Genomic DNA, 72089 nt, shown 5'->3' with positions numbered 1-72089 from the left:
TAAGTAGCCCACGTCCCTGAGTGTACCGTGTGGTGCTCACCCGTATGGCCGGTGACTCGGGGCCTTCTATTGGCTTCCGCTCCACGATGGCGGTGCTGGTCCCACACGTGTGACCGTGCCTTCGGGTTTCTGGGCCTGAGGACCTGAAATCCCCTGCCGGTCGGCTTCTGCTGCTGGGTAAGAGTTAGTCCCCACAGCCTCGGACGCCGGGTCCGGTAAGAAAGCTTCTCAGTCAGGGCGAGCTCTGCAGCTGCCAGCCCCTGACTCGTAGTAGTATTGCTCCCACTGAGCTCCAGCTGTTTCTTCCTATGACTGTCTCTTGTCTCTACTCTCCTTGACTCCTAACCCTGCTTCAGCCCCGGGTTTATATAGGGGAAGTTCTTCCCCTCCCAAGACTGGGCAGGAGGTGTGGCATGCACAGGATCCCTGACCAAAGGACCTCCCACCTGCTCTCAGACATAACATCTCTATCACTGTGGCAACCAGACCCCTGGGGTGTCACATTTATATACAGTATGAGCCCCCACATAGCCACCTATATACAGTATGAGCCCCCACATAGCCACCTATATACAGTATGAGCCCCCACATAGCCACCTATATACAGTATGAGCCCCCATATAGCCTCCTATATACAGTATGAGACCGCACATGGCTGCCCATATACAGTATGAGCCCCCACATAGCCGCCTATATACAGTATGAGCCCCCATATAGCCTCCTATATACAGTATGAGCCCTCACATGGCTGCTTATATACAGTATGGGCCCCCATATAGCCTCCTATATACAGTTTGGGCCCCCATATAGCCTCTTATATACAGTATGGGCCCGCACATGGCTGCCTATATACAGTATGAATCCCAACATGAATGCCTATGTACAGTATGAGCCCCCACATAGGTGTCTATATACAGTATGAGCCCCCACATACTTCCTATATACAGTATGGGCCCCCATATAGCCCCCTATATACAGTTTGGGCCCCCATATAGCCTCCTATATACAGTATAGGCCTGCACATAGCTGCCTATACACAGTATGAGCCCCCATATAGCTGCCTATAAACAGTGTGAGCTCCTATATACAGTATGAGCCCAACTGCCTTCTGTATGCAGTATGTGCCCCCCACATAGCTGCCTATTTACAGTATGAGCCTCCATATAGCCCCCTATATACAGAATGAGCCCAAAATGGTCTCCTATATACAGTATGAGCCTGCACATAGCTGCCTATATACAGTATGAGTCCGCACATAGCCGCCTATCTACAGTATGAGCCCTCCTATATACAGTATGGTCCCCACATAGATCCCTATATACAGTATGAGCCCCCATATAGCTGCATTTTAGCTGCCTATTTACAGTATGAGCCCCCCTATAGCCTCCTATATACAGTATGAACCTGCACATAGCCTCCTATATACAGTATGAGCCCCGATATAGCCTCCTATATACAGTATGAGCTTGCAAATAGCTGCCTATATACAATATAAGCCCCCACATAGTCCATATATACATAGGCACACATCACATACACATACTAATTAAAAAAAAAAAAACACATACATTGTTCTTGTTCCTCCGGAGCTCTGCTTACGTGCGTGCACGCATGAGAAGCTCCCCTGGAATTGCCCCACCATTCAGCATTGCCAGCAGCGCGGTGTCAGGAAAGCTCTCTGCCAGAAGATGTGCGCTGGCGATGCACATTGCATTATAATGGGGGCAATCTGGTCGTGGGCCCCCTTGGAGCCTTGGGCCCCATGCGGTAGCCCAGATTGCTCTCATTATAATCCGCCTATGATTCCAGGAACTGCCGCTCAAACGCCATGCTGTCAAATGGAAATTCCTTACCCCAGTGCAAAAGACTGGACCCTGGGAAAGTAAGTCCGGGATTTCCGTGAGAATCCATGGATCCCTCACTGCCATTAGCCTTAACCAAGTGAGCTACTCCAGGTGCTTATTGGCATCTTCTTCTGACGCGTCTTTCCTCTCTTTTGGTCATTCAGGGATTCATCAGGGAATTCCTTCAATCAAGACAAGAACAGGAGACCATAAGCCGTACTGCAATGAGGATAACAGCTCACAGGCCCAGGCAATATGCCCCCACATAGCCCCGTATGTACAGTATGAGCCATCACACAGCCCCCCCTATATACAGTATAAGCCCCCACATAGCCTCCTATATACAGTATGAGCCCCCACACAGCCTTCTATATACAGTATGAGACTCCACATAATCTCTCTTTATACAATATGAGCCCCCACACAGCCCCCTACATACAGTATGAGCCCCCACATAGCCATCTATATACAGTATGAGCCTCCACACAGCCCCCCTATATACAGTATGAGCACCCACACAGCCTTCTATATACAGTATGAGACTCCACATAATCTCTCTTTATACAGTATGAGCCCCCACACAGCCCCCCTACATACAGTATGAGCCCCCACATAGCCTCCTATATACAGTATGAGCCCCCACACAGACTCCTATATACAGTATGAGCCCCCACATAGCTGCCTATATACAGTATGAGTCCCATATAGCTGTCTATATATAGCATGAGCTCCACATAGCTGTTTATATACAGCATGAGCCCCACATAGCTGTCTATATACAGCATGAGCCCAACATAGCCTCCTATATACAGTATGAGCCCCCACATGGCTGCCTATATACAGTATGAGCCCAACATAGCCTCCTATATACAGTATGAGCCCCCAAATAGGTGCCTATGTACAGTATGAGCCCCCACATAGGTGTCTATGTACAGTATGAGCCCTCACATAGGTGTCTATATACAGTATGAGCCGCTACATAGCCTCCTATATACAGTATGAGCCCCCACATAGCCACCTATATACAGTATGAGCCCCCATATAGCCTCCTATATACAGTATGAGCCCGCACATGGCTGCCCATATACAGTATGAGCCCCCACATAGCCGCCTATATACAGTATGAGCCCCCATATAGCCTCCTATATACAGTATGAGCCCGCACATGGCTGCCTATATATAGTATGAGCCCCCATATAGCCTCCTATATACAGTATGGGCCCCCATATAGCCTCCTATATACAGTTTGGGCCCCCATATAGCCTCTTATATACAGTATGGGCCCGCACATGGCTGCCTATATACAGTATGAATCCCAACATAAATGCCTATGTACAGTATGAGCCCCCACATAGGTGTCTATTGTAACGGGTCTGGGAGGCGGAACCTCTGAGCTACTATACAAGGGGGCAGTCCTTGTAAGGGAGCGGGTGGCGACCAGGGAAGACGGGCAGGAGGTCACAGCAGGTGACCGGGACAGTCTCTGAGTGAACGGGCTGGAGGTCACGGCAAGTGACCAGGGCAGTCTCTGGATGAACGGGCTGATGGTCACGGCAAGTGACCGGGGCAGTCTCTAGGTAAAGGGTTGGTACGACCTGTGGCGGCTGATGATAGACGTGAGCTTCCAGGTGAGCAGGCGAGAGTCTCTGGATGAATGGGTGGTCACAGCATGTGACGGCGGAGCCTCCAGGAAGACCAACAGACAGGCGGCAGATGAGCGCTCCCAGGTGAGCGGGCAGAAGTCTCTGGACAGGCGGGTGGTCACAGCACGTGACGGCAGAGCCTCCAGGTAGGCTAGCAGACAGGCAGCAGATGAGCGCTCCCAGGTGAGCGAGCAGGAGTCACTGGACAGGCAGGTGGTCACAGCACGTGACGGCGGAGCCTCCAGGTAGACTAGCAGGCAGGTAGCAGGTGTGTGCTCCCAGGTGAGCGGGCAAGCTGGTCCATAGACAGACTGACAGGAGTTGGAAGGCAGACCGTCGGACCTCGGGCAAGCAGGCAGGTGGCTGATGTGCGCTCCCAGGTGAGCGGGCAGACTGGTCCTTAGACAGACTGACAGGAGTAGTAAGGCAGACCGTCGGACCTCAGACTAGCAGGCAGGTAGCAGATAATCAGGCAGGAATCTGGCAGGTAACTGGCAGGAACTGGCAACGGGACCTGAGGGCTGAAGCAGAGTAGTGAACAGTGCAACAACATTGCTCGGGCACCTCCATCTTGGAGGAGGTGCCTTATATATGGTGAAGTCCTCCGGCCATTGGCCGGGGACTCCTTAGGACGGCGCGCGCGGCCCCTTTAAGAGGGAGGGAGAGCGCGCGCGCCCTAAGCACAGTGGACGGGAAGGAGCGCGCGCTGCCAGCAGAGCGGGAGGAGGACGCCGGGCACGGAGCAGGGAGGTGAGGGGAACAGCGTCCCTGCCTAGCAGAGGGCAGGGACGCCGGTGCTACAGTACCCCCCCCTTTAGGCCCCCCCTTTTTTAGGCCAGACAGAAATTTAGCTAGGATGAGAGGGGCATGGATGTTCTCCCGGGGCTCCCACGTTCTCTCCTCAGGACCAAACCCCCTCCAATCTACTAGAAAAAAGGTCTTTCCTCTTACCCTTTTGGTGGCAAGAATGTTCTCTACCTCAAACTCGTCCTCAGCAGAAACCGGAGCAGGAGGCGTACCTGTAGACTTGGAGAAAGAGTTAAGTACCACAGGTTTGAGGAGAGATACATGGAAGGAGTTAGGGATCCGTAAGTTGGCCGGGAGTTTTAATTTATAGGCCACCGGGTTGATCTGACTGATGACCTCCAGAGGACCGATGAACCGAGGCCCTAACTTGTAAGAAGGTATCTTGAGTCGGACATATTTAGACGAGAGCCAGACTTTATCTCCAGGACGAAATTGTGGAGGATCCAGGCGTTTTTTGTCAGCGTGTCTTTTCATCCGTTCGGACGACTGGAGGAGTGCGGATCGGGTACTCTCCCAAATGGAGGAAAATTTGCTAACGAGAGATTCCGCAGCCGGGTTGTCCACAGAGGTGGAGACAGGAAAAGGAATCCGAGGATGCTGACCGAAGACTACAAAAAACGGGGATTTGGAGGAGGATTCGCTCTCGTGATTGTTATAGGAGAACTCGGCCCATGGTAGGAGATCCACCCAGTCAGAATGATGGGCATTAACGAAGTGCCGGAGGTAACTGGTCAGGTTCTGATTGATCCGCTCCACTTGACCATTAGACTGTGGGTGGTAAGCGGAAGAGAAGTCCAGGGTGACGTCTAGCAGTTTACAAGTGGCTCTCCAGAAACGTGAGGTGAACTGTACCCCACGATCCGACACGATGTGGAGGGGCAGGCCATGAAGACGGAAGATGTGGCGGATAAAGTCTTTAGCCAGCTCAGGTGCAGACGGGAGGCCAGGCAGGGGAATAAAGTGAGCCATCTTGGAAAAGCGGTCAGCGACCACCCAAATGACCGTACAACCGGCAGAGACGGGGAGATCAGTTATGAAGTCCATAGCAATATGCTGCCAGGGGGCAGCAGGCACAAGAAGCGGAAGAAGGCGACCGGCTGGCAGGTGTCTCGGGACTTTGTTGCGGGCGCAGGACATACAGGCAGAAACAAAGTCTATTACGTCCTTGTGCAGGGTAGGCCACCAGTAGTGCCGGGCAATAAGCTGGAGGGTCTTTTTCTGACCGGCGTGGCCAGCTAGTTTAGATGAGTGACCCCAGTGTAGGATCTTCTCCCGATCAGGTACTGATACGAACGTCTTACCGGGAGGGAGACGATTTAGACTCACGGGAGCCACCTGCATTACTCTGGCGGGATCGATGATATGTTTAGGTTCTTCCTCGAGATCGGACACCAGAAAGGATCGGGACAAGGCATCTGCTTTGACGTTTTTGTCAGCCGGGCGAAAATGAAGAACAAAATCAAAGCGAGCAAAAAACAAGGACCACCGGGCTTGGCGCGGGTTAAGTCTCTGGGCATGCTGGAGGTAAGCCAAGTTCTTGTGGTCAGTGTAAATTATTACCGGGTGAAGAGCCCCCTCGAGTAGGTAACGCCACTCCTCCAATGCCAGTTTGATGGCCAATAACTCTCGGTCTCCTATGGAATAGTTGCGCTCAGAAGAGGAGAAGAGTTTGGAGAAGAAGCCACAAGTTACCATTCTCCCGGAAGATGATTTTTGAGTAAGTACCGCTCCGGCTCCAGAGGAGGAGGCGTCAACTTCCAGGAAGAACTGCTTGTTGCCGTCCGGGCGATGCAGCACCGGGGCGGAAGAGAAGGCCTGTTTTAGGGAAAGAAAGGCCTCCTCTGCTTCGGGCGGCCACTCTTTGGGATTAGTACCCTTACGGGTGAGCGCGGAAATTGGGGCAGTCCGGGAAGAGAAGTGTGGTATGAAGAGGCGGTAGTAGTTGGCGAAGCCCAGGAATCGCTGAATGGCCTTCAACCCCTCCGGTCGGGGCCATTTCTCGATGGCAGACAGTTTCTCTGGATCCATTCGTAGGCCGGTCTGAGAAATAATGTAGCCCAAAAACGGAAGCGAGGTCTGCTCAAAGAGGCACTTCTCGTATTTAGCGAAGAGGTGATTCTGCCTGAGCCTGAGCAGGACCTGACGAACGTCCCTCCGGTGAGTCTGGAGATCCGGAGAGAAGACCAAGATGTCGTCCAGGTACACCACTACGCAGGAGTAGAGAAGGTCCCGGAAGATGTCATTGACCAACTCTTGAAAGACGGCAGGAGCGTTACAGAGACCAAAGGGCATTACCAGATATTCATAGTGGCCGTCCCGGGTGTTGAATGCCGTCTTCCATTCATCCCCCTGACGGATACGAACCAGGTTGTACGCCCCACGGAGGTCCAGTTTGGTGAAGATTCTAGCCCCCCTCAGGCGATCAAATAACTCCGGAATGAGCGGAAGGGGGTACTTATTCTTCACCGTGATCTGGTTAAGGCCTCTATAGTCTATACAGGGACGGAGAGAGCCGTCCTTCTTTTTGACGAAAAAGAATCCTGCTCCCGCCGGAGAGGTAGATTTCCGGATGAATCCCCTGGCCAGATTCTCCTCAATATATTCGGACATCGACCGGGTCTCAGCAGCGGATAAAGGATAAATACGCCCACGGGGAGGAGTAGTACCAGGTAACAGGTCGATAGGGCAGTCGTATGGTCTATGAGGAGGTAGTGTCTCTGCTTCCTTTTTATTAAAGACATCAGCATAAGACCAATAAGGAATCGGAAGTCCAGGTAGATTAGCTGGGGTAGGAGAAGGACGGACGGGATGGACAGGAACCAGACAGGTCTTATGGCAGTCCTGTCCCCAGCGAAGGACTTCTCCAGTCTGCCAGTCAAGCACGGGTGCATGTCTCTGGAGCCAAGGTAGGCCTAGCAAGAGGGCGTGAGAGAGTCCAGGCAGAACATGAAAGGAGATGCTCTCAGAATGCAGCATTCTCACTTGCAGAGTTACGGATTCGGTGATGATTTGGATGGGTCGTGGTAAGAGGCCCCCATCCACAGCAGCGACAGATATTGGTACAGCCAGAGGTTTGGTGGGAATGCAGTATTTCTCTACCAGGGACTGTGAGATAAGATTCCCGGCCGCTCCAGAGTCAAGTTGGGCTAGTTCAAAATAACGATTCTCCCCGCAGATAATTGAGACTGACAGTAGCAGAGATGGAGAGGATTTATTCTTGTCTAGGTTGACCTCTCTGAGCGAACCTAGACACAGGCGTTTCCCGACCTCTCCGGGCAGGTACGGATCCGGTGCTCCTTACTGCCACAGTAGAAGCAGCTCCCTTCGGCACGGCGTAAGTCCTGACGGGTTTTGACCATCTTGGTCTGGTCGACCTGCATAGGCTCAGGAGAGTGTACCTGGGGAGAGACGGATGGAGTGACGGGTTTCTGAAAAGTAGGAGCTAGGCGTGGAAACCTCCTCTCACGGGTGACCTCTTTGGCACGCTCCTGGAACCGTAGGTCAATCCGGGTGGCAAGAGTTATTAGGTCATCGAGAGTGGTAGGAATGTCCCGACCGGCAAGTTCATCTTTAATACGGCCGGACAGACCCTCCCAGAAGACGGATACCAGAGCGTCGTTATCCCAGGCCAGCTCCGAGGCAAGGGTACGGAACCGTATGGCATATTGGCCCACGGTGAGACTCCCCTGACGGAGGCGTAGCAGAGATGATGCGGATGAGGTCTTCCATCCGGGTTCGTCGAAGACTTTCCGGAAAGCCGTGAGAAAGGCAGGCAAGTCGGACACCAGGGGGTCTCCTCTCTCCCATAGAGGATTTAGTCAGGCCAGGGCCTCCCCGGTGAGATGGGACATGATGAATGCAATTTTGGCCCGGTCGGAGTTAAACTGGTGGGACAATAGTTCAAAGTGCAGGGTGCACTGATTTATGAAGCCCCGAGCCTGGGCGGAGTCGCCTCCGAAGCGAGGAGGTGCAGAAAGCCGGGGTCCGGGGTAGGATACCATGGTATTAGTGGGCAGCGGGGCTGCCGGATTGCGAGACATGGCACTGGCGGAGGTTGCTGGTGGAGCAGTCAGAGTGTCCAGGCGAGTATTGACATTCCGCAGGTGACCCAGGATGGACTCCTGTTGGGACCTTTGACGGGACAGTTCATGACACAGGTCCGAGAGCGAGGGAGCTTGGGTGCCACCGGGTTCCATGGCCCGAGCAAACTGTAACGGGTCTGGGAGGCGGAACCTCTGAGCTACTATACAAGGGGGCAGTCCTTGTAAGGGAGCGGGTGGCGACCAGGGAAGACGGGCAGGAGGTCACAGCAGGTGACCGGGACAGTCTCTGAGTGAACGGGCTGGAGGTCACGGCAAGTGACCAGGGCAGTCTCTGGATGAACGGGCTGATGGTCACGGCAAGTGACCGGGGCAGTCTCTAGGTAAAGGGTTGGTACGACCTGTGGCGGCTGATGATAGACGTGAGCTTCCAGGTGAGCAGGCGAGAGTCTCTGGATGAACGGGTGGTCACAGCATGTGACGGCGGAGCCTCCAGGAAGACCAACAGACAGGCGGCAGATGAGCGCTCCCAGGTGAGCGGGCAGAAGTCTCTGGACAGGCGGGTGGTCACAGCACGTGACGGCAGAGCCTCCAGGTAGGCTAGCAGACAGGCAGCAGATGAGCGCTCCCAGGTGAGCGAGCAGGAGTCACTGGACAGGCAGGTGGTCACAGCACGTGACGGCGGAGCCTCCAGGTAGACTAGCAGGCAGGTAGCAGGTGTGTGCTCCCAGGTGAGCGGGCAAGCTGGTCCATAGACAGACAGACAGGAGTTGGAAGGCAGACCGTCGGACCTCGGGCAAGCAGGCAGGTGGCTGATGTGCGCTCCCAGGTGAGCGGGCAGACTGGTCCTTAGACAGACTGACAGGAGTAGTAAGGCAGACCGTCGGACCTCAGACTAGCAGGCAGGTAGCAGATAATCAGGCAGGAATCTGGCAGGTAACTGGCAGGAACTGGCAACGGGACCTGAGGGCTGAAGCAGAGTAGTGAACAGTGCAACAACATTGCTCGGGCACCTCCATCTTGGAGGAGGTGCCTTATTTATGGTGAAGTCCTCCGGCCATTGGCCGGGGACTCCTTAGGACGGCGCGCGCGGCCCCTTTAAGAGGGAGGGAGAGCGCGCGCGCGCGCCCTAAGCACAGTGGACGGGAAGGAGCGCGCGCTGCCAGCAGAGCGGGAGGAGGACGCCGGGCACGGAGCAGGGAGGTGAGGGGAACAGCGTCCCTGCCTAGCAGAGGGCAGGGACGCCGGCGCTACATCTATATACAGCATGAGCCCCCACATAGCCTCCTATATACAGTATGAGCCTGCACATAGCCTCCTATATACAGTATAAGCCCCGATATAGCCTCCTATATACAGTATGAGCTTGCAGATAGCTGCCTATATACAATATAAGCCCCCACATAGCCAATATATATATATAGGCACTAGTGTTGAGCGATACCTTCCGATATCAGGAAATATCGTATCCGATTGGATCGGACCGATACCCAAAAAGTATCGGATATCGCCGATTCCGATACCGGAAACCAATGCAAGTCAATGGGACACAAATATCGGAATGAAAATAAACCCTTTCTTTCCTTGTAGGTTAATTCTACATGAAGTAAAACAACTAAGAATAATGTAGAATTTATTAGGCGAAAAGCCGGCAATTCAGCAGCGGCATACACCGGTACCCGACAATTTAGAACGGAAAGAATAGAACATCACACATAGATTAGATAGATAGAAACATGTCAGTCACATATATATGAAGTACAGTGACAGTGTTGATTACTGTACTTGTCATTTAGTGTAAAGGATTTATTAAAAAAAATAATAGTGTTTTCATGCACTGTCTCTTTAAAAAAGCCGGCCGGCAATTCAGCATCTGTACCCGACAATTTAGAATAGAAGGAATAGAGAATCACACATAGATTAGATAGATATAAACATGTCAGTCACATATATATGAAGTACAGTGACAGTGTTGATTACTGTACTTGTCATTTAGTGTTAAAATAAAGGATTTATTTAAAAAAAAATTGGCGTGGGGTTCCCCGTAATTTTAGGCTCTAGCAGAGGTTAAGCAGACAGCTGGGGCAGATGTTTGAAGCCTGGGAAGAGGGTAATACCCACGGAGCTTCTCAGGCTACTAATATCAGCCCCCAGCTGAATACCTAGCCTTTACTAGCTATTAAAATGGGGGACTCCCAAAAAAATGACATGGGGTCCCCCCTAATTTAATAGCTAACAAAGGCTAGACAGACAGCTGAGGGCTGATATTAATAGCCCAGGAAGGGTGCCATGAATATTGGCCCCCTCCCAGGCTAGAAACACCAGCCGTCAGCCGCCGCAGAAATGGCGCATCCATAGGATGCGCCAATTCTGGCACTTAGCCTCGCTCTTCCCACTGCCCTGTAGCGGTGGCAGTGGGGTAATAGGGCTGGGGTTGATGTCAGCTTATAATGCCAGCTGACATCAAGCCCAGGTTAGTAATGGAGAGGCGTCTATAAGACACCCCCATTACTAACCCCATAGTCAAAGCTAAAAAAAAACACAAACACCCAGAATAAAGTCCTTTAATTGAAATAAAGACACAATTCTTTATTGTTCTAAATTAAACTCTACTTACCGTCACGCCCATTCCAGCTGAAGCCAACGATCTCCTGCAATAAAAGAAAAATAATAAAGCAACCTCATCCTTACCTTTCCATGGTTCCCACGACGGCTCCAGCTCTGCTACATCGAGATGACAGGCTGGACCGCAGCAGAACGCTGCCATCCAGCCTGTCATCCCGCGGACACTGAGAAGCGCAGGCTTGCTTGCGCTCCTCAGTGTCTCGCTGTGACGGCATAAAGATGAGCCGAGGTCATGTCCAATGAACTCGGCTCACCTCATGCACGTCACTGACAGCGTGGGAAAATTCTCCTGCACTCAGCGCTTCAGCGTGAGAATGCTCCCACGCTGTCAGTGACGTGCATGAGGTCAGCTGAGTTCATTGGACATGAACTCACCTCATGCACGTCACTGACAGCGTGGGAGAATTCTCACGCTGAAGCGCTGAGTGCAGGAGAATTTTCCCACGCTGTCAGTGACGTGCATGAGGTGAGCCGAGTTCATTGGACATGACCTCGGCTCATATTTATGCCGTCACAGCGAGACACTGAGGAGCGCAAGCAAGCCTGCGCTTCTCAGTGTCCGCGGGATGACAGGCTGGATGGCAGCGTTCTGCTGCGGTCCAGCCTGTCATCTCGATGTAGCAGAGCTGAAGCTGTCGTGGGAACCATGGAAAGGTAAGGATGAGGTTGCTTTATTATTTTTCTTTTATTGCAGGAAATCATTGGCTTCAGCTGGAATGGGTGTGATGGTAAGTATGGTTTAATTTAGAACAATAAAGAATTGTGTGTTTATTTCAATTAAAGGACTTTTTTCTGGGTGTTGTGTATTTTTTAAATACTTTACTAGAAATTCATGGCGGTCATGTCTAATATTGGCGTGACCCCATGAATTTCGGGCTTAGGGCCAGCTGATAATGCCAAGCTGGCCCTAACCCCTTTATTACCCAGTGAGCCACCGCACCAGGGCCCTGGATGAGTTGGGTACAGCGCCAGAAGATGGCGCTTCTATGAACGCGCCATTTTCCGGGGTGGCTGCGGACTGCAATTTGCAGCGGGGGAGGCCCAGAAAGCTTGGGCCTCCCTGCGCTGCAGATTCCAGCTCCCAGCTGCCTAGTTGTACCTGGCTGGACACAAAAACAGGGCGAAGCCCCACGTCAATTTTTTTTTAATTATTTCATGAAATAATTAAAAAAAAGGGCTTCCCTATATTGTTGTGTCCGGCCAGGTACAAATAGGCAGCTGGGAGTTGGGGGCAGCCCGTTCCTGGATGCTGTACCTGGCTGGCATACAAAAATATGGCAAAGCCCACGTCAGAATTTTTGGGAAAAATTAATTAAAAAATAAATAATAATTTAGGGACTGCATCTTTATTAACCCCTCAAGTGTCATTTAGTGTTAAAATAAAGGATTTATTAAAAATAAAATTGGCGTGGGATCCCCCATAATTTTAGTCTCTAGCGGAGGTTAAGCAGACGGCTGGGGCAGATGTTTGAAGCCTGGGAAGGGGGTAATACCCACGGAGCTTCCCAGGCTACTAATATCAGCCCCCAGCTGAATACCTAGCCTTTACTAGCTATTAAAATGGGAGACCCCCCAAAAAAATGACGTGGGGTCCCCCCTATTTTAATAGCTAGCAAAGGCTAGGCAGACAGCTGGGGGCTGATATTAATAACCCAGGAAGGGTGCCATGAATATTGGCCCCCTCCCAGGCTAGAAATGTGGCACCCCAGGGGTCTGGTTTTCCACAGTAATGTAATGTTATGTCTGAGAGCAGGTGGGAGGTCCTTTGGTCAGGGATCCTGTGCATGCCACACCTCCTGCCCAGTCTTGGGAGGGGAAGAACTTCCCCTGTATAAACCCGGTGCTGAGGCAGGGTGAGTCAGACAAGGAGAGTGGAGACAAGAAGCAGCATAGGAAACAGGAGAGTTCCAAGGAGTCAGGGGCTGGCAGCTGCAGCGCTCGCCCTGACTAAGAAGATTCTTTACCGGACCCGGAGTCCGAGGCTGTGGGGACTAACTTCTACCCAGCAGCAGAATCCGTCAGGCAGGGGATTTCAGGTCCTCTGGCCCAGAAGCCCGAAGGCACGGTCACACGCGTGGGACCAGCACCGCCATCGTGGAGCGGAAGCCATTAGAAGGCCCCGAGTCACCGGCCATACGGGTGAGCACCACACGGTACACTCAGGGACGTGGGCTACTTACATCAGCTTCTAGCAAGGTAGCCAGAAGAGTACAGTCAGTTTGTGAGGCCTACAACTACGCCTGGCCAGGGGAGATCCCATCTGCTCAAAGACTGACCAGGCCCCGTTTGCTAGCAAGTACTCCGGGAGGGTCTATCGTTGTTACCAGTAAAGACCCTGAACTACACCGTACCGTCTCTGAGTGGTTCCTGCTACCCCCATCATCCACGTCGGCTGCCCTGAGGCCATACCCCTCCCGTTGGGGGTTATACTATCACGCTGCACAATCCTACCACCGGCCTCAGCGGTCTGCCCTGCAGCAGCAGCTCCCTGGCTGCACTCAACGGGTGGCGTAGTCATCAACTATTTACTACTAATAGACTGCCGTCTAGTTTGACTCCCTGGGCACGGACCGGGTCACCGCCACGAGACTACAACCCTCCACTGATCCGGCTCCGGGTAGGCTCCCGCATGCGCAACGCAGCGCGACACAGGCCCAGGGGCGCGTCAACTTTGGCGTAGTCGGCAGGATTTCGTGCCCGCAACCACCGGGTACTGCGTGCCTGAAAAGCAAAGACTGTTCAAACTTACCAGTGGTGAAGATTCCCGCTATCCGTGGAGGTTTCCCGCCATCCGGCGCCATCTTCTACCTTCTTCCCGCCATCCGCGAAGTTTTCCCGCCATCCGGCGCCATCTTCGACCTTCTTCCCGCCATCCGTGGAGTTTTCCCGCCATTGGACGCCATCTTGAGGACGCCGCGCGGGAAGAAGAGGGGCGTGGACTCCGAAAGCGCGCGAGAACTGAAGCCCCGCCTCACGTCCGGACGTTGCGTAAGGTCCTGGAAGGAGCCCAGCAGACGCCGACGTCACAGGAGCGCGACGGAAGGTCCTCAACCCTGACGATCCACTGCGGAGCCGCGGCCTACGGAAGAGGATCATCGCAAGGTAGGCCACGGTCCACTAGGGGGGAGGAAGATGTCGGATACGGAGGAGAGCTTCACTGCCCCAACCCCCGCCAGCGCTACCGCTGCTGCAGTTATGCCCTTCACCATGCCCTATATCCCGGGAGCAGCTTGGCTACCCCAGTACTCAGGGGAGTCACATACCCTGCATGACTTTAGAGAAAAGCTGGATAGCCTCTTCCAGGTGTACCCCCTCACAGAAGAGCAAAAAGTGAGCATCCTGGTGGCCCAACTAACCGGGGCAGCCAAAAGGGAAGTAAAATCCTGGCCACCTGGGAGGAAGACTGTCGCAGGGATACTAACCCGGCTGAAGGACACCTTTGATACCCGCACCTCAGCCGAGATTAAGCTTAGATTCTACGGGTGCAAGCAGCGAGCGCATGAGAGTATAAGGGACTATGCACTAAACCTACAAGAGGCCCTGAGGGCCATAAAGCAGACCGACCCTGATGGGGTGGGAAACGAGGACAGGCTGTTGACTGAACAATTTATAGAGGGTTTATATTGCAATGCCCACCGAACCCAGTTGCGGGCAATGGCCTTACAGGATCCCCATCTGGACTTTGCACAGTTCAAGGACAGAGCCATCCGGGTGCTCCGAGAACCGGCACCAGGTGGCGTTGTGACCCACAGACGCCCCACTACCACTTACTACCAGGAGGCGGCGCCCTTGTCAGCAGGGCCTGTGGGAGCTGATGCGCAGGCTTTGGACAATGACCCGGCTCCAGACCTACACCATCAGGTCCAAGAGCTAGCTAAGAGCGTTGCTGCGCTAACCCGAACTGTGCAGTCTTTACAGGTTTCCACCCCAGGGAAGATCCAGCTGGCATCCGGACCGGAGGACATCCCGTGGCGTCGACCAAGGAGGACCCCACCGGCCAGAGGAAGACCCAGTGACCGATACAGCGAGGACGGACGACCCATCTGCCGCCGCTGCAATCAACCCGGACATATGGCAAGGTACTGTTCTTTAAACGGGCACAACCTGGGGTAGAGGGCCAACCCCCAGGAAAAAGATCACCAGGCCCATCGAACTGGCGCGACAGATATGTGGGAGGACGTCCAGTCTTGCCTGTGGTACTGGATGGCATTCCCATGAGTGCCCTACTGGATACCGGGTCACAGGTCACCACCATCCCGTACGTGCTCTTCAAGCAGTACTGGAATGACTCGGATATTACCCACTACCCTGACGACGACTTGAGTATCATCGCCAGCAATGGCCAGCCCGTGCCACAGATCGGATTTAAGGAGGTGGCCCTCAAAATCGGTAGAGTCGAACTGGCCGCACAGGGACTGATCATTGTAGATATTGATAAACATGAGAGTCACCCAAAAATAACTCTAGGAACTAATGTAATTGAAAATTGTCTTGCAGAGGTGATTTTCCTTTTACAGCAGGTTGCCAAGAACGCCAGCTCCGGCGAGCAGCGGGTGCTCCAGAAAGAGATCCGGGCACTGATGCAACGGCAACAAGTGGAACTCTCCGGCGGTGAGATTGGTAGCGTAAGAATGTGTGACCCTTTTCCTATTGCCATGCCCCCAAAAAGTGAAATGATGATTTGGTGCCGGGCAGCTATTGGTCTGAGAGGAAGAGATTACCAGGCAATGGTAGAACCAGTTTACTCAGACAGTAGGCCCACCATTTTGACAGCACGGGGGGTGGTCAATGTACGCCATGGGAGGGTGCCCATTCGCATAATAAATATCGGGGAGAGGGAAGTGTACCTGCCCCGGTATGCCACGCTAGCCAAATTATATACCACTAATCAAAATTCTATACAATCTGTGGAATCCTTGCCTCCATCTCACCCGGAGGAAGGTAACGGCTCTAAGAAAGACATGGAGGACTGGTGTCAGCAACTACATTTGGGTACTGATTCCACTCCCTCACATCAGAAACAAGGAGTCTATCGGGTGGTTCAAGAGTATGAGAGAGTGTTTAGTAAACACCCGTTAGACTTCGGGCGAGTCAAGGGGGTAGAACACCGCATCCCCACGGGAGATCATCCTCCCATAAAAGAGAGGTATCGACCCGTACCCCCTGCACATTACCAACACGCCAAGGGGATGCTTAGAGACATGAAGGAGGCTGGGGTAATCCGGGATAGCTGTAGCCCCTGGGCAGCCCCACTAGTTTTAGTCAAAAAGAAAGACAACACCATGAGGATGTGTGTAGATTACCGGAAAATCAACCGTATCACACACAAGGATGCGTACCCCTTACCAAGGATAGAGGAGTCATTGGCTGCTTTAAGATCTGCTAACTTCTTCTCTACCTTGGATCTCACTAGCGGGTACTGGCAGGTTCCTGTAGCAGAGGCGGACCGGGAGAAGACCGCATTCACCACCCCGATGGGACTTAGTGAGTTCACCTGCATGCCGTTCGGACTCTGCAACGCCCCAGGAACCTTCCAACGATTAATGGAGTGCTGTCTGGGCCACAGAAACTTCGAGACGGTCCTTTTGTACCTGGACGATGTCATCGTATACTCCAAAACTTATGAGGACCACCTGAAACACCTGGCGGAGGTGTTCGAAGCTCTGGCGAGTTACGGCCTAAAGGTGAAACCCTCCAAGTGTCACCTCCTGAAACCAAAGGTGCAATACCTGGGACACGTGGTGAGCGCTGACGGAGTGGCTCCCGACCCCGATAAGATCACCGCAATTAAGGGATGGCCAAGCCCCTCCAGCGTAAAAGAAGTGCGGCAGTTCCTAGGGTTGGTAGGCTACTACCGAAGGTTTATTCCCGGTTTCACCAAAAAGGCAGCGCCTATGCAGGACCTCCTGATAGGCCAGTCCCGGAAGGCCAAGAACCAGAAGCCGCCCTTCAAATGGGAAGAGCTAGAAGAAGAGTCCTTCCGCCAGCTGAAGATGGCCCTCACGGGGGATGAAATCTTGGCGTACCCAGACTATAGCCAGCCCTTCATCCTCTACACCGACGCCAGTAACATCGGGCTAGGAGCCGTACTATCCCAGATTCAGCAGGGGAGAGAACGAGTGATCTCCTATGCCAGCCGAAAACTGCGACCCACCGAAAGGAACCCCGAGAATTACAGCTCATTTAAGCTAGAGTTCCTGGCCGTGGTATGGGCAGTCACCGAGCGCTTTAGGCATTACCTCGCTTCTTCCCGGTTCACCGTATACACGGATAACAACCCGTTGATACACCTGGACACGGCAAGACTCGGTGCCCTGGAGCAGAGGTGGATGGCCCGTCTGTCCAACTACGAGTTCACAATCAAATACCGGGCAGGACGCTCCAATACTAACGCGGATGCCCTGTCCAGGATGCCCAACCTGCCGGACGAAGGAGAAGATCCGGAGGGACTGGAAGAAGTTGAACTCCCTGCGTTCCACCGTCATGGGACTATCCAGTATTCCCACCGGGTAAGGGGTAAACAGGCTGCTACGTTGAACCCCTTACCCCACTACAACTGGGCGGAAACGCAAGACAGCGACCCTGCCGTCCGACTGGTGAAGGAGATGCTGACTCGGCCGGAGGCTCGACTTGAACCAGACGCTCCGGAGGAAGCCAAACAACTATGGGCGGAGAAGAGTCGACTATTCCTTTACAAGGGGAAGTTGTGCCGCAGAATGGTCAACTCCCGGACGCATGAACTACTCTGGCAAGTAGTGGTGCCACGAAGAGACGCAGCCATGGTGATGGAGGCATACCACGACGGAGCTGGACACTTCGGGTGGAAAAAGCTGGAGTTCCTGCTGCGCGAGCGGTTCCACTGGGTAGGCATGAGGGGAACCATCGAGAAGTGGTGCAGAGACTGTGGCCCGTGCAATCTGAGAAGGAAGGACCGGGCCAGCCAGAAGACTCCCCTGCAGTCCATCGTCACCCGGCAACCGTTGGAACTGGTAGCCTTGGATCATATAAAACTGACCCCAAGCAGAAGTGGCTACGTCTACGCGTTAACCATCGTGGATCATTACTCCCGGTTCTTGGTTGTCATCCCCGTCAAGGACTTAACGGCTCAAACAGCAGCTAGAGCCTTCCAGCAGCACTTCTGCCGTCCACACGGGTACCCGGACCAAGTGCTGACGGACCAGGGACCTGCCTTTGAAGCGGAGGTCTTTCAGGAATTCTGCAATCTGTATGGCTGCCGGAAGATAAGGACGACACCCTACCATCCGCAGACTAATGGACTTTGTGAAAAAATGAACCAGGTGGTAATGGATCTTCTAAAAACGTTGCCCCTGGAAGAACGCAGTCTGTGGCCTGAAAAGTTGCCCGATCTGGTGGACCTATACAACCACATCCCGGTAGGTTCCACCAACTGTACCCCGGCTTACCTAATGAGGGCAAGACCTGGTAAGTTACCTGTTGACCTGGAAATGGGAGTCCTGACCCCCGAGGACACTTCACCAGAAACAGACTGGGACACAGAGAGGCAGCAGCAGTACCGGAGAGTACAGGAGAGCGTGTAGCGAAGTCTCTGTCAGGCTAGGGAAAGACAAGAGAAAACTTACAACCAGTATGCTCCCGCTGTTCCCCTGGTACCCGGAGAGCAGGTCTTGAAGAGGAAGAGACGGCTCCACAAGTTGGACGACCAGTGGGAGAAGGACCCGTACACCGTACTGCCCTCAAGCCACGAGAACCCGAAGGTCTGTACCATCAGTAAAGACGGAGGGGAAACCACAGCCATTGTATCCCGGGACCACCTGAAGAAGTGTCCCGAACAACTGAGGAACCCTGAAGAAGAACAAGAAGACCATCGACCCGTGGAAGAAAGGGAAGATATGGTTAGTACCGTGCTCGGGGACTTTCCTCAGTCTTGGACTCAAGTCAATGGTGCAGTTGTGGTACCCGTACTCACCTTCCTCCAACCATCATCCCAAGAACCTACGGAGCAACGGGTAGAGCTGGAAGAACAGCCGGTCCAGGAGGCAGAAGACTCCACACAAGCAGAACAGGAGAATCAACCCTCTGCTTATAGTGAGCCTGCCGTACCCCTAGTGAGACAAAGAGCCGGTAGACAGCTGCCCAGTTTACCCTTGACAGCTCCTACACCCTGTAGTTCAGGGCCAGACAGTCAGCTCCGTAGGTCCACTCGGGCCACTAGAGGCCAGTTACCCGCACGCTGGAGAATTTAAAGTGTATGAATTGTTTTATTTATGTTTTTCTGTGTATTGTTGCTTGTGAATAATTTTGTGTTTCCAGTTGTTTTTAGGAAACCTTGGTGGATTTACCGGGAATCCTTGTATATAGTTGGAGCGTAACCCAGGATGGACTAGAGACTGTTAAGGACTCGGGGTAGGACAGACCCCTACCTGGTTACGTCTCCCTGTGTTGGTGAAATGGACACCTTTGCTTTTCTTCAAAGACTGCACCCGGTTGCGGACACGCCGCAACCATCTTATATGTTTTTCTTATTGTGTTGTTATTGTTATACTTTGTTATGTTTTTCTAAATGTGTTTAGTCCCGGAGTACTAAATTTCACTAGGGGGGAATGTGGCACCCCAGGGGTCTGGTTTTCCACAGTAATGTAATGTTATGTCTGAGAGCAGGTGGGAGGTCCTTTGGTCAGGGATCCTGTGCATGCCACACCTCCTGCCCAGTCTTGGGAGGGGAAGAACTTCCCCTGTATAAACCCGGGGCTGAGGCAGGGTGAGTCAGACAAGGAGAGTGGAGACAAGAAGCAGCATAGGAAACAGGAGAGTTCCAAGGAGTCAGGGGCTGGCAGCTGCAGCGCTCGCCCTGACTAAGAAGATTCTTTACCGGACCCGGAGTCCGAGGCTGTGGGGACTAACTTCTACCCAGCAGCAGAATCCGTCAGGCAGGGGATTTCAGGTCCTCTGGCCCAGAAGCCCGAAGGCACGGTCACACGCGTGGGACCAGCACCGCCATCGTGGAGCGGAAGCCATTAGAAGGCCCCGAGTCACCGGCCATACGGGTGAGCACCACACGGTACACTCAGGGACGTGGGCTACTTACATCAGCTTCTAGCAAGGTAGCCAGAAGAGTACAGTCAGTTTGTGAGGCCTACAACTACGCCTGGCCAGGGGAGATCCCATCTGCTCAAAGACTGACCAGGCCCCGTTTGCTAGCAAGTACTCCGGGAGGGTCTATCGTTGTTACCAGTAAAGACCCTGAACTACACCGTACCGTCTCTGAGTGGTTCCTGCTACCCCCATCATCCACGTCGGCTGCCCTGAGGCCATACCCCTCCCGTTGGGGGTTATACTATCACGCTGCACAATCCTACCACCGGCCTCAGCGGTCTGCCCTGCAGCAGCAGCTCCCTGGCTGCACTCAACGGGTGGCGTAGTCATCAACTATTTACTACTAATAGACTGCCGTCTAGTTTGACTCCCTGGGCACGGACCGGGTCACCGCCACGAGACTACAACCCTCCACTGATCCGGCTCCGGGTAGGCTCCCGCATGCGCAACGCAGCGCGACACAGGCCCAGGGGCGCGTCAGAAACACCAGCCGTCAGCCGCCCCAGAAATGGGGCATCTATAGGATGCGCCAATTCTGGCACTTAGCCTCGCTCTTCCACGCTGCCCTGGTGCGGTGGCAGGGGGTAATAGGGTTGGGGTTCATGTCAGCGCCAGCTGCCATGAAGCCCAGGTTAGTAATGATGGGCGTCTATAAGACACCCCCATTACTAACCTACAAAGTGTTAAAAATAAAAAACACACACTACACCCAGAAAAAAAATTATTTATTTGAAATAAAACACACCATTTTATTTAATTCTTAGTTTACTAAAAAAAAAATAGTTACCTGTCCACGTTCCTGCGCTGATCTCCCATGCACAGCTGTCACATCTGGAGATGGTGACAGCTGTGCATGGCTGCTGTAAGCTCACGCTGCCGGGAACACGTCCGCTCCCGGCAGCGTGAGCCACTGACTGAGGTCACCGGAGTGCATTCAGGCAGTGCTGCTACGGTGACCTCGTTTACGGCACTGCTGTACCGTGGGAATTTCTCACGGTACAGCGGGCCGTAAAGCAGCTAACCGGAGCAGCGCTGCCTGAACTCCGGCGAACCCGCTTATGCAATGACGGGGCTGCTTTACGGCCCCGTCATTCTAGCGGCGGCAGCGGTTCAGAGCGGTCACATTCTATGTGGCTGCTCTAAACTGGAGATCATCGTGGGACACTCGTGGACTACTACGGAGGGATAAGGTTGTGGTTTATTGTTTTATATTTTATTACAGGAGATCGATGGCTTCGGGGAATTAGGTGTCTAGGTGAGTATAGGTGTAGTTTTTTATTTTTTACTTTATTTTAGGTGGCGATCAGCGGGGACAGGTAATGTATAAACTAATTTATTTTAGGTAACCACTGGCCACCAATGACATGTATTTAAAATTTATTGGGGACCAAAAACAAAAAAAAAATATGGGGGCCTAAAAGAATAAAAGATGTATAGGGCCAAAATAACATATGGGGTAGTTTAAATAGCAGGATCAGGCTGATGGGAACTACTGCTCCCATCAAGCTGATCCTGCTGGCACAAGTGGACGGGGGACAGACATAGGCCGATGGGAGTAGTAGTGTCACATCGGCCTATGTTTGCCTGCACACGCACACCCGCAGACATCGCACAGACACCGCGCACACCCGCACATATCGCACAGACACCGCACACACACCGCGCACACCCGCACACATCGCACAGACACCCACACACACCAATCATGACCGGTCTGGGAGGTGAGGCTGACCTGTGCGGCCGTGGGCAAGTTCATGTGAGTTCATGCAATGCAGTCAAGCATGAACTCACATGAACGCTCTGAGGGCACCGCGGCTACTTCAAATGAACAGCTGATCGGCATCACCTGATACCTCAGCTGTTCATTTGAAATAACCGGCGGGAAAGCGCAGCACAGAACGGGAAAGCCGGCGGTGAAGTCTTTTCACTGCCGGCTTCCCCGCCCGGGTCCTTCGCTCCCCGCTCCTTGGTGCTGCGCTCCCCGCGCAGTCCTAACTTACGATCGGGATGGGAGGTGGCGGGGGGAGCGGAGGATCGGGATGGGAGGCTGCGGGGAAGCAGTATGGGGCTGTGTGATTGTTTAAAAGCCGGCGGCTTTTTACCGCCCGCCGGCTTTTAAACAATCAGGAGAATTCTCTCACGCTAGGATGGCATTCTGATGACAGGCTGGATCTCAGCTGAGCTCTGCCATCCAGCCTGTCATCCTTCAGAGACCCTGCAGAGCGCAGGCATTATGGGAACTTCCGATTCCGGTATTCGATATTCTAAAAGTATCGGAATTAAGTATCGGAATTCCGATACCGCGAATATCGGTCGATACCCGATATTTCAGTATCGGAATGCTCAACACTATTCATGAGTTTAATTTTTTTTTTAAATTCTGTGGAAGCAGAAAAGCAATGTCTGACTTTCATTTGTTCATTTTCATAGATTTTTAATTTATTATTACTTTTGTCAGATTCAAATTATTTCTGTGACCATTGCGGGTTTTTCTTTCATTAAACGAGGGGGACCAACAATTTTGACCACGTGTGTATATACATGCAAACACATGTGTATATACACACACACATATATATATATATATATATATATGTATACACACATATGTGTGAATACATATATCTGTGTGTGTGTATATACATATATATACACAGTACAGACCAAAAGTTTGGACACACCTTCTCATTTAAAGATTTTTCTGTATTTTCATGACTATGAAAATTGTACATTCACACTGAAGGCATCAAAACTATGAATTAACACATGTGGAATTATACACTTAACAAAAAAGTGTGAAACAACTGAAAATATGTCTTATATTCTAGGTTCTTCAAAGTAGCCACCTTTTGCTTTGATGACTACTTTGCACACTCTTGGCATTCTCTTGATGAGCTTCAAGAGGTAGTCACCGGAAATGGTTTTCACTTCACAGGTGTGCCCTGTCAGGTTTAATAAGTGGGATTTCTTGCCTTATAAATGGGGTTGGGACCATCAGTTGTGTTGTGCAGAAGTCTGGTGGATACACAGCTGATAGTCCTACTGAATAGACTGTTAGAATTTGTATTATGGCAAGAAAAAAGCAGCCAAGTAAAGAAAAAGGAGTGGCCATCATTACTTTAAAAAATGAAGGTCAGTCAGTCCGAAAAAGTGGGCAAACTTTGAATGTGTCCCCAAGTGCAGTTGCAAAAACCATCAAGTGCTCCAAAGAAACTGGCTCACATGAGGACCGCCCCAGGAAAGGAAGACCAAGAGTCACCTCTGCTTCTGAGGATAAGTTTATCCGAGTCACCAGCCTCAGAAATCGCAGGTTAACAGCAGCTCAGATTAGAGACCAGGTCAATGCCACACAGAGTTCTAGCAGCAGACACATCTCTACAACAACTGTTAAGAGGAGACTTTGTGCAGCAGGCCTTCATGGTAAAATAGCTGCTAGGAAACCACTGCTAAGGACAGGCAACAAGCAGAAGAGACTAGTTTGGGCTAAAGAACACAAGGAATGGACATTAGACCAGTGGAAATCTGTGCTTTGGTCTGATGAGTCCAAATTTGAGATCTTTGGTTCCAACCACCGTGTCTTTGTGCGACATAGAAAAGGTGAACGGATGGACTCTACATGCCTGGTTCCCACCGTGAAGCATGGAGGAGGAGGTGTGATGGTGTGGGGGTGCTTTGCTGGTGACACTGTTGGGGATTTATTCAAAATTGAAGGCATACTGAACCTGCATGGCTACCACAGCATCTTGCAGCGGCATGCTATTCCATCCGGTTTGCGTTTAGTTGGACCATCATTTATTTTTCAACAGGACAATGACCCCAAACTCACCTCCAGGCTGTGTAAGGGCTATTTGACCAAGAGGGAGAGTGATGGGGTGCTACGCCAGATGACCTGGCCTCCACAGTCACCAGACCTGAACCCAATCGAGATGGTTTGGGGTGAGCTGGACCGCAGAGTGAAGGCAAAAGGGCCAACAAGTGCTAAGCATCTCTGGGAACTCCTTCAAGATTGTTGGAAGACCATTTCCGGTGACTACCTCTTGAAGCTCATCAAGAGAATGCCAAGAGTGTGCAAAGCAGTCATCAAAGCAAAAGGTGGCTACTTTGAAGAACCTAGAATATAAGACATATTTTCAGTTGTTTCACACTTTTTTGTTAAGTATATAATTCCACATGTGTTAATTCATAGTTTTGATGCCTTCAGTGTGAATGTACAATTTTCATAGTCAAGAAAATACAGAAAAATCTTTAAATGAGAAGGTGTGTCCAAACTTTTTGTCTGTACTGTATGTACACGTGTGTGTGTGTGTATATATACGTGTGTGCGTGTATATATACGTCTGTGTGTATATATGTGTGTGCGTGTATATATACGTCTGTGTGTATATACTGTATGTGTGTGCGTGTATATATATATGTCTGTGTGTATATATACGTGTGTGCGTATATATACAAGTGTGTGTGAGTGTGTGTATATATATATATACGTGTGTGTATATATACGTGTGCATGTATATATGTGTGTGTGTGTATATATACACTGCTCAAAAATAAAGGGAACACTTAAACAACAGAATATAACTCCAAGTAAATCAAACTTCTGTGAAATCAAACTGTCCACTTAGGAAGCAACACTGATTGACAATCAATTTCACATGCTGTTGTGCAAATGGAATAGACAATAGATGGAAATTATTGGCAATTCACTGGTCTACAAAAAAAAAAAAAAAAATTCTGGCATGGACTTTAAGAACAGTTTTAGACTAATTTGGGGGTGCTGAATTCAAATCTGATCTTATAATTTTTCTATCACATCACGTTTTTGCGCTATAGGTATATAGCCCATTTTCATGAATTCCATGAAAAATATAAGTAGTGTATGAAAAGTGCCGGTTTATACGGTTCACTAAGGTAAATTTAGTTTTCATTTATTCTCCCAATAAATGTGAGAATATCTTTGTTTTCTTTGAACATGCATAATTCCCATTTGTTATGATAAGAAAGTAAAAAAACAGTTTTCAATGTACACAACAGTCGTGTGCAGGTACTGTTTTATTTATTGAAATTTTCAATGAATTTTGATATTTATTGTTTTTATCCTGCTGGTTTTCTTTTTTTTTTTTGTGAATCAATACCTAAGGTGTGTGGGGGGGGGACGACAGAAATTCAATGAACAACTCAGGTAGCTAACAACTTTTATCTTGTATTTCTCTGCAGGATGTTTTGCTGATCTAACAATGGCCTCTACATCTCGCAGAAGACAGTGCTCAAATGATCCAAATAGTTTTTGTTACATCTGTGGAAACTTTACTGTGAAGACTCAGAGGCGCAACATTACTGACTTTGTTAAGAGGGTGTATTTTGCGTACTTCAAAGTAAAACTTGGAGACCAAGACAAGCATTGGGCTCCTCACAAAGTGTGCAAAACCTGTATTGAGAGCTTGAGATCATGGTCTCAAGGAAAGAATGCTAAACTTCAGTTTGGAGTTCCTATGGTTTGGAGAGAACCAAGCAATCATTTAGAAGACTTCTATTTCTGCCTTGTCGATGTAAAAGGTTTCAATAAGAAAAATAAGCAATATTTGCAATACCCGAGTATCCCTTCAGCTATTCGACCAGTTGCCTATAGTGAAGACATTCCTGTTCCAAAATTTACTGCGCTTCCAGAAAACGTTGACACAGATCTCTCCTCACGTTGTTATACTGATGAAGAAGACAGTCCAGATACTTTTCAGCCATGTGATGAAGATTGTGACAAACCAATTCTGTTTACTCAGTCTGCTTTGAATGATCTGGTTAGAGATCTTTATCTACCAAAAGAGTCTGCTGAACTATTGGCTTCAAGACTACAAGAGAATCGAATGTTGAAACCCGGTACAAGTGTCTCATTTTATCGTAACAGGGAAGCAGAACTGCTTAAGTACTTCCATTCAGATGGCCAGCTTGTCTATTGTACTGATATTGAAGGGCTACTTCTCTTTATGGGACATCCAGCATATGATTCAAGGGATTGGAGGCTTTTTTATTGATAGTTCCAAAAGAAGTTTAAAATGTGTTCTGTTACACAATGGAAAGAAAGTATGGCTCTGTACCAATAGGTCATTCTGTAAAACTTAAAAGAAGAATATAAAAACATCAAGATGGCTCTAGAGAGGTTACAATATAATGTTCATGGGTGGTTAATTTGTGTTGATTTGAAAATGGTTAACTTTCTTTTGGGTCTGCAAGGAGGGTACACAAAACACCCTTGTTTTCTGTGCTACTGGGACAGTAGAGCTACAGCAGAGCATTGGGTGAAAACTGAATGGCCTCAGCGACAGAGTTTGGGATCTGGTTATAAGAATGTCATCCATGATCCTCTAGTGGATAGGAAGAACATTGTCTTTCCTCCCTTGCACATAAAACTTGGATTGAAGAAGCAGTTTGTCAAAGCTCTCAATCACAGTGGAGAATGCTTTAACTATATATGTTCAACTTTTCCTGGTCTTAGTGAAGAGAAGAAAAAGACTGGAATATTTGATGGACCTCAAATAAGAACACTTATGAGAGACCCAAATTTTATCACATCAATGAATGAGACAGAAGAAAGAGCTTGGAATTCATTTTGTAATGTGGTGCAGGATTTTCTAGGGAATAAGAAAGCAGACAACTATGAAGAGATTGTGGAAGAGCTACTAATGAGTCTGCGAAATCTTGGATGTAGAATGAGTATCAAGATTCACTATTTACACAGCCATTTGGACTTTTTTCCAGAGAACCTTGGGGATGTGAGTGAGGAACAAGAGGAGCGTTTTCATCAGGACATTAAAACAATGGAAGAACGGTATCAAGGCCGGTGGGACTCACATATGATGGCTGACTATTGCTGGAGCTTGATGAGAGACAACCCAGAAGCTGTACATCACAGATCAGCCAAGAAAAGAAAGTTCAAATAACTGCCATTTGCCATTCATCTGTGTGCCATATATACAGTACAGACCAAAAGTTTGGACACACCTTCTCATTTAAAGATTTTTCTGTATTTTCATGACTATGAAAATTGTACATTCACACTGAAGGCATCAAAACTATGAATTAACACATGTGGAATTATATACTTAACAAAAAAGTATGAAACAACTGAAAATATGTCTTATATTCTAGGTTCTTCAAAGTAGCCACCTTTTGCTTTGATGACTGCTTTGCACACTCTTGGCATTCTCTTGATGAGCTTCAAGAGGTAGTCATCGGAAATGGTTTTCACTTCACAGGTGTGCCTTGTCAGGTTTAATAAGTGGGATTTCTTGCCTTATAAATGGGGTTGGAACCATCAGTTGTGTTGTGCAGAAGTCTGGTGGATACACAGCTGATAGTCCTACTGAATAGACTGTTAGCTGCTTTTTTCTTGCCATAATACAAATTCTAAGTAAAGAAAAACGAGTGGCCATCATTACTTTAAGAAATGAAGATCAGTCAGTGCAAAAAATTGGGAAAACTTTGAAAGTGTCCCCAAGTGCAGTTGCAAAAACCATCAAGCGCTACAAAGTAACTGGCTCACATGAGGACCGCCCCAGGAAAAGAAGACCAAGAGTCCCCTCTGCTTCTGAGGATAAGTTTATCCGAGTCACCAGCCTCAGAAATCGCAGGTTAACAGCAGCTCAGATTAGAGACCAGGTCAATGCCACACAGAGTTGTAGCAGCAGACACATCTCTACAACAACTGTTAAGAGGAGACTTTGTGCAGCAGGCCTTCATGGTAAAATAGCTGCTAGGAAACCACTGCTAAGGACAGGCAACAAGCAGAAGAGACTTGTTTGGGCTAAAGAACACAAGGAATGGACATTAGACCAGTGGAAATCTGTGCTTTGGTCTGATGAGTCAAAATTTGAGATCTTTGGTTCCAACCACTGTGTCTTTGTGCGACGCAGAAAAGGTGGACAGATGGACTCTACATGCCTGGTTCCCACCGTGAAGCATGGAGGAGGAGGTGTGATGGTGTGGGGGTGCTTTGCTGGTGACACTGTTGGGGATTTATTCAAAATTGAAGGCATACTGAACCAGCATGGCTACCACAGCATCTTGCAGCGGTATGCTATTCCATCCGGTTTGCGTTTGGTTGGACCATCATTTATTTTTCAACAGGACAATGACCTTAAACTCACCTCCAGGCTGTGTAAGGGTTATTTGACCAAGAAGGAGAGTAATGGGGTGCTACGCCAGATGATCTGGCCTCCACAGTCACCAGACCTGAACCCAATCGAGATGGTTTGGGGTGAGCTGGAACGCAGAGTGAAGGCAAAAGGGCCAACAAGTGCTAAGCATCTATGGGAACTCCTTCAAGATTGTTGGAAGACCATTTCCAGTGACTACCTCTTGAAGCTCATCAAGAGAATGCCAAAAGTGTGCAAAGCAGTCATCAAAGCAAAAGCTGGCTACATTGAAGAACCTAGAATATAAGACATGTTTCACACTTTTTTGTTAAGTATATAATTCCACATGTGTTAATTCATAGTTTTGATGCCTTCAGTGTGAATGTACAATTTTCATAGTCATGAAAATGCGCAAAAATCTTTAAATGAGGTGTGTCCAAACTTTTGGTCTCTACTGTATGTGTTTTTATATTTTGTAGTTTAATTCTGTAAGTATATTTGATTTGCTGTACATAGACTTTGTAATCTTTGTCATTCCTTGATTAAAAATATACAAAATGTAGTACCGAAAATCATGTGTTTTTATCAAAAAACATTCGATAGGAGTAATTTTCATCAGAAATTGAAAATATCTCGAAATCCTGATGAGATAGCCAAAAATGGAGTTCATATTCGTAAGGGTCGTAGGAGGGCAACAACCCAGCAGCAGGACCGCTACCTCTGCCTTTGTGCAAGGAGGAACAGGAGGAGCACTGCCAGAACCCTGCAAAATGACCTCCAGCAGGCCACAAATGTGCATGTGTCTGCACAAACGGTTAGAAACCGACTCCATGAGGGTGGCATGAGGGTCCGACGTCCACAGATGGGGGTTGTGCTCACAGCCCAACACCATGCAGGATGCTTGGCATTTGCCACAGAACACCAGGATTGGCAAAGTCGCCACTGGCGCCCTGTGCTCTTCACAGATGAAAGCAGGTTCACACTGAGCACATGTGACAGACGTGACAGAGTCTGGAGACGCCGTGGAGAGTGATCTGCTGCCTGCAACATCCTTCAGCATGACCGGTTTGGCAGTGGGTCAGTAATGGTGTGCAGTGGCATTTCTTTGGAGGGCCGCACAGCCCTCCATGCGCTCGCCAGAGGTAGCCTGACTGCCATTAGGTACCAAGATGAGATCCTCAGACCCCTTGTGAGACCATATGCTGGTGCGGTTGGCCCTGGGTTCCTCCTAATGCAGGACAATGCCAGAACTCATGTGGCTGGAGTGTGTCAGCAGTTCCTGAAAGATGAAGGCATTGAAGCTATGGACTGGCCCGCCCGTTCCCCAGACCTGAATCCGATTGAGCACATCTGGGACATCATGTCTCGCTCCATCCACCAACGTCACGTTGCACCACAGACTGTCCAGGAGTTGGCAGATGCTTTAGTCCAGGTCTGGGAGGAGATCCCACATGAGACCATCCGCAACCTCATCAGGAGCATGCCCAGGCGTTGTAGGGAGGTCATACAGGCATGTGGAGGCCACACACAATAATGAGCCTCATTTTGACTTGTTTTAAGGACATTACATCAAAGTTGGATCAGCCTGTAGTGTGTGTTTCCACTTTCATTTGGGGGTGACTCCAAATCCAGGCCTCCATTGGTTAATAAATGTGATTTCCATGGATGATTTTTGTGTGATTTTGTTGTTAGCACATTCAACTTTGTACAGAACAAAGTATTCAATGAGAATATTTCATTCATTTAGATCTAGGATGTGTTATTAGAGTGTTCCCTTTATCTTTTTTCACAAATTATTTGGTATTATTATCTTCATTTAATTTGCTTGCAAGGAAAAAACACAAAAGAGAATGAAGCAAAAATCAAATCATTGATCATTTCACACAAAACTCCAAAAAAGGGCCAGACAAAAGTATTGGCACCCTCAGCCTAATACTTGGTTGCACAACCTTTAGCCAAAATAACTGCGAACAACCGCTTCCTGTAAACATCAATGAGTTTCTTACAATGCTCTGCTGGAATTGTAGACCATTCTTCTTTGGCAAATTGCTCCAGGTCCCTGATATTTGAAGGCGCCTTCTCTAAACTGCCATTTTGAGATCTCTCCACAGGTGTTCTATGGGATTCAGGTCTGGACTCATTGCTGGCCACCTTAGAAGTCTCCAGTGCTTTCTCTCAAACCATTTTATAGTGCTTTTGGAAGTGTGTTTTGGGTCATTGTCCTGCTGGAAGACCCATGACCTCAGAGGGAGACCCAGCTTTCTCACACTGGGCCCTACATTATGCTGCAAAATTTGTTGGTAGTCTTCAGACTTCATAATGCCATGCACACGGTCAAGCAGTCCAGTGCCAGAGGCAGCAAAGCAACCCCAAAACATCAGGGAACCTCCGCCATGTTTGACTGTAGGGACCGGGTTCTTTTCTTTGAATGCCTCTTTTTTTTCCCTGCACACTCTATGCTGATGCTTTTTCCCAAAAAGCTCTACTTTTGTCTTATCTGACCAGAGAACATTCTTCCAAAACGTTTTAGGCTTTCTCAGGTAAGTTTTGGCAAACTCCAGCCTGGCTTTTTTATGTCTCGGGGTAAGAAGTGGGGTCTTCCTGGGTATCCTACCATACAGTCCCTTTTCATTCAGATGCTGACGGATAGTATGGGTTGACACTGTTGTACCCTCGGACTGCAGGGCAGCTTGAACTTGTTTGGATGTTAGTCGAGGTTCTTTATCCACCATCCGCACAATCTTGCGCTGAAATCTCTCGTCAATTTTTCTTTTTCGTCCACATCTAGGGAGGTTAGCCACAGTGCCATGGGCTTTAAACTTCTTGATGACACTGCGCACGGAAGGCACAGGAACATTCAGGTCTTTGGAGATGGACTTGTAGCCTTGAGATTGCTCATGCTTCCTCACAATTTGGTTTCTCAAGTCCTCAGACAGTTCTTCTTCTTTCTTTTCTCCATGCTCAATGTGGTACACACAAGGACACAGGACAGAGGTTGAGTCAACTTTAATACATGTTAACTGGCTGCAAGTGTGATTTAGTTATTGCCAACACCTGTTAGGTGCCACAGGTAAGTTACAGGTGCTGTTAATTACACGAATTAGAGAAGCATCACATGATTTTTCAAACAGTGCCAATACTTTTGTCCACCCCCTTTTTTAGGTTTGGTGTGGAATTATATCCAATTTGGCTTTAGGACAATTCTTTTTGTGTTTTTTTCATTGAAGACAAATTAAATGAAGATAATAATACCAAAGAATTTGTGATTGCAATCATTTTCAGGAAGAAACTGAGTATTATCTGACAGAATTGCAGGGGTGCCAATACTTTTGGCCAGCACTGCATATACACACACACACACGTGTAAATATATACACACACAGACTTTTGGGTACAAGCCTCTTGCCTGATTCTGCACTCCTCCCATTAACCAGCAGGTGTTTTATAAACAGCTCTGCTTGCCCTTTAAATGTAGGTGTTTTTAGCCCAGAAGAAGACATGTTTGTCCGTTTAGTTATAGGCTTGTAGCCCAAAAGTGGCATGGAAGCAGAGTAGTTACCCATCAGGGGGAGGTTACCTTGCCGTGGTTGATGGGCACACATGAATTGGCCAATTTATGCGCTAAAAACCTTCGTTTTTTTGTAAGTACTTGTTGCTGAGCAAAACAGTTTAGATCTAATATTTTCATTGTTAAGACGTATCTTGGCCATATGGAGTGCTGCTGCATGGCATTATACTGCATATTAACCTACTTTCAAAAAACCTATTATTTACCACACTCAAACATGACATACGCAGATTTGGTTGGAAAAATGTATGGCCACTGCCTTTATTAAAAATTCTTAAACTTAAAAAAACATAACTTTAATAAAACTCTTATAACACCGCAACTTAGCCATAAGCTCAAGCCCATTTACCTTACCAACCTGCTGTCTATTCAGTCTCCTGAACGACTAACCCCAAACGGCCATCGTGACTAAAAAGACACGCATGACCCCGCTCCACCAAGGGCCAACTCAACCATTGCTTGTAAATTTAGGTTGAATATGTCAAGACCTACATCAGATAGGTGAACACAATCAACCTGAAAAAGGCCTGGCAATCCTCCTTCCAAATCCACGTGTCTAAATGAAATCCCACCAATTAGTGGCATGAATTTACTCAAAGACCTGTTTAACCTTTTATGTATTTTCTCACAAAACTTCAGCTCCGCTGACCTAACCCACGAAAACTTGGAAATAACCTCAGAAAATATAATCTTAACATTATAACATGACTTTTTTAACTCTAACAAACTCTTCTTCATCTGGAATAACAGGTCAATAGAGCCCAACTTCCCAATGTCGTTTCCTCCTAGGTGTACGATAATGATGTCAGGGGCCGGAGCTCGAATACCCATAAGGGTCACTTGATCCAAAAGACCGTCCCATCTTTGTCCACTAATTCCAAACAAAAAAATTCTCACTTTATCCGAAGACAATGATAAATTTGGCCCGTAGCAGCGCTGTTGCGCCCTCCATTCAGCCCATCGGATAAATGAATGGCCCAAAATCCAGACTGTGACACCTAGAAAAACTACAACAGAAAAAAACAATAGTGTTAATTATCTCCTAATGTACAACTTATAACATTTCGAATCCCACCTTCCCAATCTCTTAATGACTTCCTCACTCAATCCCAATCTGGCGGCCTCTGTCGCAGCACCAATTCTAAAGGAATGGGTAGAAAAATATCTATCTCCCAACTGCATCACCAACAAACACTTTTTAAGAATACTCCTAAGCTGGAATTGCGTCAGAGGCTCACCAGACCGATGTGGCAGGAACTTCTCTCCATTTGCCGGGCGAATATCCAAGTAGCTCCTCACCCTGCAGACTGGACAGATAGCTGCATCAGAAAAACATTTTAAATTAATACCACAACCTTTACCGGACTGATCTGTCTTTGACCTAGCTATAAAAAGCATTAATGATTTTCTTTCCAACTTCACATGCTGCAATGACAATCCTTCTGTGCCCTTCTTACTTCTGGGTAACAGTTCACCTATACGAAGAGCTACAAAAAACATTAAAACTGCTGCTGTGGAAAATAAAATAGCCTCAAATTCATTATAACAACAAGTAAATGCCACTTCACACAGATTTCTTACCATAGTTGGGGAAATCGGGCACCTTCCATCACCAACAAAACGCTTCCTCTTGTACCCCTTCAATACCTGCTTAATTAAAAAAATAATCATTAATTGGACGCTGACCCAGAATTTTAAGAAAGAAAGAAATACCGGATGCATTTTTTGCTATTGTTGAATATGCAAGCCCTTTATCAATACATGTCAACACAAAAGTTAAAGCAGCCTGCTCCGAACCCCTGTCAGCTCTCAACCTGCCACCAGCACAGAATTCTGACCACAGCTCCCAAGCCGCCAGGTAACCCTTCCAGCTTGAACACGCTAATGACCTTTGCAACAATTCCATTATTAGGCCCAGATTATTCCCCACAAATATCTTGGACAATCCTCTCCTATCCGTTGAGCGCGGGGTGCGAGCCTGAAGAAATCTGAGAACGGTAAATGAGAAAGTGATTCAGCAACTGCACTATATTTATTATCAACTTCTACCGCCTTCAGCCAAATGTTCCTTTTGAGACACAACAGAACTAAATGCCTGAGCAGTCTAACTACTAATTTACATTTACTTGACAAGCAATTCACAGCAAGAACTACTCCTTTCCTACTGGAATGAATGAGAATATTCCTATTAGACAACTGCTCTCCCCAAATCGCTATTGACACCAAAATGGGAAAAACTTCTAACAAAATTATATTATTTAAAACGCCATTTTTTAACCAGGCTGGGTGCCATTTCTCTGCACACCACTTACCACCCAGATAGACACCAAAACCTAAGGAAGAATTTACATCCATATACCACTCCAATTCAACCTCAGCAACAAAGGCAGACCGCCAAATTGATAGACCATTAAAATACTGCAAAAAATCTAACCAGACTTGTAAATCTTCCTTGACCTCCTTGGTTATGCGCACATGAAACTGCGGGTTCCCAACTCCTGAGTGAAGGCAAAAGGGCCAACAAGTGCTAAGCATCTCTGGGAACTCCTTCAAGATTGTTGGAAGACCATTTCTGGTGACTACCTCTTGAAGCTCATCAAGAGAATGCCAAGAGTGTGCAAAGCAGTCATCAAAGCAAAAGGTGGCTACTTTGAAGAACCTAGAATATCAAAACTATGAATTAACACATGTGGAATTATATACTTAACAAAAAAGTGTGAAACAACTGAAAATATGTCTTATATTCTAGGTTCTTCAAAGTAGCCACCTTTTGCTTTGATGACTGGTTTGCACACTCTTGGCATTCTCTTGATGAGCTTCAAGAGGTAGTCACCGGAAATGGTTTTCACTTCACAGGTGTGCCCTGTCAGGTTTAATAAGTGGATTTCTTGCCTTATCAATGGGGTTGGGACCATCAGTTGTGTTGTGCATAAGTCAGGTGGATACACAGCTGATAGTCCTACTGAATAGACTGTTAGAATTTGTATTATGGCAAGAAAAAAGCAGCTAAGTAAAGAAAAACGAGTGGCCATCATTACTTTAAGAAATGAAGGTCAGTCAGTCCGAAAAATTGGGCAAACTTTGAATGTGTCCCCAAGTGCAGTTGCAAAAACCATCAAGCGCTACAAAGAAACTGGCTCACATGAGGACCGCCCCAGGAAAGGAAGACCCAGAGTCACCTCTGCTTCTGAGGATAAGTTTATCCGAGTCACCAGCCTCAGAAATCGCAGGTTAACAGCAACTCAGATTAGAGACCAGGTCAATGCCACACAGAGTTCTAGCAGCAGACACATCTCTACAACAACTGTTAAGAGGAGACTTTGTGCAGCAGGCCTTCATGGTAAAATAGCTGCTAGGAAACCACTGCTAAGGACAGGCAACAAGCAGAAGAGACTAGTTTGGGCTAAAGAACACAAGGAATGGACATTAGACCAGTGGAAATCTGTGCTTTGGTCTGATGAGTCCAAATTTGAGATCTTTGGTTTCAACCACCGTGTCTTTGTGCGACGCAGAAAAGGTGAACGGATGGACTCTACATGCCTGTGGGGGTGTTTTGCTGGTGACACTGTTGGGGATTTATTCAAAATTGAAGGCATACTGAACCGGCATGGCTACCACAGCATCTTGCAGCGGCATGCTATTCCATCCGGTTTGCGTTTAGTTGGACCATCATTTATTTTTCAACAGGACAATGACCCCAAACACACCTCCAGGCTGTGTAAGGGCTATTTGACCAAGAGGGAGAGTGATGGGGTGCTACGCCAGATGACCTGGCCTCCACAGTCACCAGACCTGAACCCAATCGAGATGGTTTGGGGTGAGCTGGACCGCAGAATGGAGGCAAAAGGGCCAACAAGTGCTAAGCATCTCTGGGAACTCCTTCAAGATTGTTGGAAGACCATTTCCGGTGACTACCTCTTGAAGCTCATCAAGAGAATGCCAAGAGTGTGCAAAGCAGTCATCAAAGCAAAAGGTGGCTACTTTGAAGAACCTAGAATATAAGACATATTTTCAGTTGTTTCACACTTTTTTGTTAAGTATATAATTCCACATGTGTTAATTCATAGTTTTGATGCCTTCAGTGTGAATGTACAATTTTCAAAGTCATGAAAATACAGAAAAATCTTTAAATGAGGTGTGTCCAAACTTTTGGTCTGTACTGTATGTATATATATGTGTACACATATATACACATATACGTGTATATATATATACCCACACACATATATGTTCCTTTATGTATATATTTTATGGCTGAAAATATTCAGGATGGAGAGCGGAAATGGGGACCAGACCTTCTGATATGCGCCGGGGGGTCACTGAAGCGGAAGCCTCAGTGACTCCCCGGCGCTTGCGTAATGTGAGGCTGCGTCACACAAGTACGCAGCCAAACTGTGCCGGAGGGAAACAAAGCGCGCTCCAAGGGAGCTGCGCTTTGCGCATGAGGGGGGCAGAGCAGAGCACGTCACAGGACCGGTCACATCGCCCTGTGACGTGCCAGGGAGGGAGAGAATATGCTAATCTACAACAGAGGCAGCGATTTAGCTGTATAATAAGCAGATAGGAGGGGTTTGCTTGGTGTCCCCCGGATGCCAAGCCTCTGCAAAACGGACTTTATTAAAGAAGATTTCTCTGCAATCAGACCTCTGCTATGGGCCATACAGGTAAGTATAGATTTACTTTTCTATACCCTGTATGCCCATAGTAGTGGTCTGATATTGCCCGGGGGGGGGGGGGGGGGTAACACATTCCCTTTAACTGGTAGTGGCTTAGATAGTCTGCTTTAATATTGTTCTTTCCTTTTAGATAATCTGCCGATTTCTGCCACCGCCATGAGTTTCACCGTTTCGGTCATCAGACACCTGTACCTTGTGCCTCCTTGCTTATTTACATAGAACATCGCTATCCTGTTGTCTGGATTTTCACATTTTGGCTTTTTAGTCCATTTAGGGCTTCTACCAGAGCCAACCTGACTGCTGTCAGTTCCTTCAGATTAGCTTGTCTCAGAGCCAGTGACCACTGCCCCTGAAAAGCTCAGTTTTCCAGATGTGCCCCCCCAACTGAAGGGACTTGCATCAGTGGTGATGACTGACAGATTCAAGATTTCTCAGGGAAGTCCCTGAAGCAGATTCTCCCGACAGAGCCACCAAACTAGTGACTCCAGAGTTGTTTTTGAAACCCGAATTCTCTTGTCTAGGTGTCACTTGCGTTTTTTTCTGCATCCAAAACCTCCCACTGAAGCATTCTGAAATGAGCTTGTGCCCATGCAACTGCTGAAATGCACAATGACAGGGACCCCTGGATGGACATGGCTCCCCTCAGTGACACTACTGGATCCCCGATCAGATTGGAAACCATCACGGTTATCTTGTCTACTTTCTCTTCTAGAGGAAAAGATCTCTTTCTGCACAAATCTAGAATTCCCAGAAAACCTTGTCTTTGTTCCAGAATCATTTTTGATTTTTTTTGCATTTACCAGCCATCCGAAAGAAGCTAGGACACTGGATACTTGTTTTACTGCCTAACTGCAGTCTAACCTCGTCTTACTCATCAAGAAGTCGTCTAAATATGGGATGAACAATACGTCTTTTTATCTGATACGGCCCAACAGTTCCGCAATTATCTTTGTGAACACTCTTGGGGCCATGGACAACCCGAAGGGAAGGGCTTGAAAATGAAAATGCTGCCAGCTTGGATATTTACTGCCACTCTTAGTAATTTATGATATTCCTGATGGAGAGGTACGAGGTAATATGTGTCTTGAAAATCTACTTATTGCCATGTAGCATTCTGGTTAAAAAAAAAAGTTTTACTGCTGTTCCTATGGTTCCATTTTGAAATATTTGACTTTTAAACAGCAATTTACATCTCAAGGAGAGATCTGTTTTTCCCCCGTAAAGGACTGTAGAATCATCTCCCTTTTTCTGATTGCAGAACCTGAGTAAGGACCTTCTTCAGCACCAAGGACAAAACTAGGCCTGTTGCCCTGTTTTCGAGGAGTGGATTTCTGTGACTAAGAATCTCTCTGGAGGCTGGGAACTGAATTCTAGCATCAAACCCTGACCTATGGTATCTAAAATCCATCTGCTTTTTAAAATTTCTACACGGGCAGGAAGAAACCCTTTTAGCCTTCCACCTACATGGGGCCTGGTGTCATTGTCTTCCAGGTCTCTTGGGGGCACCAGTGGGAAAGGAGTCATAATTAAAGCCTTTCCCTTAAGTTCTTGGGACCTTCCATTTTGAATCTCTGGTCCTTGTGGACCCAAACGGTTTTCTTCCAGGATGAAAGGATTTCCTCTGAAAGGAATTAGTGGGTATTCCTTTTGGTATCTGCTGCTGTTCCCAGTACAGGTGCATCTCATTAAATTAGAATATCATCAAAAAGTTAATTTATTTCAGTTCTTCAATACAAAAAGTGAAACTCATATATTATATAGAGTCATTACAAACAGAGTGATCTATTTCATGTGTTTATTTCTGTTAATGTTGATGATTATGGCTTACAGCCAATGAAAACACAAGTCATTATCTCAGTAAATTAGAATACTTTATAACAACAGCTTGAAAAATGTTTTTAAAATCCGAAATGTTGTCCTACTGAAATGTATGTTCAGTAAATGCCCTCAATACTTGGTCGGGGCTCCTTTTGCATCAATTACTGCATCAATGCGGCAATGTGGCATGGAGGCGATCAGCCTGTGGCACTGCTGAGGGGTTATGGAAGCCCAGGTTGCTTTGATAGCAGCCTTCAGCTCGTCTGCATTGTTGGGTCTGGGGTCTCTTATCTTCCTCTTGACAATACCCCATAGATTCTCTATGGGGTTAAGGTGAGGTGAGTTTGCTGCCAATCAAGCACAGTGATACTGTTGTGTGTAAACCAGGTATTGGTACTTTTGGCAGTGTGGACAGGGGCCAAGTCCTGCTGGAGAATGACATTTCCGTCTCCAAAAAGCTTGTCGGCAGAGGGAAGCATGAAGTGCTCTAAAATGTCCTGGTAGATGGCTGCGGTGACTTTGGTCTTGATAAAACACAGTGGACCTGCACCAGCAGATGACATGGCTCCCCAAACCATCACTGATTGTGGAAACTTCACACTAGACCTCAAGCAGCTTGGATTGTGGCCTCTCCACTCTTCCTCCAGACTCTGGGACCTTGTGGAGGGTGTCGATGACTGCCTGCTGGACATCTGTCAAGTCAGCAGTCTTCCCCATGATTATGGAGCCTACTGAAACAGACTAAGGGACCTTTTTAAACAATTGGAAAGCCTTTGCAGGTGTTTTTTGTTAATTATGTTAATTTACTGAGATAACGACTTTTGTGTTTTCATTGGCTGTAAGCCATAATCATCAACAGTAACAGAAATAAACACTTGAAATATATTATATAGAGTCATTACAAACAGTGTGATCTATGAGTTTCACTTTTTGGATTGAAAAACTGAAATAAATTAACTTTTTGATGATATTCTAATCTTGTGAGATGCACTTGAATCTCATCCAGGACTGGTCCAAAAAGAAATTCTTCCTGACATGGGATACCGCATAACTTACTTTGACTGAAGATCCACTGACCAATTCTTCAACCAAAGAGCCCGGCGAGCAGTCAGATAAAGCGCACGAGTGGGCCGTGATCCTTACTGCATCTGTGGAGGCGTCGACTAAAAAAATCAGTCGCTTTTTGGATGGTCAGAAAACTGGCTAAGATCTGATCCCGCAGACGATTATTTTCAATCTGAGAATGCAGCTGATCTAACCATACAATCTAAGATCTTGCTGTGCATGTTGCAGCGATATGTGGCTTAAATGCTGCTGCCCCCGACTCCCAGGCCCTTTTGAGGAAACCTTCTTCCTTTTTATCTAAGGGGTCCTTTAGGAGTCCTGTGTCATCAAAAGGCAAAGCCGATTTGTGGGATACATGTGAAATGGCCGCATTGATTTAGGGGCCTTTTCCCAACACTCGAAAATATCAGCTTCAAAAAGGGGTATTTTCTTTTAACTCCTTTTGGAATGAAGCCTCTTTTATCAGGCTTCTTCCACTCCTTCTTTATCTGGGAGGATACGTTCTTACATACCTGAAAGCATTTCTGCTTTTTCACCTCCAAGCATCACATCCTGTATGGTTTTGGGCTCCTTAACGTCCTCAATTTTCATGGTCTACCATGCTTCCTTCTCAGGATCTCTGGCCTGGCTCCCATCCTCCATTCTACCGAATACAACTGTTGCAGCCAAGGAATAGTAGAGGGAGTGCACCTTTTATAATACTGAGGTGCCATTTCAAATCTCCTGCCATTGGGACGGAGGCGCCCACTAGGCCGCGTCCCCGGAAGTGACATGAGACGCCAGACAATTTTTTTTTCTCCCCTTCCACGCATGCAACATACCCATAAACCCACACTGCAGCCCTCGGGAAGGAAGGGGAGATTTCACCTCAAACTAAAAAAGCTCGACTGGCACTGCAGCCGGCGCCCCGTTTCGGCTGGGCGATCTGCTAGGAACTCCAGCAACTGCCCCCCGTCTCCGGTATCCATTCCCCCAACCCAGGACAGAAGTGAGTACCAAGTATCCCTGGCATCACCAGGGACTGTAGGTCCAAGGATAGGAAACCACTGAAGTGGGAAGAGAGGCTCTGCCCATTAAATCTGTAGGTTTACTTTCCTTGGGGCAGATCCTCTCACTCTCGTTATGGTGCTGTCATGGGGATGGGAAAAACATGGCCACCAGACAAAGGTCAACAGACTTCGGTCTTAGTTGATAAAGGTACGTTGATATCTAACATTCAAACTTTCTCATTGTTTGAAATGATCATTTCGCATATGGACGACTACAGCCACAGCGCCACCAGCCCCAATCATTACATGGACATGCACATACGGGCACAGCTCCAGATTTATGGGTCATGTGGGTGCTTTGTTTGCCCTCCCATATACTCGCCCCTTACTATGCCAGCCATAAACTGGCAAGGTTTTCCAGGACTGATGATGTCACTGGTGCTATGTGGTGTCATCATCACAATTCGTCCCAAGAGGAAAGGAGAACAGTGATAAGACCTGCAGCCCTACAGGGGTATCTATTACCCCCACACACCCTGTACACAATTGGGTTCACCATCACCGCGCTAAATATTGTGGGACGGTCATCACAGATGTAGGCTTCATTGAGACAGATGTGATGCAGCAGCCTTATTACCACCACCAGCCTCTGCCTGACCGGACGTAATGGCATTCTCTGACATTACAAGTGATATTATTATATGGATTTATTTTTTTAATTTCTGAATTATAACCATTTGGAGAAAATGTTTTTGAACTCATAGGCAAATAAGGAGGCGTATAAGGGGGGGGGGGGGGGGGGGACTACTACAGGTAGTAAAAAAAAGTAATCACGCCCCGCGAAGATCTGCTCCACATCAGTAATCTAACTGGTTGCTAGGTGCAAATCCTCCATTTTATATCTAAATCTCGGCAACCAATCAGATTCCAGTTTACACGTTCCCTGGGCACTTTAGAAAATGAGAGTCAGAATCTGACTGGCTGCTAGTGGGCGAATGCTCCATATGATCAGTAATGATTTCATTGGCTGCTAGGGCAAATCCCTCAGATTCCAGTTTACATCTTCCCTGAACACTCTAGAAAATAGGCAGAATATAATTGGTTGCTGGTAGGAGACTGCACCACATTTAGTAATGATCTGATTGGTTGCTGAGGACTATACATAAAATAAAGCTGTTACCTCTTGCAACCAATCAGATTCAAATTTACATTTTCCCTGGAAAAATAAAAGGCAGGATCTGATTGGTCGCTAGGAGGCAGTTGCTCTATATCTTGACAACTCTAGGAAAATGAAAGCAATGATCTGATTGGTTGCTAGGGGCAACTGCCAATGACTTCCTGTAAATCCAATTATTAGAATAACATTTCTCGTTTCATTAACCCCGTTGCGTCCTGGCAGCAGTCGTGCGTCCCTCGTCCTCACACATAGATGACGCCTGCCTCCGTTCTCTGATCTTGGCAGACTTTCATGGCATCTGTCCATGAATCTTCTTCAACAGCGTTCTGTAATTGATGTCGTATTAAGTTTACTAATTTTTTCCCCATTTTCGTGGCAGGAACAGGCAGCTGAGTAATCGGCAGCAGACATGTAAATCCGCTGAGCTGTGGAGGTCGAGGATACAACATGTTAGGAAATCCCAGTGATTAGTAGTGTGACCGATCTGCCAACTTACAGAATGTGGAGAGCCGATTGTCTCCCGGAGAGGAGTCAGACAACGGCATACAAATTCAGAATCCATTATGTTCATCCCTCATGCTTTACACTACAGCTCTGCTCTGTAAGAGCACTGCTATGATCAAGCTTAACTGCCTCATCCACTGCATTCTGCAATCCTCCTCCTTTCTCTCATATGTGTTTCAGGGCTCCATTGTGCCCCCATTCATGCTTTGCACTACAGCTCTGCTCTCTTTGGGCACAGCTATGATCAGACACCATAGTAATTATGTAATTTCTATTGGAGCAGCTTGCTATTGAGAGTGTTGATTTGGGCATTGATCCACTATTCCTGCAGGCAACACGATGGGTTACCATCAGGGCTGTGGAGTCGGTAAGCCAAACCTCCGACTCCTCTATTTCCACGACTCCGACTCCCTCATACTCGGCTCATGTTTAAGTGATAAATTTACTGTAGCACAGATTCATCTCAGCTAAAAGTCTAGACCCTTAGATCAGGAATAGGACAGACATTTATAGGACATTTCATAACTTTCCCAAATTCTTATGAAAAAAATATTCCCCACAAACTGCATTGAACTACTGTACCCAATTTATTATATATTTTAGGAGTTGGATTCAGTCCATTTTATACCGACTCCACAGCCCTGGTTACCATGGTAGCGGAGGGACTATTGAAGGCTCCTGTTGCTGCCATCTTTGTGCTCCTGTGAAGCGGAGCCTGTGGCCAGACTACAGCAGAAATCAGTAATGTTACTACAGTCTCCTGGGAGGAAAGGATTAAACAAAAAAAAAAGTAACACAAAAAATATAGAAAAAAGGAAAAAAAGTTTTAATTGCTTTCTTTTCCTAATACAAAAAAATAAACTGCCCAGATCAAAATGTAGCATTATTTACTCTGCACTGTGTTAAGAGCTGTGAAAAAAATACTTTAGACGCCAGAATTGCTGTTTTTTTCTGCAAAAATGCAAAGTGAACAAAATGTGGTATATTTCCAATATGTTACCAATGAAAACGTCCTCGCACCACACAGAAAACGCGCTCCTGCACAGATCCATGATCCATAGGAAAATAAACTGTGGAAAAAATGTTTTTTGCAAAGTTTTTTTTGACCACTAAAATATGAAGAAAAGATGTTTTAATTCTGCATCGGGGTGATGGCCCTGGAAAATCATCGCACAGAGTCACTGATAGGAATCAATAAGGGCCAGGATTGTCTGACAACCTGGGCTGCGGATGAAACCCAGCACACAGTGGTGTCAGCCAGCTTTCCCAGAGCCTCTGATAAAACGCCCCACCAGACACCACAATCCCCAGTCTGGGCAGTCAGGCCATGCTGAGAGGAGCAACTTCCCACTGATCCACGTGGCAGAAGTAAATTAAAGGCCTGATCCGAGACAGATGATCTCCTGTCTGAAAATAGTGCAATAAACGGTAAACGGCCGGACAATGAAGAGTTAACCATACTGAAGATGAAGAGGGCACGAAGACCCCCCAAGACCGGAGACTCCTGAGCTGCGCCAGTCTCTGTCACTAGCAAGTCACCATAAGCTATTTCCGCTACGCCGCAGCCTCGGTTTCAGTCAGGGTGACGTAATCCTGAAACCAGTCTATTAGTTTGACTCAATGGTTGCGCGTGGGTCACGTAGTTCCGGAGGAAGTAGTTCTTGCTGTTGATTTCCGTTTCCGGGTAGCCGGGCGCAGTGAGTGAGGTCGGTGTAACGGCGGCGGCCTCCTCCTGTGGGTGGCCTGTACCATGGCGGAGCTGGTGCAGGGACAGAGCGCGGCTCCCGTGGGGATCAAGTCCGACGGATTGGCGGACGCGCTGCACCACAGGGTCCGGCAGGTGAGGCCGGACGTATACGGGAGGGGAGCAGGCCGCGGCTACTGGGGGAAGGGGTGGCTGCGGGCCTGGGCGTTCGGCAGTGGCGGGGCCTCGGGGGAGCGCTGTTCTGGATCCTCTCTTGCCGGCGCTGTGTGGAGCGAGTTCCGCGCTGCTGCTAGGCCCTGCCCATCCCTCCGCTGTCAGCAGGGCTGGGCCGCAGAACTGACACTCGGGGGCGCCCCCAGCATGAAGCGCGGCCCTGATCACCTGCTGCCGACTGCACACAGCTGTTAGCAGGGCTACTGTCTCGTCATCCCTCACGGGTGCATGCTGGGCTCTGTAGTCCCGCGCCGTCCCCCAGCTTCATGCTCATGGTTCTAACAAGTTTTAGCTGCAGCTGTGAAACTATAACTTCCAGCATGTTTCACCACAACCCCCCCCCCCCAGCGTGCTCCTGTCATCATGACCCACCCCTCCGCCATTATCCCCCCAGCCCTGTGCGCTCCTCTGCCACTACCCCCAGCGCAGGACGCTCCTGTCATCATGCCCCACTTTGCCATTCTGCCCCCCCAGCCCTGTGCACTCCTCTGCCACCAGCCCACCCCACTCCTCCGCCATTATGCCCCCCAGCCCACCCCACCACCATTATGCCTCCCAGCCCACCCCACTCCTCCACCATTATGCCCCCCAGCCCTGTGTGCTCCTCTCCCCCCAGCCCACCCCACTCCTCCACCACTATGCCCCCCAGCCCTGTGTGCTCCTCTCCCACCAGCCCACCCCACTCCTCCACCACTATGCCCCCCAGCCCTGTGCACTCCTCGCCCACCCCACTCCTCCTCCATTATGCCCCCAGCCCTGTGCACTCCTTTGCCACTACCCCCAGCCCAGGACGCTCCTGTCATCATGCCCTACATTGCCATTATCCTCCTGAGCCCTGTGCGCTCCTGCATCATCATGACATCCCACCTAGCGGACACCTCCCTGCTGCATCTTTCCCACCGAGTGCACTCGTCCGTCAAGACCTGCGAGCCTATTTCTCCGCTATTACGTTGCCCAGCATGCTCCTCCAGCACCACAAGCTCCGAGTTCGCTCCCCAGACATCACGAACCCCCCCAGCGCGCTCCTATGCCATACTCCTTCCAGTACTACGTGCTTTGACACCACTGCAACTCCCCAACCCTGCGTGCTCCACCGCAACCCCCAACTCAGCACATTTGTCACAGTTCCCTCCTCTCGTTGCGCCTCGGCTGCCACTATCCCCCATCCAAGCTTGTTTCTTCCGCTATGATGACCACCATCGTGACCCCCTAGCTCAGTGCACTTCCTCTGCCACCGTGACTCCCTCCCTCAAATTTCCCTCCACTGCCCGGTCTGCGGACCTCATGTTTCCCCAATGTATGTGTTCTCATTACTTCCTGAATGTGACTTTTCTCCCAATAGTTTCTGCTGTGAAAATATAAAACTCAGTATGCAAAATGCATGCTGGGACTTGATTCCATTTCCTCTCCTGCTGTAGTCACGTGACCACCATGCGTTGCTGTCTGGTACCTTTTCCCCAAAGCTCGCTCTCTACTTTCCCCACTGTCTCACTATGGTTCTATTACAGCTTGTCCCCATTTCTGCCAATATGTAAGAATATGGCATAAATTTTAAACCAGACCTACAATTCCCAGCATGGCCACCAGGTAGTATGTGCTAGGATATGTCGTTCCACTATACACATGAGTGTAATATGAGAAGCTTGGAAAAGTAAGTGAACTTTTGGGTAATTTTTAATTATGTTGGAGCCCTTTAATTCTTCATACATCAGTGGGGGTCCGGTTCCTGAGACCACCGAGCAGAGTGCAGGGTCAGTAGATACCTGATGACTATTGAACCTGTGCATGCGATCTGTGGGGTCTCAGTACTTGGACCCCACTGAACTTTGCAGAATTACAGGACTACAACATATAAAAAATTAAACAAAAGTTTTGTTTAAATTTTACTACCTTTGCAGCAGCTAGAGAAGTATAAGGCCCAGCATTCCGCCTTCACTGCCCTGTGCCCTAAACTGACCCTTCCTCCTCGGGCTACAGCCATATTTTTCTGAGTCTTAGGCTGCATTCGCACATCTTTGTCAAGGTCTGAACACAGGCTGTGATGTACGGACCGGACGCAGGTTTCCTGGCCCGAACTTCACGGCCCAATAGACTTATATGAGGCTTTGTATTTGGGATATGGAGACCCCTGGCCGGTCCGTGCTCAGACTCTGACACGTGAATGTGTGACCTTAGGTTGACCGCCCTGGTCTCCTCCTTGTTGCATCTGTACATCTTTTATCCCAGTGGGTTGCAGCCTCTAGAGCTGGAATGAAACTACAACTCCCAGCATGCCCATGGTTGGAAGATGTATCTTCAGCATCAGTTGCCCTTTCCTGGTTTCATCTTCTGCCATCTTTCTGTAACTTCCGGTTGTGTCTGTCTCTAATAAAGTTTTGCTTTTCAATGTGGCCCCTTATCTGCTTTGTGCAGGCAGACTGGTGCTGAGTGTTTTCTGTGTCTCCCATATGGTCTGGGCGGGGATGATGGGAATATGTTGGTCCCAGCACTTTAGTTATGAATAGACCCCAATGGTTATCTCCTAGATTTGCCAGGAGCATGGGTGCATCCAGTATGGCCGCCATCACAGCCACTGCTGTGTAGTAACCCCTTTATCTAACCTTTTATCAACTTTGCACAAGAGGACGATTGAAGCCTTTAGCTGCTGTAAAGACTGCCAGCACTCTTTGCCAGCCATCTGCATGTTGGGAGATGTAGTTTGGCTGGGAGCTTATCACCACTCTGAAAATCCAGACCTCATGATTCTCCTCCAGATATTCCCAGGTGCATGACGGGAAGTGCCCCCCCCCCCCCCACGACTAGCTTATATTGGAAACATCACCAGTATTGTTGGGAAATAGCTTAGAATGCGATTCCAAAACGCTCAGGATGGCGCCGCCCTGCGCACAGGATGGCGCCGCGACTTATTCACGGCCTCCATTATTTTTCCTCCCAGTGATGCAATTAACCCCTTGTTGCGCTTGCTGTCAGCAGCTCTGTGTCGGCTGCTCGTTGTGACACTCACTCCAAGGTCACACAACAAGATTAAGTCTGAGCGCGGGCTAGAGTCGTCTCTATCACCTGGTGTCACGTTGGCTCTCCTCCTGCGCTGTCTTTGGCCCCGTGGTATGAACTCTGCAACATGTCAGTCACTGCCCCCCCCCCCCGCGCCAGCTGTTAATCAGTCCTGATCTGTGTACCACCCGCTGGTATCAACAGGTGGCAATGCAGACCACTTCCTGTAGCTGCGAGGAGGTCTTAACCCTTTCTATTCTTAGTCATAAACCCCCATGACCATTTTCTTTTATATCTATTTTACAGATCGCTTCTAAGATTGATGGAATCCCACACTTGAATAATTCCGGACCGCTCGTGGACCCCTCATTGTATGGATATGGCATCCAGAAAAGACCCCTGGATGACGGAGGTAGTGCCAATTATCTGCTGCTTTTTTTTTCAGTGTATTGTCTTAATCTGGTGAATGATTGCAACCTCATGCATCACCCTGTGATGCCACTGCCGCACGCCCTGTGGGGTGTGCAGTGTCACTGCTGTGGGCACCGTATGGTCTGCGCGACGTCGCCACCATGTGCACTCTTGGATTTGGGGCTTCCTGTTGATATTCCTGTCATCACTGCCTCTTGCTGGGAGCTGGAGATGTTCCTGCCTGTTACATACTGCATGCTGCTCCGGAGCACAAACTGCAGCCATTCCGGTTTGTCTCCAGAGTTCTGGTATAATCTATAGGGGACGTCTTGTCGGGTCACATCGGCTCTGGGACCCTCGTGATCAGCACTTCACCAGAGGATCTCATCTAACTTGTGTGGCCACCAATCGCAGTGATCGTATGATGTGATGATGTCTAGTCAGTAATTACCACGGTGCAGTTCTGGCGTTGGCTCCTGGCTGGAGGACCGAAGGGTTATTTTGTGGGCTCGTATGAAGTAATGGGGTGAATGGTGTAAGGGGTCACTCTGGGTGAAGTACAGGTGGGACCTCACAATGTATTACAGGGGCAGCACATTGTGACACTCACGGTGCCTTGATTCCTGGGAGTTGTAGTTGTATGCTCCCGGAGCATACATTTACGAGCTGCGTCTCTCCGCTCTTGTTTACTCGCCATTACCCAGCATATAAATAACATCTGTCGCGTCATCTGATCTCCTGGAGTTGCAGCTTTGCACAGCCGTGGAGCACTGGGAAAATCTCATGGAGCAAGCGGCACGAGGGTGGCGGGAGCAGGGGATGGGCGAGCAGCTGCAGTATAAATAACCTCAGCTATCAAGAGCAAACCTCGCTATCTCCAGGGGTGGTCAGGCTGGGGCTCCCTGAGCCTTAGTCCGTGACATTACTGGGGGTGGACAGAGCGATTCCTCCTCACTTCACCTCCACTCAGTCGAGGGTGCCCTGAGCAGGTGTGGTGGACAGTGGGGAGGTGCCACCCTCGGTGGGCATGCTTGGGGGGCACCTGCTGGTCGCCCTCTGCGTATTTTCTCACATCTGTAGAAATGCTTCTAAATATGTATGGTATACGCTAAGAGCTCTTGATATACACAATATTACGATATAAGCGGACCTGGGAGCAGAGCGCTGAACTAGTCTATATAGACTTTTACTCCTCTGTGTACTACTTGCCGTTGTTCGTAACCAGAAGCTTCTCTGTATATTAGAGGACGCAGCAGAGAGCGGCCCAGGAGGCCCCTGGCTGTGCAGCCCGGGGGTCACTGGGCCTGTGCAGGAGGCCCCCTGGCTGTGCCGCCCGGGGGTCACTGGGCCTGTGCAGCCCGGGGGTCACTGGGCCTGTGCAGGAGGCCCCCTGGCTGTGCCGCCCGGGGGTCACTGGGCCTGTGCAGCCCGGGGGTCACTGGGCCTGTGCAGGAGGCCCCCTGGCTGTGCAGCCCGGGGGTCACTGGGCCTGTGCAGGAGGCTCCCTGGCTGTGCAGCCCGGTGGTCACTGGGCCTGTGCAGGAGGCCCCCTGGCTGTGCAGCCCGGGGGTCACTGGGCTTGAAAGTTACTGAGCATGTGCAGGATTTAGGTGGCATCACTAAACCCATCAGTCAGGATGAAAGCCGGGACACTTCTTGGTTTGGCCATGCCCAGCGGACACTTTCCAACACAGCGCAAGACAGAATTAAAGCGTAAAATGGTAAAGTAATTGTCTTGCTGTAGTGCGTTCTTGTGTGACCTGTGAAAAATATTCTGCTGCCAGATGTGCGGACACTCCTTTTAACAATCAGCTGTTCTTGGGCTTGCGGCTGTTATACTTCCCATCTTCTGTCTAGAGATGTCACCACTTTCTGTTCTTCCCCAAGTACCCCAGTAATAGTCAGGAACCCTATGCCAGAGACGCCTGTGTGACAAGATCTAAATAAAAATGTCTCCTGATGTGCATAAATGTGATTGAAAAGTGAGACACAAAATGCTCTATAAACTGATGCAAATCCTTGTGCTACTCTGTTATGAGAACTCTGCTTGCTGTCAGTGACTGAGAACATTCTTCACAATCACAAGCTATAACTAGATGGGCAAAAAGATTTGCAGTTCCCTGGTCCCGCGTCCATGTCTGTACTCCGTACCCGGGCTGTCCTTGAATACCGGCCTCTGTATCAGTAGTCCCTGCAACTTTGGGATGTCTGTAGAGGCGTCCAGGAGGCCGACACCCGAAGGATCAAAGTAATTGCTGGATTAGGGCCAGCAAATCTTTCGGTCTTCCGCAGTAACACCATGCTCAGACATCTTACAGCAGAGGTTTTGTTACATTTGTGCTTCTTAAAAATTCAAAACTTTATTGGAAAAAATAAAAAAAAATTGATTCCACGTCACAATAGGCTCTTGATTGTGACGTGGAAGCCATCCTAATTTTTTCCAATGAAGTTTTGGGTTTTTAGGCAGCTTGAATGTACATTTTTCGTCTTGGATTATTCGTGTGGTCATCACTGTTTTCCTTGCTGCATGCCTTGAGCCGCTATGGTGAGCTATTAACCTTTCTAAATTTGTTATATTTTCACCAGGCAGACAGTGCTGGGGTTTCCTGCTTGATACTTTTTACCTGTATTGTAGCAGGTGGTCAGATTAGGGATGTCTTTGCTCTGTGAGCACTATAGGTCCGCAGTGTAAGCGCGGATGCTTCCATTCACTGACAGCAAGCAGACAATGATAAAAGTATGAATTGGCATCGTGTGGTTGGTGACACGGGCGTTCACTCTGCTGGTATAAACCCGTCACGATGGCACCTGCTGTAATGGAGGAGATCGTAGTACGGAAGTGGGAGAGCCCGGAGGAGTCGCAACTTCTGGTGGATGCGTACATGTCCTGGTATCGATCGTCGTTTACAAGCGCAGACATATGTCCCGGCCGGACACCAATCTGCCGCTCTTTACATCATCTTTAATTTGGTGGCCAGTAGGGAGCATTTAAAGATTATTTTTTTTTACATTTTGGTTATGGGGGTCCGTCAGTGCATTGTCCTCCAGATCCTCACATGAAAGCCTCCAATCGATGTCCAGCTGCTTCCTACCATTTGTAGACATAATGTATAAGGTCCACACCCCTCCCCCACCCTTGTTCGGACCCCACGTTATGTTATTTTCATACTTATGATTTTTTTTCTCTTTTTCCTTCTTCTCTTCCACAGTTGGTGCCCAGCTCGGGGCTCTGGTACATCAAAGGTAAAGCCGCAGGCTCCGTTTTATTATCCATTGATCGGAAACTTAATTGTGTATTGATCCGCCATCTGTACTCTGTGATGAGACCAGGGGGAGAGTAGTTCACACACGCAACGTCCAGTGTGTGGAGTAATAAGAGGGGGGGCGATTAAAGTTTGTGATTTATGACTACGCAGGGCTGCTCTCCATGACGTCAGACATTTTATAGGAAAAGGAGTTTTGTGATTGTAGTAAAAAGCAGGCATGCCATGACGGGGATCACAATAATGCGGGTCCAGGGCACATAAAAGGCACGGTCATAATAGAAGAAGGGGTACAGGTCTATGATACAATTAAAACCCCCACTCACACACACCGAGGAACAGCCCCTCCAGCGAGAACAGGGAGATTTCTACATGGTGGACCACCATGTAGATTTTTCAGGAGGCGAAGTGTAAATTCTTAGTTCCCCCACATCCTCTATGAACCGCAGCCAACCTGGGGATACTGTTACATTCTTGTAGTGATAGGATTTGGGGGGCTGGTTTGTTTCCCTGGTTGTATTTTTGGCTGGTGCGCTTTTTAACAAGGATCGGACCATTTTTTGCTCCTGACGTGCGTTTTCTTTCCAGGACTGTGATGACTGAAGAATTTAAAGTGCCTGACAAGATGGTGGGATTCAGTAAGTGTGCAGTGTCTTATGTGGTTGTTGGCACAGACATCTCGGCTTGTCGGCCCTTCAGGGGCAAGTAAAAGTTGGGTGACTCCCCAGTGTAATCGGAAACCCCCCTGTAGGGTTATCACCTGGCTTTTCCTGGATACAGATAAAACTGTGGTGTTTAAAAATTTTCATTTACCTGTGGTTTATTTATTTTCATTTAAAGGGGAAATGACTAAAGGAGGGTGGATTTAATCAGCGGCTGTTTGCCTCTAATCACTTTCCTTCTCTTCTAGTTATTGGGCGAGGAGGGGAACAGATCTCAAGAATCCAGACAGAATCCGGATGCAAGATTCAGATCGCACCAGGTAAATATGGCTACAAATATGGGTATTGGTGGTCTGTGCAGGTGTAAAAGGGGCTGGGTGTGGGGATGTAGTGGTAGAGGGGTTATAGCAGAATAGGGGTGCGAGGCTGTAGCGGTAGGAGTACATTGGAATAGGGCTGGGGTGTGGGGCTGTAGTGGTAGAGGGAGTTGTATGGTTGTGGGGCCATAGTGGTAGGAGCACAGTGTAATAGGGTTATAGGGCTGGGGTGTGGGGCTGTATTGGTAGAGGGCTTTATATGGTTGTGGGGCCATAGTGGTAGGAGTACAGTGGAATGGGGTTAGAAGGCTGGGGTGTGGGGCTGTAGTGGTAGAGGGAGTTGTAGCCGAATAGTGGTGCGTGGCTATAGTGGTAGAGGGGGTTATGACAATGGAGGGATAGGGTTGCGATGGAATAGGGTTATGGGGCTGGTCTGTGGGTCTGTAGTGAGAGAGGTCTGGCAGCCCCGTCAGTGATCACCTGACCAGAGCCCTGCAATCTGTTTTCTGGCATCCCCAGCACCTCTACTGATTAGTTGTCATGTTTACCTCGCACCACAACGATGACGTTGTACTAATATGATCTATTTTCCACGTGCTGTGGTATCTGCAGCCATATTTGGTGCCGCTCGGCTGCATCCACAGACCTGCACGCAGTTCTTGCTGCATTTACACCTTGAAATCTGCAGTGCACACGATATGCTTACACTTGCTTGGTGTAGATGGCACCACAATGGCCAAAACCCAGAAAGTCTCCTTGTGATGATGCTTCCATCCACAGAGCAGCGTCTGAGAGTAAAACTACAACTCCCAGAATGCAGCGCAGTGGCAGGGAATATCTGTAATGTGCCTGTTACCTGATACACCCGGGTTCACAGTGCTTTTGTTTTTCTTTCAGATAGTGGAGGAATGCCTGAGAGACCCTGTGTCCTTACTGGAGCCCCAGAAAGCATTGAGTAAGCCCCGCGTCCGCTACAGCGCCAGTAGCCATTTCCCTTTGTATCTCACTGCCGCATTGCTGACTGTAATTCGGCTCTGATCTCCCCTGTCCTCCCTCCTTGTTCCCTACAATCTTTCTACAATTGCTGCACTTTTTTCTCTCCTTTTTTCTTTTTTTTTCCGCTTGGTGAGTGAACACAAAAGTCAGTAAAGGTAACACAGCGGGCGGAGGTGATGCTGCGCAGGGTTCTTTCTTCCCTCTCCTCCCTGCACCCCCATCTTTGCTCAGAGCTGGCGATGGCCGACAGTATGCCCGCCGTTCCCTGTCTCTGTTCAGATAACTGGTTTCACTGCACCCCAGCAAGTCTCCCGAGTCCTCAATAGCCCCCTCATTCCCGCCGGGCTGCTGTGACTGCTGAACTGGAATAAGTGTTATTGGCAACTGCATATTACACAGCGAGCGCCGGAGTATCGGCTTTTGTTTTCTTTTTTTTTTTCTCTTTCTTGAAGATATACCCATTACTGTGCAAAGAAATCATTGGGGCAGCAGCCGCACTCTGTAACCCTCTCATGCCTGGCCAGCTGCATGCCAGTGAGCAGAGATCTTAGATGAGTTTAAAGGGGGGGTATTCCCGTCATGTACATTGGGATATGCCGCCCACCAGTGGGTATAAGATGGGGCTGCCTCTTTAAGGGGTTCTGTCACCACTTCCTTTTTAAGAAAGTCGCCCCTCAGGTGTAATATGCCGCTATCAGGCAGCTGCATTTCTTTCTGCTGCTCAGTTTCAGTGGTGCAAGGTTTTACAGCTAGAGTTAAGGGTGGAAATTTCACATATGGGAGGGTCATGTGTGCATATGGATCTACCCCGTAAGTAATGGTACGTACCCAGAACCGCTTAGATTATGTAACCTTAAGACCACGTCAACCATCTAAAGTGGTCTTCAACCAGTTTGTCTCCTGATGTTGCCAAACTACAACTTCCATCATGCATTGACAGACTTCTAATCCTCTCTAGGGAAGTGGTCTCCAACCTCTCCAGCTCTTACAAAACTACAACTACCAGCATGCCCCAACAGGTTTTGCAGCAGCTGGAGAGGTGCAGGTTGCAGACCACTGCTGTAGAGGATTGCATCTTCCCCCTTCAGTGGATTATTAAAGTTACTCTTTGTCTGACCATTTGTCCATTTATACTACATCCCCACAGGCAGGCGAAGCGTCTCCTGAGTCAGATCGTGGAGCGCTGCCGGAATGGTCCTGGTTTCCATAATGACATGGATGGAAACAGCACCGTCCAGGAAATCCTCATCCCGGCTTCCAAAGTTGGTCTGGTCATCGGTAAAGGAGGGGAGACCATCAAACAGCTTCAGGTAATAGATCCCGGCCCGTGAGGGTTAATTCCTGCTTCCCTCTGACCCACCACCACCATCATCCTCCGTGCCCCCTCCCAACCTGTACCTCATTTTGGGTTTTTTTCTTTCCATCTACACCATTTTGCTAATAGTTTTGCTCTGCAGCAGGTATAAGCGTGTAATTACGCTCAGTGTGATGCGGGCTTTGTAGGATGTTAATTTGCAGGAGTTCAGTCTGAGGCTAATTAACACTTAATTTCTGGTAACCGCAGTGCCGTAAAAATAAAGTAAAACGCTAAAATTCATTTTTTTTTATCATTTTATTATGATTTTTTGTTTTTTATTAAAAATAAAAAGTAAAGAAAAAAAGCAAGACTTTTTACACGCCGATAATCACTGGTTGCAGTTATGTAATGAGCAGTCGCTCGTCAGTCAGGTCCTCAGGTGACAGGTACTGCAAATGTCAGCGCCAGGAGGGGAGGAGGGGGCAGAATGATTGAGGGCACGATTGCTACCATGTCACTCCTGTCACGGGGTCAGAAGAAGACTTGCAGGAGGAAATGCAGAATTTAGATGAGAGCAGCCGTATAAGGCGACTGTGGGCACCAGGATTAGGGCAAACCAAGACTCCATCACAATTATTGCCTAGTTATAAGTGTAGAATAAAATATGGCTGCTTCCTTCCACTCTTCTCCATGGCTGTGCTTGGTATTTAGGTAAATAGATCTGGCCTGTCATACCAGACACCACCAGTGGAGGAGTGTGGTGCTCTGCGGTAGTCATTCCCGCCAGGCACTGGTTACCCATGTGCCGCCTGAATGTCAGTAACTCAAGCTGCATTTAGCGAATGTCATTTTCCTGCCTTTTCTGAAATAACCTTTCATCTGTTTGCACAGGAGAGAACGGGCGTAAAAATGATTATGATTCAAGACGGCCCATTACCAACCGGCGCTGACAAGCCCCTTCGGATCACAGGAGACCCCTACAAAGTGCAGGTACTGGCGAAAGCTCTCCTGAACGCCGTGGCGGCAGCGAGTAATTGAGCACCTTGCACACCATTCTAGATGAGGGGTCCACTACAGTCCATTAAACAGCGGGCGCGTCTTCCAGCAGCTATATTAGACACCGCACAAAATTGTCCCCTGTCCGGGACTGAAGTGCGTGTTGAGATTTACAGCACTTTGTACCATATGTTATGAATCAGCCACGCCCCCTACATAAGCTCCACCCTTTTTTTCTTTCTTTCTTTTTTTTTTTTTTGCATACAGAGCTTGCGCTACAACACAACCAGTTGCAAAAGTTGTGCTGAATTTTGTTTCGCACCAGGATGTTGGCACAAACCATGAAGAATTAGGACCTTGTACAGTGCGGGTTAGAGAAGTATTTATACCCCACGCAGTGACCCATCCTCCACTAGGACGGAGTTCTCCGAGGCCAGTTAGAGCGCCCTCATGGTGGCGACTCCTCTGCATCTCCATGCAGCACGCTGCCCTTCACTGCTCTGTAATGTCAGCAGAGATGCATACATACCCAGCTAGATGTTGCACCATCATTTTCCAAGATTGTCACTTTTAGCTCGTCGTGAAATGTTCTTACACGCAGTGTAATATTAAAGGAGCGTGCACTCATTTCTTGTTCCTAATTTCCAGCTTCATGTGCGCCCATCCTCCGCCTCATGGCTTCTAATAATAAGTTTGTTTATGCACAAAGTACAAGGTGCGGGCGGGAGATCAGCCGAATAGGAAAGATAAACAGTAAATTGGTAAAAGCGACGAGGGCAGTCTAATCCTGGACCTTAAAGCAGCACTTCAGCCAAATTATCACATGGAAATTGTTACTGATTGCAGAGATGCTCCGCATTCACTCCTGGCCATGTCACGCTCAGGACGGTCTAAGATGCTGAGATTCGGGGTGCGGTTTTCACACTGTAGAGCTGTTTTCGTTGATGCCTGTAACACGAAGGGTGACAGTGATCATTTTGTGATGCCTTAATGGGAAGACGTGTCACCCATGCCCCTATCTCGGGGGCACCTTTTGGGTGAGGGTCCCACCAATCAGCTAACTCTGCTCACCATTGTTTGGGTCTTGCATACAGCAGGCTATGTTTCAGCTTCATGGATCCCTAAAATCGTGGGTTTTCCCTCGTCTGAATCGCAGCCCTAATGTTTGTTGCCCCCACAGTTTACACTGTTTTAACCACAGACCCTTGCGCCAGCACAGACCCTCATGCTGTAATGAATCTCACTGCCTGTGAACCTTCGTTTTTATTTTTTTCCTTTATTGCAGCAAGCAAGAGATTTGGTCTTAGAAATCATCAGAGAAAAGGATGTGGCTGACTTCAGAGGGGTCCGCAGCGACCTGAGCTCCAGGATGGGGGGCAGTGTAGAGGTATGCACCACTGAAAAGGGATCCACCTGCAAAGAGGATACAGCTTCCTGTCGTATTTATTCATTAGGCAGCTAAATTATTATTATAATAGCACCATTGACTCCATGGTGATTTACATGGGAAAGGGGTATACATGGCAAACAAGTAAAATGATCTTCAACAATACAAGTCAGCAATTAGTACAGGAGGAGCGAGGACCCAGCCCGCGAGGGCTCACAATCTACAAGGGATGGGTGAGGATACAGTAGGTGGGGGTAGAGCTAGTCGTGCAGCGGTGGTTACTGCAGGTTGTAGGCTTGTCGGAAGAGGTGGGTTTTCAGGATCCTTTTGAAGGTTTCCACGGTCGGCGAGAGTCTGATATGTTGGGGTAGATGGGATGCACGGGAGAAATCTTGTATGCGATTGTGGGAAGAGGAGATAAGAGGGGAGTAGAGCAGGAGATCTTGTGAGGATCGGAGGTTGCGTGCGGGTATGTACCGGGAGACTAGGTCACAGATGTATGGAGGAGACAGGTTGTGAATGGCTTTGTATGCCGTGGTTAGGGTTTTGAACTGTAGTCTCTGGGCAATGGGGGGCCAGTGAAGGGATTGACAGAGGGGGGAGGCCGGGGAATAGCGGGGGGACAGGTGGATTAGTCGGGCAGCAGAGTTTAGGATAGATTGGAGGGGTGCGAGAGTATTAGAAAAGAAGCCACAGAGCAGGAGGTTGCAGTAGTCGAGACGGGAGATGAGGGCATGCACTAATGTTTTTGCAGATTCGTGGTTGAGGAATGTTTGGATCCGGGAAATATTTTTGAGTTGGAGTCGGCAGGAAGTGGAAAGGGCTTGGATATGTGGTCTGAAGGAGAGATCAGAGTCCAGGGTTACCCCAAGGCATTGAGCTTGTGGGACTGGGGAGAGTGGGCAGCCATTGACTTTGATGGATAGATCAGATTGGGGGGGGGGCTGATTGAGATGGGGGAAAGACGATGAATTCTGTTTTATCCATGTTAAGGTTTAGAAATCTATCAGAGAAGAACAATGAAATAGTGGACAGACATTGTGGGATTTTGGTTAGTAGGGAGGAGATATCGGGTCCAGAGAGGTAGATCTGTGTGTCATCAGCATAGAGGTGATAATGAAAGCCATGAGACTCTGAGCTGTCCCAGGCCGAAGGAGTAGATGGAGAAGAGCAGGGGTCCTAGGACTGAACCTTGGGGGACACCGACAGATAGGGGGTGAGATGAGGTGGTGGTGTGTGAGTGGGAGACACTGAATGTCCGGTCTGTTATGTATAAAAAGATCCAAGATAGGACCAATTTTGTGATGCCAAGAGATGAGTCTGTAGTAAGAGGGAATGGTCCACTGTGTCAAAGGCAGATGACAGGTCTAGGAGGAGGAGGACAGAGTAGTGTCGCTTGGATTTAGCGGTTAGTAGGTCGTTGGTGACTTTAGTCAGGGCAGTTTCAGTGGAGTGATGCGGTCGGAAGCCAGATTGTAAGTGGTCGAAGAGAGAGAGGTGAATTAGAGAGGTTAGATAAGGAACAGAGGCAGATGAAGATGAGGTCCAGAGTGTGGCCATCTTTGTGAGTGGCTGCGGAAGATCATTGAGCGAGGCCAAAGGAGGAAGTGAGAGATAGAAGCTTAGAGACAGTTGAGAGAAGTGTCAATGGGGATGCTGAAGTTGCCCATGATAGTGGGGATGTCAGCATAAAGGAAGTGAAGTAGCCAGGTGGTGAAATGGTTGAAGAAGGTGGTGGCTGGCCCTGGGGGGCAGTAAATGACAGCTAGTTGGAGGGGGGAGTAGATGCGCACATAATTCACCTCAAAAGAAGGGAGAGTAACGGAGGGTGGCAGTGGGATATGTGAGAAGGAGCAGTTATCTGACAGGAGAAAACCTACTGCTCCACCATGTTTGCCGTTGGGGTGGGGGGGGGTGAGAGGTGGAATCCACCGTACGAGAGTGCAGGTGAGAGGTGGAATCCTCTGTACGAGAGTGCAGCTGGTGAGGCCATGTCAGAGGGGGTAATCCAGGTTTCGGTGATGGCGAGGAAGGAATGTTTGCTAGTAATGAAAAGATCATGGATGTAGGAAAGTTTGTTGCAGACGGAGCGAACGTTCCATAGAACTCATGTTAGTGGGACTGGGGAAGCGAGGGCTGGGCGGATAGATATAAGATTAGGAAGGTTGCAGAGTCAATGGTCCTTTAATACGGGACTTTTTTGGGCTAACCAAGATATCATGATCTGTTGGTGGAATATCCTCATGGTTCAGTGTGACCATTTTCTCGGTGGTCTGTCTACAGCATAGTTCAACTACCAGCATGCTAATTTTGTACATTAGCCTGAGTACATGGTACATGCCATCACCACTGATGTCGTATTTCTCTGTAATGTCCCCTCTTTTCTCCTCCATCCCAACCAGGTCTCCGTCCCAAGGTTTGCGGTAGGAATTGTGATTGGCAGAAACGGCGAAATGATCAAGAAGATTCAGAACGATGCCGGCGTAAGAATTCAATTCAAACCAGGTTTGTGTGATGGTCCTGGGGTTATGTCACTTGTCGTCTCTCCCATCTCCTGAAGCTGACGGTAAAGGGGTTAAACATTGAAGAGGCGCTTCGTAGTTTCCGTTGCGTTCCTGCAGGATGGCGTTTTTCCTTCTGAGCGGAGGGTTTGTTTGCTGCTGTTGATTCTTGGATACAACGATGTGAAGCTTCGCTGCACGACCGCCGGGGGATAAATGCTTTGCTTTGGTTGTGTCTCCCTCCTGCAGATGACGGAATCAGCCCTGAGAGAATGGCGCAAGTAATGGGTCTCCCTGACCGGTGTCAGCACGCGGCGCACATCATCAATGAACTGATCCTGACCGCACAGGTGAGACGGCAGACATAACACTTAACCCCTCTTATCTCTGTGCTGTGGATGTCCTGTGTAAGCCGCCTGACATCAGTCATATGGTAGCATTACATTTCTTTAGATGTTGCAACCTCTTTATTACCCATGAGGATAAAGGGAAGCTTCAAGCCATAATTTGGGGGACCCTCTTTAAAGGAAATCTGTCACCCCCTGGGAGATATCAGACCTCTACTATGGGCATGCAGGGTATAGAAAAGTAAATCTATACATACCTGTATGGCCCATAGTAGAGGTTTGATTGCAGAGAAATCTGGTTTTATAAACTCCGTTTTCCACAGGTTTGTCGTCCCCCTTACGCCAAGGAATCCCCGCCGATCTGTTAATCCCCACCTATATGCTTAGTTACCATATTGCCCCCCTCCCCTGCACATCACAGGGCCCTGTGACGTGCACTGTGCTCTCTGACTTCCCGGGCATGTGCAAAGTGCCGCTGACATAGAGCGCGCTTTGCTTCATCCCGGCCAGCCTCTCAGCACACTGCGCTGCAGGTTTCTATTGCGCAGGTGTCGGGAAGTGACAATGACTCCCCTGCGCAATAGAAACCTGCAGCGCAGTGTGCTGAGAGGCTGGCCGGGATGAAGCAAAGCGCGCTCTGTGCATGCCCGGAAAGTCAGGAAGCACAGTGCACGTCACAGGGCCCTGTGACATGCCGGGGAGGGGGGCAATATGGTAACTAAGCATATAGGCAGGGATATCGGGGAATAACAAACAGCTAGGCGGGGATTTCTTGGTGTCTCCCGAATGCCAAGCCTGTGGAAAACGGAGTTTACAAAAACACTTTTCTCTGCAATCAAACCTCTACTATGGGCCATACAGGTATGTATAGATTTACTTTTCTATACCCTCTATGCCCATAGTAGAGGTCTGATATCGTCCAGATGGTGACGCATTCCCTTTAAAGGACCAGGACAAACATTAAGAATGCAGGCGGTCATTTTTCATTTTGGCTAATACTACATTTTTCTTTCTTCAGGAACGAGACGGGTTTGGGAGTCTGGCCATGACACGAGGGAAAGGGCGTACCCGAAGCGAATGGAATTATTGCACAGGCGGGATGCAAGAGATCACATACACCGTGCCGGCTGACAAATGCGGTCTCGTCATAGGCAAAGGTACCACGGCCGCAGCAGACTCTGCAAGTTGTGCTGCATCACATCCACATTGTATGGGGGCCTTAGAGGAGCAGGGACTCTGCAGATCCCATTCTGCTAAGTGCAGTCATTGCTTCATGGATGACAATAGTGTAATCTGAATATTGTGCGTAAAAAGTTGTCATCCGGCTTTCCTGCTATCAGATATAAGCAGTGTTCGGTCAAGAGACAGATGGATTTTTATTTTTTTTGCATTTTTCATCACGTTGTCCCTTCCCCTGTATTTCGGTGTCCTCTGTTATGATTTGCATGCGGCTCAGGAGTTTTGTAAGCTCCCAGCGTCCACAAATCTCTTGTGCTTCCTTTGCCTGGTGAAGCGCAGCGGTATAATTAGATTATAATCACATAACGATTAGCAGTCCGGGCACTTAAGAATATTTAGAACCAATTTGCTCCCCCAGCTTGCCCTCACTCTCTGCTGGAAAATTGTGCTCTTTATCGGGTTCAGTAAAGCGGTGCGCTGTTAATGTGGTGTCCGTATAGCGCACACTAGTACCGCGCCGGCGCGTGTTAATGGACGATAATAACGCCGTGATGTTTTCTTGTTTTTCTTACTCGCACATATGGATGGAGGATGCTTGGTTTTACGCCAGCCTTTCACAGCCTAATTTTGGGATTATATTTGGTGTCTAGCAACTTAACCTCTGAGGCGCTGAATCACTCCAGATCACTGCTTGCTGTTCAGACCTTTTTTTGCCCCTATAGTAATGGAGTTGCTATGGCTCAGAGTTGGTTAGGTTTTTTTTAGTTATTCCCATATCATTGGGGTGGAAGCTCCGGCCTCTGCGCCATCCGCTCCCTGGCCCAGTCACATTTCCATGATAAACAGAGGCGGAGGGGGGCTGTCCTTTCTGCCTTTAAACTGACTTGATAAATTGCTTTACAATTTGCCACCCGCTGCCTCCCTCCCCACAATGCAGTCCCTGTAAATAGAAAAGGGGCAGGGGCCGCTGCATTTTAACTCACAATCTAGGGAGGAACAAATTAGGCAAAGCTATGAGGCTGTTTACCTCCAGGTATAGAAAGTGAAGCAAGTCCCGTCTTTGCTCCTGGAAGATAAAGCCGTTGACTTCCCCCGTCTGTCCGATGTGCTGTCCTGACTCCAGATCCCAGTTTTGTAACTTTGCATTTCCGTTCTTCACTACAGGTGAGATCTCTGCTTGGTGTCAGTGAATGGCTTCCTCCTAGAGGCTGAAAACCTGCCTCTATCCATTGCCTGCTTCCACTGTCAATTCATCCACAGCAGAAAATGCTGAATGCAAACATGAATGTTTTGGGGGGTTTTCCCTCACAGACTTCAAGCAGAGATCTTACCTATAGTTTGGAAGAGAATCACAAATTCTGCTTGAAAGTTGCAGCAATAGACCGAACTGCCATAACATTAATACCATCAGTGTGAGAGATAAGTGATTACCTGGGGACAATAGGGGGTGAAGTGTAATCAGCAATTGTAAGTCAAGCCCAACTGTGATGTCTGTCTGACCGGGTCATCTTCAAAATATGAGGCCGGGGGCGGGGTGTGCTCCCCGGTATGTATAACCAGTGGGGGGACTGCACTATTCAGCTGGTGACTTAGTCAGGATCACGCCTGCGCTCCCAGACTTGGGCCTGCACATTGGATGCAGCATATAAATGGCTTTCTCTACTTAGCAACCTGTAGCCGTCAGAATCCACTCGATGCTGTTATTAATGCAGTGACCGCTTGTGGCACTTGTTGCTAAGTGATAGGAATTATGCGGTGAGCGGCGTCCAGCCTGCGGAGTGTATATAGCAGGCGCTCCGCATGGTGTGCCGGATGCCTCCCAGATTCCAGATCTACTGCAGATATATCTGGTCCCATCAGCGACTGACCCTGCCCATGACTCTCGCTCCCTGGTGGTACCAGACAGCCTTAGTCTATTGCAGGAGTCCGTACATTGCTCATCAGACTCCCCCCTTTGCTCGCTGTGCTTTGTGCCGGTGTCCTGTGTGTGGGACAGTCATGAATATAAGGCCAGGGTGTAGTGGTCAGGGGTCGTGCCGGTAATGAAAGCTAAGCAGTGAGGGGTCGCCTCTTCTGCGCCCCCTGCTGTCTGTTACGGAGCAGCGTCCCTATCCAGCAAGAGGACAGACATGCTTTAATCAATTCTCCGTACCCTGCTGACTTGTTTGCAGATGCCAGGCTCCCATATGCTCCGTCCTGGCAGTCTGTTGTGTAGGAGTGCGGCACGTCTGGGGCGGCAGCACAGAACAATATGCTTCTATCAGATGTCATTACTGACATAATTAGCCTAGGACTAGTAATCTCCGGGTAATTGGATAATTCCTTCATCTAGAAAAGCGCTGCCTTTTTTGTTTAGTCTCCATAAGGAAACTAAGGAGCTAGAGGGTGGGGAAGCATTTTTTTTTCTTTGGGATAGTGCAGTGGCTTCAACTTTTTTGTTTGGGGTTTTGTTTTATAATTTTTCTTTATTTTTTTTCTTGTTTTTATTGCAGGTGGTGAAAATATCAAAAGTATAAACCAGCAATCAGGAGCCCACGTGGAGCTTCAGAGAAATCCACCTCCCAACACGGACCCTGGCGTTCGGATATTCACCATCCGAGGTCTCCCGCAGCAGATCGAGCTGGCCCGGCATCTCATTGATGAAAAGGTTGGGGTAAGTTACACCGTATCCGGAGCCAGTAGTTGTATTGACACCCCCCCCCCCCCCTCCGCACTGTTATACAGGGGGCTTCGCTGCTCACTGACATTTCAGTTCTGACTTTTAACCCTTTCCTCTTCCAGGGTTCTGCCATCGGAGCCCCGAGCAGCTTTGGTCAGAGTCCTTTCAACCAGGCACACGCGACACCTCATCAGAAGTAAGTGAGGGCTCGTGCCATGGGCCGGGTGCCTTTTGGGTCTTTTTTCACCTATAGGCCACATTTTTCACATTTTTTTTTTGCAACAATTGGTTCATGTAGGAATGGGGAATTGCTGTGTACTCTTAAGAACAAAGAGCACCACTTCTATAATAAGGATCACCGTAGGCAGACCAAAAGTTTGGACACACCTTCTCATTTAAAGATTTTTCTGTATTTTCATGACTTTGAAAATTGTACATTCACACTGAAGGCATCAAAACTATGAATTAACACGTGGAATTATATACTTAACAAAAAAGTGTGAAACAACTGAAAATATGTCTTATATTCTAGGTTCTTCAAAGTAGCCACCTTTTGCTTTGATGACTGCTTTGCACACTCTTGGCATGCTCTTGATGAGCTTCAAGAGGTAGTCACCGGAAATGGTTTTCACTTCACAGGTGTGCCCTGTCAGGTTTAATAAGTGGGATTTCTTGCCTTATAAATGGGGTTGGGACCATCAGTTGTGTTGTGCAGAAGTCTGGTGGATACACAGCTGATAGTCCTACTGAATAGACTGTTAGAATTTGTATTATGGCAAGAAAAAAGCAGCTAAGTAAAGAAAAACGAGTGGCCATCATTACTTTAAGAAATGAAGGTCAGTCAGTCTGAAAAATTGGGAAAACTTTGAAAGTGTCCCCAAGTGCAGTTGCAAAAACCATCAAGCGCTACAAAGAAACTGGCTCACATGAGGACCGCCCCAGGAAAGGAAGACCAAGAGTCGCCTCTGCTTCTGAGGATAAGTTTATCCGAGTCACCAGCCTTAGAAATCGCAGGTTAACAGCAGCTCAGATTAGAGACCAGGTCAATGCCACACAGAGTTCTAGCAGCAGACACATCTCTACAACAACTGTTAAGAGGAGACTTTGTGCAGCAGGCCTTCATGGTAAAATAGCTGCTAGGAAACCACTGCTAAGGACAGACAACAAGCAGAAGAGACTTGTTTGGGCTAAAGAACACAAGGAATGGACATTAGACCAGTGGAAATCTGTGCTTTGGTCTGATGAGTCAAAATTTGAGATCTTTGGTTCCAACCACCGTGTCTTTGTGCGACGCAGAAAAGGTGAACGGATGGACTCTACATGCCTGGTTCCCACCGTGAAGCATGGAGGAGGAGGTGTGATGGTGTGGGGGTGCTTTGCTGGTGACACTGTTGGGGATTTGTTCAAAATTGAAGGCATACTGAACCAGCATGGCTACCACAGCATATTGCAGCGGCATGCTATTCCATCCGGTTTGCTTTTAGTTGGACCATCATTTATTTTTCAACAGGACAATGACCCCAAGCACACCTCCAGGCTGTGTAAGGGCTATTTGACCAAGACAGAGAGTGATGGGGTGCTACGCCAGATGACCTGGCCTCCACAGTCACGAGACCTGAACCCAATCGAGATGGTTTGGGGTGAGCTGGACCCCAGAGTGAAGGCAAAAGGGCCAACAAGTGCTAAGCATCTCTGGGAACTCCTTCAAGATTGTTGGAAGACTATTTCCGGTGACTACCTCTTGAAGCTCATCAAGAGAATGCCAAGAGTGTGCAAAGCAGTCATCAAAGCAAAAGGTGGCTACTTTGAAGAACCTAGAATATAAGACATATTTTCAGTTGTTTCACACTTTTTTGTTAAGTATATAATTCCACATGTGTTAATTCATAGTTTTGATGCCTTCAGTGTGAATGTACAATACATAGTCATGAAAATACAGAAATTTCTTTAAATGAGAAGGTGTACAAACTTTTGGTCTGTACTTTGTATATATGTATGTATGTGTATATATATGTGTGTGTGTGTGTATATATATATGTATGTATGTGTGTGTGTATATATGTATATATGTATATATATATATATATATATATATATATATATATATATATATATATATATATATATATATATATATATATATATATATATATATATATATATATATATATATATATATATATATATATATGCTTTTATCATGTTGTGGTTTATGGTTTAATTAATATCTATTTTCAGGTGATCCCTTTTTCTTGGCGATACAACCAGCTATTCCTGTATTGCAGGGAGTTGCTATGTTTGCGCTTCTCTCGTATGTGTGGTTTAGTAATCCCTATAAACTCATGGTGTCAATCGATGTATTTTTTTTTCTAGTGGTCCTCAGGCGTTCGTAACACAGGGTTGGGGTAGCACTTACCAAGCATGGCAGCAGCCTGGCCAGCAGCTTCCAGGTGGGTTCACAGTTTCATTTGTTTTCTATTGTGATAGTGACTGGTACTTGTAGTTCCACACCCATATGAGCACTCTGGAATGCGTGAGCCTGCGCATCCCATATCACAGCCACGTTGTCTGTGTTATTTCTCCTTGCAGGAGAGGATTTGCTGATGATAATGGTTGTGATCCAGGGAGGAATATCACATTCTAATAAGTGAATGGTCAGCCATCCCCGCACTTGTCTGCTATCATGTGCACTCTATTCATAGTTTCCAAGGTGCAATGTGCATGTATGCCAGCTACATTCCCCTCCGTTGTGTACTCCTATGCAGTGGCGCTCGCTCCGGTGGAGGGAAGGCAGGTTAGATGGTACAAACGTGAGCCTGCACGTTTCCTACCTGCCGGCTGCCATGTCTGATGAGCGTTGAGATAGCATTGCCGTACAGAGACGCGCGCTGACGTCACCCCCACATAGAAGAAGAAACTCCCCCAGAGAAAGGCAGGTCTGTGCACTACATAAGCAGCAGTGCATTGCTGTGTTCTCCCTGTGGTGTCAGGGTCTCCTTGCTTCTGGGAAAACTTAAGCAGACAACCCATTTAATTAAGAGGCACATCACTGCCCCTCATCCTCCCCCCGTCCTCCCCTCCCGCACGTGAGGTGTGAAGCCGGAATAATCGTAAACTGATAGCCATGTTGTAGGCCTGATTCCTGCTTACCCGCGAGCCTCAGATCACTTTCCTTTGCGTGAGCAGAGTATGAGATATCGATCTGGGCCGAGGCTTCCCGCAGAGAGGGATATAGGAAGCGAGCGGGAAGATGGGCTCCATCTCGTGGCTGTAATCCTCTCCGACTACATTATTTGGTGTCAGTCCCATCGCCGCAGCTTATGCCCCGCTGGTCGTATTGTATGCAAGCAGTGAGCATCAGTTACTATTTATCTGCCAACTGGTGGACAAATTGAGCGAGAGCAATCCCCCCACCACGTCCTGACCAGTGATCTAAACATGGAGGGGTTTATTGCTTCTTACAATCCTCCCGCACACACATAAAGCTGTGTATGAGGTTACACATGCCGGCCTGCAGTCCATTAATTGGCGTGTCCCTCAAGGACTTCCCAAAGAAAGGTCATTGATTGAGCTCCCTATTGTGGGGACTGGCAGGTGGGCACTTTGTGACCCCGGAGTCACTGATGAAGGGACATTGGTCTGACTTGTGGCATAGCTGCCTACATTTTTCTTTGGAAATTGTAATAAAATTAGATTAGATCTATTTTTTTTTTTTATTTATTTTTTTTACGTTCAGGTCCCTTTTGCGATGTTTTTTGGAGTGTGCAGCCCCCTGTGAAGAGGTCTTCTGTGTTTACAACTGCTCATAGTACAATTCCTAACTTTCTGATTTCAGCTGTGGCCTCGGGCTGCGCCCTCTCCATATTTCTCAGGACATCAGCCGTTAACAGCAGTGATCAGAGCTAGCGCCGATCGCTGCTGACTAACCAATCATTTACCTTCTGCATTGGTGCATGTCACAGCCCCTGCCGCAATGTGATCGCTTGAAGCCTATGTCACACTATCTTTGTACTCCTATAAAGCCCAACCTGGGCATCATAGGAGATGAACTTCACTATATATTGTAGTTGTGAAGTGTCACAGACAAAGCGATCAAACAGTCACAGGGAGAATTAAAGAAAGGTTATCACCTATGCACAGGAAAGATGATGAATATGTATGATTGCTGGGGGGGCAACTGGTGAACAGAGGGCCTAAGGTCACCTGTGTCATGGGAGCGGTAGTGACGTGTGTGTGACCACCACTCCTATACATGGTCACTACTATAGATGGTGAGTGGAGCGGTAGTGAGCATGTGCGACCACCACTACTATAGATGGTGAGTGGAGAGGTAGTGAGCGTGTGCGACCACCACTACTATAGATGGTGAGTGAGGCGGTAGTGAGCTTGTGCGACCACCATTACTATATACAGTGAATGGGGCGGTAGTGAGCGTGTGCGACAACCACTACTATAGATGGTGAATGGGGCGGTAGTGAGCGTGTGCGACCACCACTACTATAGACGGTGAGTGGAGCTGTAGTGAGCGTGTGCGACCACCACTACTATAGACGGTGAGTGGAGCTGTAGTGAGCGTGTGCGACCACCACTACTATAGACGGTGAGTGGAGCTGTAGTGAGCATGTGCGACCACCACTACTATAGATGGTGAGTGGAGAGGTAGTGAGCGTGTGCGACCACCACTACTATAGACGGTGAGTGGAGCTGTAGTGAGCATGTGCGACCACCACTACTATAGATGGTGAGTGGAGAGGTGGTGAGCGTGTGTGACCACAACTACTGTAGATGGTGAGTGCAGGGGTGGTGTATGACACAAGTTGTAAGAAGTCCATAATTCGCTGGAGCCCCACCCTGACAAGGACAAGAATATTAAGTATGTTGTAGTAGAACACAGCACTCCAGTAAGCAGGTGCACAAGTAGGAGCCCAATCCGTTGTATAATACCTATGAAGAACTTGGCACTCAGATGTTGTAGAACAAAGATGATTTATTTGCAATCCACAGTGAACAGATATGATGTTTCAGTTTAGACCATACATGGCCAAATCTGGCCCGCAGGGTGGTTAGATTTGGCCCGCGACACCAGAACTGCTACCCCTATGTCTGGCCATTATTCTTTATGGAGGACTATGTGGGGCCCAATATTCTGTATGGAGGACTATGTGGGGCCCATTATCCTGTACACTGGTTGGCTCACAACTTTGATGTCCAAGTTTTTCATTTTGGCCCTCTGTGTGTTTGAGTTTGACATCCCTGGTTTAGACCACCTTCTGATATACGGATTTCCATAGAAGTATATAGGTCTCAATGCTGAAACTATATGCAGGATACAGCGTGACTAGAGTAGGAATACCACTAGGGGTATGGTGCCCATAGAAATCATCTGCCACCAGAGCCTGGCCGCCATGTATGAGGGGCTCTGCTCATTGGTCTGTAGATTGCGTTTATCTGCTCACCTTCCTCTTGGCTTTTAATCTGATAGTCTGTATTTCAAAGCCCCTTCCACCGTAAGCAGTTTCCAGAGCAGTTCTCTTAATCACTGTTCTCGCTTTCCTGAACAGTGTGCTTGTTCAAAGGCTCTGGTTCTACATGAACACCCAGTGTTAGCAGAGCAGACTCAGAACCAGCACAGACAGACCTGAGTGTCACAGGAGCAGGATGAGCAGAAAGACGAAACTACTGGACCAGAACTATCACTCGAGCAGTTCGCCACTGGCCTCAGAAACAAGGGAGTGATGGGCACAAATGCTCCTACATCTTAACATGACTTATCGTATTCCTAGCACTGCATCCCCCTGTATGTGTGATTATACCGTATACTAAGTTGAGACCTGTATGTGTGATTAAACTGAGTGTTGCTTCCTTCTGTATGTGATTATACCGTACACTGACCACCGCATCCTCCTGTATGTGTGATTATACCGTATACGGAGCGCTGCGTCCTCCTGCTTGTGGAATTGCACCGTATACTGAGCACTGCGTACTCCAGTATGTGGGATTACACCATATACTGAGCGCTGCATACTCCAATATGTGGGATTGCACAGTATACTGAGCGCTGCGTACTCCAGTATGTGGAATTACACCGTATACTGAGCGCTGCGTACTCCAGTATGTGCAGTTACACCGTATACTGAGCGCTGCGTACTCCAGTATGTGGAATTACACCGTATACTGAGCGCTGCGTACTCCAATATGTGGGATTGCACAGTATACTGAGCGCTGCGTACTCCAGTATGTGGAATTACACCGTTTACTGAGCGCTGCGTACTCCAGTATGTGGGATTACACAGTATACTGAGCGCTGCGTCCTCTTGCATGTGGGATTACACCGTATACCGAGCGCTGCGTACTCCAGTATGTGGGATTACACCGTATACTGAGCGCTGCGTCCTCTTGCATGTGGGATTACACCGTATACTGAGCGCTGCGTACTCCAGTATGTGGGATTACACCGTATACTGAGCGCTGCGTACTCCAGTATGTGGGATTACACCGTATACTGAGCGCCGCGTACTCCAGTATGTGGGATTACACCGTATACTGAGCGCTGCGTACTCCAGTATGTGGGATTACACCGTATACTGGACGCTGCGTACTCCAGTATGTGGGATTACACCGTATACTGAGCGCTGCGTACTCCAGTATGTGGGATTACACCGTATACTGAGCGCTGCGTACTCCAGTATGTGGGATTACACCGTATACGGAGCGCTGCATACTCCAGTATGTGGGATTACACCGTATACTGAGCGCTGCGTACTCCAGTATGTCGGATTACACCGTATACTGAGCGCTGCGTACTCCAGTATGTCGGATTACACCGTATACTGAGCGCTGCGTCCTCCAGTATGTGGGATTACACTGTATACTGAGCGCTGCGTCCTCCAGTATGTGGGATTACACAGTATACTGAGCGCTGCGTACTCCAGTATGTGGGATTACACTGTATACTGAGCACTACGTACTCCAGTATGAGGGATTACACCGTATACTGAGCGCTGTGTACTCCAATATGTGGGATTACACCGTATACTGAGCGCTGTGTACTCCAATATGTGGGATTACACAGTATACTGAGCGCTGTGTATACTCCTCCTTGCACTCACTCCTGTCTCGTGTTTGGGTCGCAGGTCAGCAGAGTCAGCAGCAGAACGCGCAGCCCGATTACAGTAAAGCGTGGGAGGAGTACTACAAGAAGCAGAGTGAGTTCTGTAGGGATGGTGTGTGCGCTCGCTGAGCGATGTCCTCTGAGTTACCTCTGAGAATTGTCCATGCTGCTCTTGTTCCCTCTCATGCTCTTATGTCTTTTTTAGCAGATTATTGTTCTGATGTGTTTTTGTAATTTTTATTTCATGTCAGATCAAGCAGCCAGCGCCCCGTCTCAGCCAAGCTCCCAGCCCGACTACACCATGGCGTGGGCAGAGTATTACAGACAGCAAGCTGCTTACTACGGGCAGTCTCTGGGACAGACGCAAACCCACAGCCAGGTGAGTGAGTGAAGGGTGCGCCTCGCCGAAAAGCAGATTACCATTTATTCATTGCCACAAAAATAATTAAAAACGTAGATGAGCGATAATTAGGTGTGAAAGTATTACTAGTCTGGGATTGTGGAGTTTTATTTTAGATTGGAATTTTAGCAATGTATATATTTTTTTTATAGAAAAAAAGTTACTTAAAGGTTAAATTAAATTTCTACTCATTGACTTGTTTCAGATTTGCTGATTTATTTATTTATTTTGTATTTTCTTGTCTTCCAGGAGCAGTAGAACAATAATCCAGGCAGTTTTCATTCAATATTTTTATTTTTTTTTCCCCTCTTTTTTATTTTTTTTCCTCCCTTCCCTCAGAATCATTGCAGAAGAACATTTAATTCTTAATTTGTAACCGGTTTCTAGATTTGCATATGTTTTGATGAAGACTTTCTCTTTCTGTTTGTAAAACACTAGTGAATATAGGGTTAAATCTATACTGAACTTTGCTAAGAATCAGGATTCTGTAATATACTAAAGATATAAATGTGCTGGGAGTATTTTTATTCGTTTATTTTTATTTTTTCTTCTCTGTATACATTTCTTACCCTTGAAAAAAAAGTGTTAAAATGAATTCTTTTTTTTTTTTTTTTTTTTTTCTTGGAACAGATCAGATTATATTGAAGAAAAAAAAAAAGAAAATATAAAACTGCAAAAAAAAAAAAGGAAAAAAAATCTGTTTATTCCTCCACTGTGTAGCTCCTGCCGCCCCCTTTTTTGGTGCTGATATTGCAACATTTGTCTCAATTTATTTTTCTGTTCTTTTTTTTTCGTAGCATTTTGTCTATCAGACGATGCAGCTTGGAGGTCTTTATCAAAATATGATATAAAATTCTGTACACAGTTCCTGAATTTTTTAAATGTGTATTTAAATATTCTTAACTGTAAATTCATTAAATGTTTTACGTCTGATTTTTCTGGTATTATGACTGTATTTTTGATTTTATTGCATTTTTTTTTTAAAAGAGAAGTATCGATCTATGTTACTTGGAAATTATTGCTCGTTCTAAAAAGGAAATATTTGGATCTATTTCTTGAGACAAGTATTGTCGGGAGTAAAAGGGGAGGGGGAGCAGGGTCATTTTTGTAGGCTTTGTACAATACCTAGGGTTTTGAAGGGTTAATATAAAAAATAATTATGATTGTTAACCCCTTCCCCTCCCTGTCCTTCCCGATGGACATTTTAACACGTCGCGGTGCAATGTGATTGGCGTCCGTCTGGCAGGACCGGGGGAGGGTGGGGCATTTTATAAAGCAATGTTTATCACTTCTGAAGATGCCTCTGTATATCAGACTTCCAAGCTATAACAGAAATTTACTTTTTTTGTGCTGTCAGAAATAAATACTATTATTTTTTAATATGAAAACAAATAAAAAAAAAAGTTTCAACTGTAAGAAGAATCTTTAAATGCAAACACTGTGGAAACCTAGGTTAAAAAAAAAAAGAAAAAAAAAGAATCGTAATAACTATTTTTTAACTCCAGGGTTTGTTCATGTCGCTTTGTTTTTTTTTTTTTTTTCTTTTGTTTGTTTTAAATATTTTCTTATGTAATTGTCAAATTTATCCTAGAAAGTAAAGACTCTAGTATTAACCACAGTATGTGCTAAAAATAAAAAAAATTTGATTTAATAAAAGGGATGTGATTTTGAATGTTTGTAGTTTTATTTTATTT

The 72089-nt window shown here is 47.9% G+C and overlaps 1 protein-coding gene across 2 annotated transcripts; it reads left to right on the top strand.

The window, feature by feature from the left end:
- The first annotated feature begins 43587 nt into the window (after nt 1-43587).
- FUBP3 (far upstream element binding protein 3) lies at nt 43588-71875 on the top strand. 2 transcript variants are annotated; one of them, XM_073640716.1, is made up of 18 exons: nt 43588-43797; nt 47176-47281; nt 50490-50523; nt 51132-51181; nt 51454-51525; nt 52420-52477; nt 53666-53828; nt 54707-54805; nt 56097-56198; nt 58601-58703; nt 58949-59049; nt 60065-60203; nt 62718-62878; nt 63007-63080; nt 65258-65334; nt 70018-70089; nt 70247-70374; nt 70645-71875. In XM_073640716.1, the coding sequence occupies exons 1-18, from the start codon at nt 43708-43710 to the stop codon at nt 70651-70653; spliced, it is 1638 nt and encodes a 545-aa protein (XP_073496817.1). In that variant the 5' UTR covers nt 43588-43707; the 3' UTR covers nt 70654-71875. The 2 variants fall into 2 exon arrangements, with proteins under 2 accessions (XP_073496817.1, XP_073496818.1); XM_073640717.1 differs by lacking the exon at nt 70018-70089.
- Nucleotides 71876-72089: the final 214 nt, after the last annotated feature.

Source organism: Phyllobates terribilis, unplaced genomic scaffold (assembly GCF_046119375.1).
Source record: "Phyllobates terribilis strain yellow unplaced genomic scaffold, ASM4611937v1 Scaffold_7__3_contigs__length_470593459, whole genome shotgun sequence".
Lineage (NCBI taxonomy): Eukaryota > Metazoa > Chordata > Amphibia > Anura > Dendrobatidae > Phyllobates > Phyllobates terribilis.
This window is presented reverse-complemented; position numbering and strand designations above follow the sequence as displayed.

What these genes read in the sequence shown, in the direction of transcription:
- FUBP3 (XM_073640716.1), top strand. Translation starts at nt 43,708, where the DNA reads ATGGCGGAGCTGGTGCAGGGACAGAGCGCGGCTCCCGTGGGGATCAAG. An exon ending in GGGGCTCTGGTACATCAAAG is followed by an intron (nt 50,524 to 51,131) that starts GTAAAGCCGCAG and finishes TTTTCTTTCCAG; the next exon opens with GACTGTGATGACTGAAGAAT. An exon ending in AACTGATCCTGACCGCACAG is followed by an intron (nt 59,050 to 60,064) that starts GTGAGACGGCAG and finishes TTCTTTCTTCAG; the next exon opens with GAACGAGACGGGTTTGGGAG.